The 72,089-nt window shown below is 38.5% G+C and overlaps 1 long non-coding RNA gene across 4 annotated transcripts; it reads right to left on the reverse strand.

Annotated features, from left to right (window-relative positions):
- Nucleotides 1-19,738: 19,738 nt before the first annotated feature.
- On the reverse strand, nt 19,739-57,755 carry LOC133665266 (uncharacterized). 4 transcript variants are annotated; one of them, XR_009828728.1, is made up of 5 exons: nt 57,648-57,755; nt 49,591-49,664; nt 37,030-37,099; nt 22,003-22,119; nt 19,739-20,646 (listed from the first exon to the last, which is right to left on the reverse strand). It is a non-coding gene; the product is annotated as an uncharacterized LOC133665266 (long non-coding RNA). The 4 variants fall into 4 exon arrangements; XR_009828729.1 differs by lacking the exon at nt 19,739-20,646 and adding an exon at nt 21,875-21,924; XR_009828727.1 differs by lacking the exon at nt 19,739-20,646 and having other exon boundaries at nt 21,903-22,119.
- Nucleotides 57,756-72,089: the final 14,334 nt, after the last annotated feature.

A 72,089-nucleotide genomic window follows, 5' to 3' on the forward strand; every position in this document is an offset into this window, starting at 1 on the left:
GAAACCATATTAAAAGAAAAAATATATTTTTTCCACCATCTGTTACCATTTCCATACATTTTTGAAAAAGCTTCTGGGAGCAACTGCTCTAAAGCCACGGTTTGCTGACCCCCGATCTAGTGTGACGATTAAAGTACATGTTGGACAATTGCTTTCAACACAACCGAGCTGGAGAAGTGAGTGTCAGGTGCTAAATTTCATACTTTAATTTCGCCATAAAATTGTGGCAGTTTGACCCTAGAACAGATGAATCCTAATTGCATTATTGACTATGGGAGTAAATCTTTGAAACCTGAACACATTGATTTTGTCTGCTGTCCAGGTTCTACTGTATTTAAGTTTATTTACTACTTCCTCTTATGATGAACAGTGGTTCATTTCTTTTTACACTTTTATCTCTTGAATGGCAGTTAGACACTGGAATATTTATATGATTAATAATATTTTCACACACACACACACACACACACACACACACACACACACACACACACACACACACACACACACACACACACACACACACACACACACACACACACACACACACACACACACAAGAAAAACTTCGATTGTTGGCAGCATTATAATAAAAGTCGTCATTTTACTCAACGCAAGTCAAAATTTTACAAGAAAAACCGAACATTTGTGCAATATTATGATAAAAGTTGGAATTTTACTCAATAACAGTTGCAACTTTACAAGAAAAGCTAAAAATGTTGGCAATTTTATGAAAAGAGTCGTAATTTTACCCGACAAAAGTCACAACTTTATAAGAAAACTTTAAAGTTTGCCAAAATTATGACAAAAGTCATAATTTTACACAAAAAAAATAATATTTTCAAGTCTATTTTCTACTCATTGTCAATGGTTGATGGTTGTTTTTTTCACATTTGAAATAAAGTAAAGAACGATCAAATGTTGCAAACCTTATTTAACCCATGACTCGACCTAATTCAAAAATCGCTGTCACACACACACACACACACACACACACACACACACACACACACACACACACACACACACACACACACACACACACACACACACACACACACACACACACACACACACACACACACACACACACACAAGAAAAACTTCGATTGTTGGCAGCATTATAATAAAAGTCGTCATTTTACTCAACGCAAGTCAAAATTTTACAAGAAAAACCGAACATTTGTGCAATATTATGATAAAAGTTGGAATTTTACTCAATAACAGTCGCAACTTTACAAGAAAAGCTAAAAATGTTGGCAATTTTATGAAAAGAGTCGTAATTTTACCCGACAAAAGTCACAACTTTATAGGAAAACTTTAAAGTTTGCCAAAATTATGACAAAAGTCATAATTTTACACAAAAATAATAATATTTTCAAGTCTATTTTCTACTCATTGTCAATGGTTGATGGTTGTTTTTTTCACATTTGAAATAAAGTAAAGAACGATCAAGTGTTGCAAACCTTATTTAACCCATGACTCGACCTAATTCAAAAATACGTTAAACCTCCAAAGCGACGAAAAATGGTCGCGCTCAAAAAAGTGTCATTTGTTATTATTTCTTTAAACTTTAAGTTCTTGAACAGCTTCAGTCCTATCCACAGATATACAGTTTTTATATAGTTGTAATGATTTAAAAAAAAAAAATGTTTTATGCTCCTTTTGTAAAAAACAACAACAACAACATTTTTTATGATGTGAAAAACACTAAATATGCATAATTTCCATAAGCGAGTTGCAAAGTGGAATACTTTAGAGGAGGTACTAACAGCCTTTAATAAGTCAATAATTCACAACAAAACTGATTTTGGTACGTTATTAGTTTTGGAACTATGACCGTTTTTTTTTTTTTTTTTTTACAAAAACTCACACTATCCCTCCTAAGTAGAGATGTCCGATAATGGCTTTTTTGCCGATATCCGGATATTCCGATATTGTCCAACTCTTATTTACCGATTCCGATACCAATACATACAGTCGTGGAACTACACATTATGCCTAATTTTGTTGTGATTCCCCGCTGGATGCATTAAACAATGTACAAACTTTGTAAAAAGGTTTTCCAAAATAAATCAACTCAAGTTACGGAAAAAAAATGCCAACATGGCACTGCCATATTATTTTAACATGCCTCAAAACAGCAGCTTGGAATTTGGGACATGCTCTCCTTGAGATCATCCTGATACCCACTACAACTATGGGAAGTACTAAATTTAACTTTCCCAAAGTGCATCATTTTTTATTTTTTTTTAAACGTGCCTCAAAACAACAGCTACAAAAACATTGAAGGCACACAGCTTCAGTCCAGAGTATACTAGAGTAATAAAGTAAACAATAACATAGTCCTCCTTTAGTGCAAGACTGCGTACGTTGTCCCTGACCACAACGTGGGCTTTCGCCTTGGGGTGGTTTTTGTTGTATTTTTGATTTTTCTCGGCGGAGTCTCTAAGCGACAACTGTGTGGTACTACTTTTTTTTTGGTGTTTGCTTTTCATCCATCTCTTTATGATTCTTGAAGAGGTGGGAGATCAAATTGCTCGTATCAAAGGAAGACGTCTTGGTTCCTCCTTGCATATCCAACTTTTTGCAGTCATTGCAAATTGCCAGTTTTTTATCCGTCAGAGACACTTTAAAATAATCCCAAACCATAGACATGTTGTCGTTAGTCAGTCACCGAGCGAGCTCACTTGTTAGCCACGGCTAAATAAATGTTTTTTGCTCTTTTTGAAAAAAAAAACCTAAACTAAACAAAAAAAAAACAAGACATTTTATAATGGGAAAAAAACAAAATATGCATAATTTCCAAAAGCGAGTTGCAAAGTGGAATACTTTAGATGAGGTACTTACAGCCTTTAAATAAGTCAATAATTCAAAACAAAACACATTTTGAGACATTATTATTTTTGGAACTATGACAATTATTTTCCAAAAACTCACAATATCCCTCCTAAGCGACGAAAACCGGTCATATATTATTATTTTTTTCAACTTTTAACACTTTAAATTCTTCAACAGCTTCAGAACTATCCATAAATAGTTTTTAAAAAATATATTTGTAAGGTATTTTTTTTATTTTTTATTTATTTTTATCGCTCCTTTGGTAAAAAAAGAAAACACATTTTTTTTATCATGGAAAAATCACAAAATATGCATCATTTCCAAAAACAAGTTGCAAAGTGGAATAATTTAGAGGAGGTAATTACAGCCTTTAATAGGTCCATAATTCAATACAGCACTGAATTTAATGCACTATTATTTTTGGAACTGACATTTTTTATTTTTTTTACTCACACTAACCTTCTATAGCTGAAAAATTATCACACTCAAAAAAAGTGCTACAAGTAAGTTGTATATTATTAATAATTTTTTTTACAACGTCCAACGATTTCAATTCTTCAACAGTTTCAGATCTATCTATCTATCTATCTATCTATCTATCTATCTATCTATCTATATATATATATATATATATATATATATATATATATATATATATATATACATACATACATACATATATATATATATATATATATATATATATATATATATATATATATATATATATATATATATATATATAAATAAAAAATTGTTTTATTCTTTTTTATGTTTTCTGCTCTTTTTTGTAAAAAACTAAACAAAAAAAACACCATTTGTTATGGGAAAACACTAATTATGCAATATTTTTCAAAAATTAGTTGCAAAGTGGAATATTATAGATGAGTTAATATGGATGGATGGATATTATTTTTGGAACTATGACAGTTTTCCAAAATCTCACAGTATCCCACCCAAGTCTAAAAATGATCAAACTCATGAAAGTGTAATAAGTAAGATAGTGCTGTGTGTGTTTTATTTTCTTTTTTATTATTATTGGTGTGCGGTAAAGAAGGGATTCTTAACCTTTTTGACCTCAGACCCCAACTTTTGCACTGCACAGGTTGCCGGATCCCACTCAAATAATAACACTGAATTAATAATCTCACTCTTGATTTTAATTATATTCAATAATTTTATCCAACCCACTCACTGTTTACAGTCTTGTCAAATGATATAAAAGCATGTGTTCATCACAAAGTTTATTATTTATTTAACACACAAACCTTAGGCTTAGGTCAGAATGATTAGAAAAATATGTACTAGCCAAATACTTTATTCTGCCCAGGAAGAAACTCATAACTAACGTATAAAAAAAGTACACATAAATATTCAGTGTAAGAATAAAGAGAATAAATTAATGATACATAAAAATGATTATGTTTCTGAACTAAACTGTCAATAAAATTAAAGTACAGCTTCCCTACTTTAAGTCATAATTTTTGCACTTAAAAAACTCTGACTTTAACTCCAGACTTCTTCTGTTGTTGGATATTGTCATTACTGCCACTGGTGGTGGTAAAGTGTATTACAACTGACTACTGCCTCAGCCCATACAGACCACAGTGGAGAAACCTTTCTTTTGCCGGCCCTCAAGGGGGCGCTCGTGGGGGCTTTATGGGCCCCGGCCTTATGGTTAAAAAACACTTGTGTAAAGCACTTTGTGTTGCGCCTTGCCTGCGTATGAAAAGTGCTGTATAAATAAAGTTTTAATTGATTAATTGACGGGATAAGCAGTAGAAAATGGATGGATGGATTGCTCTTCGAGCTGTGATTTTTAAGCAAAAAGTAATGTTAATATAATTACAGGAAAACAAATTAGGCATACAATTACATGAACAAATAAAGTTGTACAATTTATGAGTTAGATTGAAGAGAAAGTTGTAAAATTACAAGAAAACAGTGAATTGAAAAAAAAAAAAATGTTTTCATTGATATGATGTAATATAGTAACATTACATCAGCGCTGCGGAGGGAGCCCTGGCTATAATTTGGGGCAGAACATCTTCGCGCTGTGCAGTTTGAGTCGCGTGACCCTCTAGTAAGTCAGCGTAATAGCCATTGCTCAGGGATGCTGCTGATTTATACGTTACACTTCCAACCTGCGATTGGGAATAAATCACTGCCTCCCATACTCATCCTCCACACTTTATCTCCACGCTCCTCGCCTCTTCATCGCTGTCACAAACACACACACACACACACACACACACACACACACACACACACACACACACACACACACACACACACACACACACACACACACACACACACACACACACACACACACACACACACACGAAAAACTTCGATTGTTGGCAGCATTATAATAAAAGTCGTCATTTTACTCAACGCAAGTCAAAATTTTACAAGAAAAACCGAACATTTGTGCAATATTATGATAAAAGTTGGAATTTTACTCAATAACAGTCGCAACTTTACAAGAAAAGCTAAAAATGTTGGCAATTTTATGAAAAGAGTCGTAATTTTACCCGACAAAAGTCACAACTTTATAAGAAAACTTTAAAGTTTGCCAAAATTATGACAAAAGTCATAATTTTACACAAAAATTTTCACTATTTTTACAAGAACAACAACAAAAATTGGCAGTATTGTGATAAAAGTCAGAAATGTATATGACAAATGTCACCATTTTGCGTTGAAAAGTAGTAATTTTACATGAAAAAGTAATAATTTTATGGGAAAATATTGCAATATTACAGAAACAGAAAGAATATGAGAAATTGTTCCCAATTTTAAGAGAAAAAAGTTGACACATTGTGAGAAAAAGACTTCGTTCAGTTCATTTGTAATTTAAAAAAAAAAAAATTTTTTGTAATTTGTTTTTGATCTTCATTATTTACTTAAATTTATGACAGTATGTCTCTATATACATATTTATTATATATTTTTTAAAATTAATTTTGGCCAAAGGGTGCTCATTTCAATTTCTTACACACACTTGTTATTTCATATGTTGACCAGAGGGGGAGCACTTTTAAAGCCGACACACAGTCAATTTGAAAAATCCCTCCTTTTTGGGACCAACCTAATTTTGATGGACTTCACCACCAGAGGTGCAAATGAGACATTCTCTATTCATTTTTCACAAAAAATGGCACTACTTTACAAGAACAACAAAAAAATTGGCAATATTGTGATGGATGTCAGAATTTTATTGAGAAATGTCACCATTTTGCGTTGAAAAGTAGTAATTTTACATGAAAAGGTAATAATTTTACGAGAAAATATTACAATATTACAGAAACAGAAAGAATATGAGAAATTGTTCCCAATTATAAGAAAAAAGTCGACACATTGTGAGAAAAAGACTGCTTTCAGTTAATTTTTGTAATTGGTTTTTAATCTTCATTATTTACTTGAAGTTATTACAGTATGTCTCTATATACATATTTATTTATTTATTTTAAATACATTCTGGCCAAAAGGGGCACATTTCAAATTCTTACACACACTTGTTATTACATATGTTGGCCAGAGGGGAAGCATTTAAATTTTTTTTACACACACTTGTTATTTCATATGTTGACCAGAGGGGGAGCACTTTTAAAACCGACACACAGTCAATTTGAAAAATCCCTCCTTTTTGGGATCAACCTAATTTTGATGGACTTCACCACCAGAGGTGCAAATGAGACATTCTCTATTCATTTTTCACAAAAAATGGCACTACTTTACAAGAACAACAAAAAAATTGGCAATATTGTGATAGATGTCAGATTTTTATTGACAAATGTCACCATTTTGCGTTGAACCATTTTACGAGAAAATATTGCAATATTACAGAAACAGAAAGAATATGAGAAATTGTTCCCAATTATAAGAAAAAAGTCGACACATTGTGAGAAAAAGACTGCTTTCAGTTAATTTTTGTAAATGGTTTTTAATCTTCATTATTTACTTGAAGTTATTACAGTATGTCTCTATATACATATTTATTTATTTATTTTAAATACATTCTGGCCAAAAGGGGCACATTTCAAATTCTTACACACACTTGTTATTACATATGTTGGCCAGAGGGGAAGCATTTAAATTTTTTTTACACACACTCGTTATTTCATATGTTGACCAGAGGGGGAGCACTTTTAAAACCGACACACAGTCAATTTGAAAAATCCCTCCTTTTTGGGACCAACCTAATTTTGATGGACTTCACCACCAGAGGTGCAAATGAGACATTCTCTATTCATTTTTCACAAAAAATGGCACTACTTTACAAGAACAACAAAAAAATTGGCAATATTGTGATAGATGTCAGAATTTTATTGACAAATGTCACCATTTTGCGTTAAAGTAGTAATTTTACATGAAAAAGTTATAATTTTACGAGAAAATATTGCAATATTACAGAAACAGAAAGAATATGAGAAATTGTTCCCAATTATAAGAAAAAAGTCGACACATTGTGAGAAAAAGACTGCTTTCAGTTAATTTTTGTAATTGGTTTTTAATCTTCATTATTTACTTGAAGTTATTACAGTATGTCTCTATATACATATTTATTTATTTATTTTAAATACATTTTGGCCAAAAGGGGCACATTTCAAATTCTTACACACACTTGTTATTACATATGTTGGCCAGAGGGGAAGCATTTACATTTTTTTTACACACACTCGTTATTTCATATGTTGGCCAGAGGTGGAGCACTTTTAAAACCGACACACAGTCAATTTGAAAAATCCCTCCTTTTTGGGACCACCCTAATTTTGATAGATTTCACCACCAGGGGTACAAATGAGACATTCTCTATTTTTAGTTTGTTTGTAATGTGCTTAAGGCCGATGACAAACGAGTCACGGACCACAGATGGCCTCTCTGCCGCACTTTGGGCAACCCAGCTGTAGAATCTAACTGTTAATGGCCAATATAGTCTTAGTACCGTAGTGTATTTGTTCATCCTATACCCACTTATGGGACGCGGGTTGTCTTACGTCAGCGCCGGAAGCCGTAAAATCATCTGTTCACCTGGCGGGTTTTTTCGGGGATGAATAGGGAAGTCCTTCTTTAGCTGCCGTCTTGTTTTATCATATATTGCTGCCTTTGCACCTGTCAATGTTTACCTTTGTATGCACATTAAAATCAACAAAAAATATTGACTTTGGAGCAATGTTCACGGGCTCTAATATTTGGCTCTCTATTACAGTGTCTTTCAACCACCGTGCACACAGTCTGATGTGCCGTGGGAGATTATCTAATTTCACCTATTTGGGTTAAAAATATTTTTTGCAAACCAGTAATTATAGTCTGCAAATTATGTGTTGTTGAGTGTCGGTGCTGTCTAGCGCTCGGCAGAGTAACCGTGTAATACTCTTCCATATCAGTAGGTGGCAGCCGGTAGCTAATTGCTTTGTAGATGTCGGAAACAACGGGAGGCAGTGTGCAGGTAAAAAGTTGTCTAATGCTTAAACCAAACATGAACATAAAGTGAGTGCCCCTAAGAAAAGGCATTGAAGCTTAGGGAAGGCTATGCAGAACGATACTAAAACTGAACTGGCTACAAAGTAAACAATAACAGAATGCTGGACGACAGCAAAGACTTACTGTGGAGCAGAGATGGCGTCCACAATGTACATCCGAACATGACATGACAATCAACAATGTCCCCACAAAGAAGGATAAAAACGACTAAAATATTCTTGATCGCTAAAACAAAGTACAAACCCCGTTTCCATATGAGTTGGGAAATTGTGTTAGATATAAATATAAACGGAATACAATGATTTGCAAGTCCTTTTCAACCCATATTCAATTGAATGCACTACAAAGACAAGATATTTGATGTTTAAACTCATAAACTTTATTTTTTTTTTGCAAAGAATAATTAACTTAGAATTTCATGGCTGCAACACGTGCCAAAGTAGTTGGGAAAGGGCATGTTCACCACTGTGTTACATGGCCTTTCCTTTTAACAACACTCAGTAAACGTTTGGGAACTGAGGAGACACATTTTTTAAGCTTCTCAGGTGGAATTTTTTCCCATTCTTGCTTGATGTACAGCTTAACTTGTTCAACAGTCTGGGGGTCTCCGTTGTGGTATTTTAGGCTTCATAATGCACCACACATTTTCAATGGGAGACAGGTCTGGACTACAGGCAGGCCAGTCTAGTACCCGCACTCTTTTACTATGAAGCCACGTTGATGTAACACGTGGCTTGGGATTGTCTTGCTGAAATAAGCAGGGGCGTCCATGGTAACGTTGCTTGGATGGAAACATATGTTGCTCCAAAACCTGTATGTACCTTTCAGCATTAATGGTGCCTTCACAGATGTGTAAGTTACCCATGTCTTGGGCACTAATACACCCCCTTCCATCACAGATGCTGGCTTTTCAACTATGTGCCTATAACAATCCGGATGGTTCTTTTCCTCTTTGGTCCGGAGGACACGACGTCCACAGTTTCCAAAAACAATTTGAAATGTGGACTCGTCAGACCACAGAACACTTTTGCACTTTGTATTAGTCCATCTTAGATGAGCTCAGGCCCAGCGAAGCCGACTGCGTTTCTGGGTGTTGTTGATAAACGGTTTTTGCCTTGCATAGGAGAGTTTTAACTTGCACTTACAGATGTAGCGACTGTAGTTACTGACAGTGGGTTTCTGAAGTGTTCCTGAGCCCATGTGGTGATATCCTTTAGACACTGATGTCGCTTGTTGATGCAGTACAGCCTGAGGGATCGAAGGTCATGGGCTTAGCTGCTTACGTGCAGTGATTTCTCCAGATTCTCTGAACCCTTTGATGATATTACGGACCGTAGATGGTGAAATCTCTAAGTTCCTTGCAATAGCTGGTTGAGAAAGGTTTTTCTTAAACTGTTCAACAATTTGCTCACGCATTTGTTGACAAAGTGGTGACCCTCGCCCCATCCTTGTTTGTGAATGACTGAGCATTTCATGGAATCTACTTTTATACCCAATCATGGCACCCACCTGTTCCCAATTTGCCTGTTCACCTGTGGGATGTTCCAAATAAGTGTTTGATGAGCATTCCTCAACTTTATCAGTATTTATTGCCACCTTTCCCTACTTCTTTGTCACGTGTTGCTGGCATCAAATTCTAAAGTTAATGATGATTTGCAAAATTTTTTTTTTTTATCAGTTTGAACATCAGATATGTTGTCTTTGTACCACATTCAACTGAATATGGGTTGAAAATGATTTGCAAATCATTGTATTCCGTTTATATTTACATCTAACACAATTTCCCAACTCCTATGGAAACGGGGTTTGTCGATGTACGAAATATAGCTCAAGTTTATTTCAAGTTTATTATTCTTCGGTCAATCGTCAACAAAATAAACAAACAGTTGTACATTCTTAAATTGAAAATGAAAATGTTGCAGACCGAAAGGGTTTAGGCTGAAGTTGAACACTTATTGCGCCTAACCCTATAAACCAGGGGTGTCAAACTCATTTTAGATCGGGGGCCACATGGAGAAAAATCAACTCCCAAGTGGGCCGGACTGGTAAAATCACGGCACGATAACTTAAAAATAAAGACAACTTCAGATTGTTTTCTTTGTTTAAAAATAGAACAAGAACAAATCCTGTTTTTTTTTGTTTTTTTTTTACAATTACCTGTTGCCGTTAATAGTATAGATACTTTATTTGTTGTTATTTATATTTTCTGAATAAATTATGTAATAATGTTCATCAGTCAACTCACTGGTGTTAATGTCCAATCTATCAAGATAAAAAAATGCTATCAAAATCAAATTACAGTATGTTATTTATGTAGTTTGATCATTTTCCTTGACTGATACTGTCATAGGTGCCGATCTACATTTCTGCCAGTGGGTGCTCGGTGTGTGTGTATTAAAATACCGTACGTTTGACACTCCTGACCTAGTGGTAGGCCAAAGAAACAATATTTTATCACAACATCCGGTTTCGGTTTCTAATTAAGAAGACCAAATTTTCGGTGCATCACTTGTCAATAGTGCCCGAATAATAGGCACTATTACACATGTTCAGTGGCCTAGTGGTTAGAGTGTCCGCCCTGAGATCGGTAGGTCGTGAGTTCAAACCCCGGCCGAGTCGTACCAAAGACTATAAAAATGGGACCCATTACCTCCCTGCTTGGCACTCAGCATCAAAGGTTGGAATTGGGGGTTAAATCACCAAAAATGATTCCTGAGCGCGGCCACCGCTGCTGCCCACTGCTCCCCTCACCTCCCAGGAAGTGAACAAGGGGATGGGTCAAAAGCAGAGGACGAATTTCACCACACCTAGTGTGTGTGTGACAATCATTGGTACTTTAACTTTAATACAAAGAATTGCTATTGTGACATCCAGTGGACACATTTAGAACAGCAGTTTCTTTCATTCAAAAATTTCAGGTACATTTTCATACTTTGCAAACTCATCCCGCGGGCCGGATAAAATTGTCCGCGGGCCTGATCCGGCCCTCGGGCCGTACGTTTGACACCCCTGCTATAAACAATGTCAAGTACAAAATAAACTTCCGAAAATTATTGAATGTCCATTGTACAACATATTATAAATACACATTATACATAACATAAACACAGTTCAATTATATACACAGTAAAGGCATGGGAAATATCCTTGTAGACATGTTAAACCTTTGTACCAATTTATATACTATATACAAACAATTGTACTTCCATTATTATTTATAACCCACATTTAGTATTTGAATTAACATTGATCATAGTATTAACTACTGTGTTGATTCTAGAGTGATATATTTTTTCAAGACATTGGTCTTAAAGTGTTTTTTAAATGTGTGAATAGAACTGGAACATTTTAAGGAATAATCCAAGCTGTTCCACAGTTGAACCCCCCTGACAGAAACACATCTACTTTTTAAGCTTGTTCTTATCTTAGCTTTCTGGAAGACAGCTGAACCTCTGGGGTCATAGGGATTCTCTCTGGGTTTAAACCTCTCCTGTAGACACCCAGGCAGCATGTGGTTATGAGCTTTGTACGTCACAATAGCAGTGTAGAGGTCAACAAGATCGTGCAGTTTTAATGTTTTTAATTTAATAAACAGAGCATTGGTATGGTCATGATAATCTGCATAATTTACAATTCTAATCGCTTTCTTTTGAAGTAAGAATATAGATTTAATGTTTGTTTTGTAATTGTTACCCCAGATTTCGACACAATAATTAAGATAAGGGAGTACAAAAGAATTATATAACATGTTAAGAGCCTTTTGATTTACGGAGTTTTTTATTTTATGTAACATAGCAATATTTTTTGCCATCTTTGTCTTAAGTATATTTATGTGCAGTTTCCAATTTAATTTATCATCTATATGGATTCCCAAAAATTTTGTTGAATACACCCTTTCTATCTCCATATCATCAATTCTTATATCAAAGGAAGACATGAAACTGCTACAGGAAAAGACCAAAAAAAAGAGAAAAAGCCACCAAAATAGGAGCGCAAGACAAGAACTAAAACACTACACAGGAAAACAGCAAAAAACTAAAAATAAGTCACGGCGTGATGTGACAGGTTGTGACAGTACACCTACTCTGAGACAAGAGCTATATTGATGCATGGTTGGTTACGGTTTAAAGTCATATCCAACAATTGCGAGAACGACTTTTTACTGTCAACTGAGTTTCGTGGTGTGCCTCCGGATTTTTTCAACGCAAAAAATGTGCCTTGGCTCAAAAAAGGTTGAAAAACACTGCTCTATTAGATGCAATGGTTTTTCCGTATTGGGACCATGATTTCGGTCCTAACTTGTTCTCATATTGAAAGGTACTTTTCCTTGTTGATGACTCAAGAAGGGTAGAAATTCAAGAACACACACACACACACACACACACACACACACACACACAAACACACACACACTCACACACCAACAGAGAGACTACCCCTGGTCACCACTTGAGGCCCAAACATGAGAGCTTGATGGAAAGGTGCTTGACGCAGGCCCTGTGCAGAAGAAATGTAATAATGGCGGGTATTAGCGGGAGCAGGTTGTGTTTCTGCTCGTGTTTGATATCTCGCTGACGTATCGCTTATTTGTCCTGGGCTTGCATGCGTGCGTGTGTTCCTCTTTGATTTGTAACTCGCAGGCCCTCAGTCGGCTGCTTGATTATTGTATATGACCGCAGCTGCAGCCGTGACCCCGCTGTCACCTCATAAATACAAAAGACTCCTTCTCCCGTTGCACGATGGCCACGTAAACAAAAATACGCTCCGACTCGTGTTTTTGCAGTTGAGTGTTTGAAACAGCAGAGGGCTCCTGTTCATTAAGAAGGATCTTTGACTCATGTTTTTGCAGAACATCCTTAAAAAAGCAGCTTACTGATTGAGGATCTTTGACTAGCATTTTTGTAGTAGTTTCAAAAAAACAGCGGAGGGTTTCTGCCAAATAGAGGATCTTTGACAAGCATTTTTTGAAGAAGATCTTTAAAAACAGCAGCACACTGATAGAGGATATTTTACTAGCATCTTTGCAGAATATCCTTAAACAGATCAGCAAACTGACTGAAGATCTTTCAGTATCATTTCTTAAAAACAGCAGCGCATTGATTGAGGATCTTTGATGTCAATTTTTGCAGACAATTCTTAATACCTGCATTATCCTTTCCATCCTTACCCTTTCCGTCCTTTGTAACTGAGCTACTTTGTGGAACAATTTCCCTTGTGGATCAATAACGTTTGTCTAAGTCTAAGTCTAATAAACAGCAGCACACTGATTTAGGATCTTTGACTAGACTTTTTGCAGTAGATTCTTAAAAACAGCAAGACGCTCTTGTTATGTAAAGGATCAAAAACTAGCGTTTTAGTTGTGATCCTTAAAACAGCTGAGAGCTCCTGTCGTACAGAGGATCTTTGACAAGCATTTTTGAAGAAGATCTTTAAAAACAGCAGCACACTGATTGAGGATATTTTACCAGCATCTTTGCAGAATATCCTTAAACACATCAACAAACTGACTGAAGATCTTTCAGTATCATTTCTTAAAAACAGCAGCGCACTGATTGACAATCTTTGATGTCAATTTTTGCAGACAATTCTTAAAAAACAGCAGGGCACTGATTTAGGATCTTTGACTAGACTTTTTGCAGTAGATTCTTAAAAACAGCAAGACGCTCTTGTTATGTAAAAGATCAAAAACTAGCGTTTTAGATGTGATCCTTAAAACAGCTGAGCGCTCCTGTCGTATAGAGGATCTTTGACAAGCATTTTTGAAGAAGATCTTTAAAAACAGCAGCACACTGATAGAGGATATTTTACTAGCATCTTTGCAGAATATCCTTAAACAGATCAGCAAACTGACTGAAGATCTTTCAGTATCATTTCTTAAAAACAGCAGCGCATTGATTGAGGATCTTTGATGTCAATTTTTGCAGACAATTCTTAATACCTGCATTATCCTTTCCATCCTTACCCTTTCCATCCTTTGTAACTGAGCTACTGTGTGGAACAATTTCCCTTGTGGATCAATAACGTTTGTCTAAGTCTAAGTCTAATAAACAGCAGCGCACTGATTTAGGATCTTTGACTAGCCTTTTTGCAGTAGATTCTTAAAAACAGCAAGGCGCTGTTGTTATGTAAAGGATCAAAAACTAGCGTTTTAGTTGTGATCCTTAAAACAGCTGAGAGCTCCTGTCGTATAGAGGATCTTTGACAAGCATTTTTGAAGAAGATCTTTAAAAACAGCAGCACACTGATAGAGGATATTTTACTAGCATCTTTGCAGAATATCCTTAAACAGATCAGCAAACTGACTGAAGATCTTTCAGTATCATTTCTTAAAAACAGCAGCGCATTGATTGAGGATCTTTGATGTCAATTTTTGCAGACAATTCTTAATACCTGCATTATCCTTTCCATCCTTACCCTTTCCATCCTTTGTAACTGAGCTACTGTGTGGAACAATTTCCCTTGTGGATCTATAAAGTTTGTCTAAGTCTAAGTCTAATAAACAGCAGCGCACTGATTTAGGATCTTTGACTAGACTTTTTGCCGTAGATTCTTAAAAACAGCAAGACGCTCTTGTTATGTAAAGGATCAAAAACTAGCGTTTTAAATGTGATCCTTAAAACAGCTGAGAGCTCCTGTCGTATAGAGGATCTTTGACAAGCATTTTTGAAGAAGATATTTAAAAACAGCAGCACACTGATAGAGGATATTTTACTAGCATCTTTGCAGAATATCCTTAAACAGATCAGCAAACTGACTGAAGATCTTTCAGTATCATTTCTTAAAAACAGCAGCGCACTGATTGACAATCTTTGATGTCAATTTTTGCAGACAATTCTTAAAAAACAGCAGGGCACTGATTTAGGATCTTTGATAAGCGTTTTTGCAGTAAATTCTTAAAAACTGCAAGGCGCTCTTGTTATGTAAAGGATAAAAAACTAGTGTTTTAGTTGTAGATCCTTAAAAACAGTTGAGAGCCCCTGTCATATAGAGAATCTTTGACCAACATTTTTGCAGAAGATCCTTAAAAACAACAGCACACTGATTGAGGATCTTTGACTAGCATTTCTACAGAAGATCCTTAAAAACAGCAGTGCAGTGATTGATAATCTTTGTCTTTCATGTATGGAAACATTTACAATAAATAATCTATGAAGTCTTCTTGACTAGCATTTTTACAGACAATCCTCAAAAACAGCAGTGCACTGATTGAGGATCTTTGGCTAATGTTTTTGCAGTAGATTCTTAAAAACAGCAGCGCACTGATTGACGATCTTTGATGACAATTTTTTGCAGACAACTCTTAAAAAACAGTAGTGCACTGATTTAGAATCTTTGACTAGCGTTTTTGCAGTAGATTCTTAAAAACAGCAAGACGCTCTTGTTATGTAAAGGATCAGAAACTAGCGTTTTAGTTGTAGACCCTTAAAAACAGTTGAGAGCTCCTGTCGTATAGAGAATCTTTAACTAACTTTTTTGCAGAAGATCCTTAAAAACAACAGCACACTGTTTGAGGATATTTGGCTAGCATTTCTACAGAAGATCCTCAAAAACAGCAGCCCAGTGATTGAGAATCTTTGTCTTTCACGTATGGAAAAATTGACGATAAATAATATATGAAGTCCTTTTGAGTAGCATTTTACAGAAGATCCTCAAAAACAGCAGGGCACTGATTTAGGATCTTTGGCAAATGTTTTTGCAGTAGATTCTTAAAAACAGCAGCACACTGATTGAGAATATTTTAATAGCATCTTTGCAGAATATCCTTAAACACATCAACAAACTGACTGAAGATCTTTCAGTATCATTTCTTAAAAACAGCAGCGCACTGATTGAGGATCTTTGATGACAATTGTTTGCAGGTAATTCTTAAAAAACAGCAGCGCACTGATTTAGGATCTTTGACGAGCGTTTTTGCAGTAGATTCTTAAAAACGGCAAGGCGTTCTTGTTATGTTAAGGATAAAAAACTAGCGTTTTAGTTGTAGATCCTTAAAAACAGTTGAGAGCCCCTGTCATATAGAGAATCTTTGACCAACATTTTTGCAGAAGATCTTTAAAAACAACAGCACACTGATTGAGGATCTTTGACTAGCATTTCAACAGAAGATCCTTAAAAACAGCAGCACAGTGATTGAGACTCTTTGTCTTTCACATATGGAAAGATTGAAGATAAATAATCCATGGAGTCTTCTTGAGTATCATTTTTACAGACGATCCTCAAAAACAGCAACACAGTGATTTAGGATATTTGGCTAATGTTTTTGCAGTAGATTCTTAAAAACAGCAAACTGATTTAGGATCATTAACTAACATTTTTGGTGTAAACTCTTAAAAACAGCATGACACTCCTGTCATAGAGGATCTTTGGCGAGGATTTTTTTAATAGGTTCCTCAAAACAGCAGGAGCAGGGTCTTTGACGCACGTTTTTGCAGAAGATTAAGAATTAAGGATCTTTGACTAGCATGTTTGCAAGAGATCCTTAAAACAGCAGAGTTCCTGTCAAATAGAGGATCTTTGACAAGCATTTTCGCACAAGAGGCTTTACAACCGCAGCACGCTGATTGAGGATATTTTACTAGCATCTTTGCAGAATATCCTTAAAGACAATAGCAAACTGACTGGGGATCTTTGACTACAATTTTTAAAAAAAAAGCAGCGTACTGATTTGGACTTGCATTTTTGCAGTACATTCTTACATACAGCAAGGCACTCTTCTTATGCAAAGGATCTATAGCTAACGTTTAGAGCAGGTCTATTCAACTAGTGGCCCACGGGCCACATCCGGTCAAATATTAATAAGTCACATACAGTGTGTGCAATGTTTGGTGTGTGAATGTTGTGTAATTTCTATATGTGTAAACATTTGTTGTTTATTGTGTGAATATATTGACACTAAAACTTATATTTTATTTATGTAAAATACACAATGGACATTAAACTCTTGTTATGTTTATTTTATGTTTGTATTTTCAGTCTTACACACCTAAATGAAGGAATACATGTAAAGACAGAAAGCTGAGGAAGGAAAAGAATGCAAAAGAAGGAATATCAATCCTCAACAAAAACCGGAGCTTCTGTTTCTTCATACTGTTAACTAGCTGCACACGCTAGGAACGAGTAGCGAGGGCAGAAGAATGCATTTATTGACAGTGCAGTGTGAAAGCTGATGACTTTACTTTGTAATTAAGTAAACAGTCTCAAAAATATATAACCTGCGGAGGCATTTTCTGACGAAACATCCACATTTTGATGTCCGGCCCCTGAGTCCTTGGGCTCTTGAAACTGCGGCCCTCTTCATTATGTAGTTGAATAGCCCTGGTTTAGAGGATTAACATTTTTGCAGAAAATCTTTTGAAAAAGCAGCACACTGATTGAGGATCTTTGACCAACATTTTTGTAGTAGATCCTTAATAACAGTTTAGAGCTCCTGTCATTTACAGGATCTTTGACCAGCATTTTTACAGAAGATCCTTAAGAACAACACCGCACTGATTGAGAATCTTTGTCTGGCACGTATGGAAAAATTGACAAAGAATCCATGATGTCTTGACTAGCATTTTTACGGACGATCCTCAAAAACATTAGCACACTGATTGGGGATCTTTGACCAGCATTTTTCGAGAGGGGCCTAAAAACGGCAAATTGACTGAGGACTTTTGCGTAGAATTTGTATTTAAAAGGCAGCACACTGACTGATGATCTTTGACAAGCTTTTTTGCAGAAAATCATTAAAAACAACATCACATTGATTTAGCACCTTGATTGGGAGTTTTAGAAGATCCTTTAAAACAGCTGCATACTGCCTAAGGATCGCTGACTATCATTTTTGCAGTCGATCCTTAAAAACAGCAGAATGCTTCTGTTATGTAGAGGATCTTTGACTAGCGTTTTTGCAGAGGATCCTAAAAATAAGCAATGCACTGATTGAGGATCTTTAACGTTTTTGCAGCAGATCCTTTTAAAACAGCATAATGCTTGTGTTATGTAGAGCAGTGGTCCCCAACCACCGGGCCGTGGCCCGGTACCTGTCCGTGGATTGATTGGTACCGGGCCGCACAAGAAAAAAAACAAACAAACATTTTTTTAAATTTTTTTTTAATTAAATCAACATAAAAAACACAATATACAATTACAATTAGTGCACCAACCCAAAAAACCTCCCTCCCCCATTTACACTAATTCGCACAAAAGGGTTGTTTCTTTCTGTTATTAATATTTGTGGCACCTATATTATATATCAATATAAATCAATATACAGTCTGCAGGGATACAGTCCGTAAGCACACATGATTGTATTTTTTTATGACAAAAAAACCCAAAAAAACCCACCCCCCCTGCCCCCCCGTCCGTGGGACAAATTTTCATGCGTTGACCGGTCCGCAGTTACAAAAAGGTTGGGGACCACTGATGTAGAGGATCTTTGACTAGCGTTTTTGCAGAGGATCCTTAAAATAAGCAATGCACTGACTGAGGATCTTCAACGTTTTTTGCAGCAGATCCTTTTAAAACAGCATAATGCTTGTGTTATGTAGAGCAGTGGTCCCCAACCACCTGGCCGTGGCCCGGTACCGGTCCGTGGATGGATATATATATATATATATATATATATATATATATATATATTTTTTAATTTATATATATTTTTAAAAAATTAAATCACCATAAAAAACACAAGATACACTTACAATTAGTGCATCAACCCAAAAAACCTCCCTCCCCCATTTACACTCATTCGCACAAAAGGGTTGTTTCTTTCTGTTATTAATATTTGTGGCTCCTACATTATATATCAATATAGATCAATATACAGTCTGCAGGGATACAGTCTGTAAGCACACATGGTTGTATTTTTTTATGACAAAAAAAAACAAAAAACGCCCCCCCCCCCCCCGGCCGGTGGGAAAAATTTTCATGCGCAGTAACAAAAAAGTTGGGGACCACTGATGTAGAGGATCTCTGACGAGCATTTTTGCAGTATATGCTTAAAACAGCAGAATGCTTGTGTTATGTAGACTCTACATAACACAAGCATTCTGCTGTTTTTAAGCATATACTGCAAAAACGCAAGTCAAAGATCCTCTACATTGTAGAGGATCTTTGACTTGCGTTTTTGCAGAAGACCCTTAATAACAGCAGTGCACTGACTTCGGATCTTTGACCAACGTTTTTGCTGTAAATCCTTTAAAACAGCAGAGTGCATCTGTCATATACAGCAGTGGTCCCCAACCACCGGGCCACGGCCCGGTACCTGTCCGTGGATCGATTGGTACCGGGCCGCACAATAAATAAAAACATAAAAAAATTAATTATTTTTTTATTTATTTATTTTTTATTAAATCAACATAAAAAACACAATATATACATTATATATCAATATAGATCAATACAGTCTGCAGGGATACAGTCCGTAAGCACACATGATTGTATTTCTTTATGACAAAAAATAAAAATAAAAAAAAATAAAAATTCCATAAGGCTTGTCACTGACAGTTTGGCTATGTTTTAGTTTTTCTTCCGTTTGCGTTTTATTTCCTGTCAGCGCTCTTATTTTGGTTCCTTTTCCTGCAAGTCGCCCTGAGCGCTTGATTCCCTCACCTGTCCCTGATTGGCAGTCTGGCACACCAGGTGGCACTATTTATACCTGCCTCGCCCTCCAGTCAGTGCTGGAGTATTGTTTGCTGTGAGCTGTTCCTGTTTGCTGGTTCCTGATAGCTATTTGCAGTTTGCTGTCTCCTAGCTCCTGTCATGTTCTGTGGTTTGGATTATGTTTTCTTATTTTCTGGTTGTTTAAGACTCTTTTAGTTCCTGTTCACGCTCCCTTGTTTGGTCACCATGGTAACTCATTGTTTTCACCTGTCTCATGTGTTTGACTCACGCACCTGTTTTAATCAGGAGAGACTATTTAAGCCTGTCATTTAGAGTTAGCCTGCCTGGCGACATTGACATTGTTCTGCTCTGTTCATGCTGGTTTTGATGCTTGTATTTTTGCGATTGCTCTTTCTATGCTTCATGCCATGCCACGTAAGTTTTGTTTTTTCATGTCACAGTTAGTGAGTTTTGTTTCATGTCCATAGTTTACGTTAAAGTATTAGTTTTTGTTTTCTTAGCCAAGTTATGCCTCCGCTGTGAGCGCTTTTTGTTTGTACCCTTTTTTGAGTAGTAATTAAATCATGTTCCTACCTTCTTCCGATGTCCGGTCAAGTCCGTTTGCATCACGGGAAAACAATCCTCGCAGCAAGCAGCGAAATAATCCCCGTCATGACAGCTCGTTGTTTCTTGGTTTCCTGTTAGCTGTTTCCAGTTTGCCTGTTAGGACTTGGCAAAAATGAGTACTCAGTTGCAGACGGTAAACGATTGATGCAGGCTATTATTCAACAGTTTCTGAGAACTCTCTTCGGATAGAGTGAATAAACAAATGGCTATAAACTCTATACTATACACGCTAGAGTACAAAGGAAACGTAGCACAGGGAAAAAAAACAAATGAAAAATCACTCCCGAGGGAGGGAAAAAAGGTGATAGCAAAATCTACACGGATCTAATAATAAAAAAAACCCAACAATCTACGATTAAGTACACCAAAAGAAAATCGCTCAAAGAAGATACAAAAAGCTTTAAGCAAACTACACTATAAAGTATTGATGGGTCCGGCAACACCGATGCATTGTCGCATGCGTCGAGCTCATAGAGCAAAACCCTGATGTGTACCGCTTTTAGAAAGTCACATGACCGATCATGAGCTTTTTCGGTTACGTGACCGATACGTGAACTGTGTCGCACTGACGCCTCCTCTGTGCACTGTGAGCGGGTCTTTTCTACAGCTGTAGAAATAATAACTAAGAAGAGAAATCGTCCAAAACTTAATACTTTGGAAAAACTGTTCTTTTTAAATAAAAATGTGTAAAAAATAAATAAAAAAACATTTCCAGTCCACAAGCATCCTCATTCACAACACATTCTCTTAGATTTCCATGTAATGATACATGTTCACATTATTTGACTGTATCTAAAAAAGATAAAAATATATTTTTATTTAAATGAAGATATGAAATAATCCTAAATGAAATACAATGACTTGGTTTATATTATTGTATATACTAGGTCATAAAATCAGTGTCAGTTGAGTCGGTCCGTAGGTTGCCCGTAGGGATTTTTAATGTCCAGCAGATGTCAGTATTTAGTGACACAGTATCAATACAGTTTTGCAATGTGTCGAAACGCTTCATGACGCCTCATCAACCCATCACTACTATAAAAGGTTAAGGAAACTACAAATTAAAGCGCTCCAAGAGGAGGGAAAAAAGAAAGCAGAGCACTATGAAACTAGCTCAAAAAAACTGACCAAAAAACTTTGGCAACTCAAAACCACTCTTCTTCAGAGGGTACAAAGAAATCAAGGAATAAAGCGAGGCAATACTTAACAACTTGGACAAGGCTGTGGAAGACGGCTGGAGGTACACGGCAAAGACGATATACTCTGGCAACAAGACAGGGGAAGACGAGGGCTATATACACACACATGAGGGAGGGTGACACAGGTGGGCGCAATCAGGAAAGACATCAGACCAGTGACACAGGAGGAAGGGCAAGTGGCCTGAAACAAGAGGAGGATGAGACTTTCAACATAAAACAGGAAGTTCGCCAGACAACCCCAAAACAGGACTTCCCTCACCACAGTTTGCCTGTTTCCTGGTTCCTGATTCCGGTTTTCCGGCATTTTCTTTTGGACATTAAATCATGTTTTCCTGCATCCAGCCTTCCGTCTCTGCATGTTCGTCACCACCACTACCTGACAAAATGTGTACAATGAAAATTAAAATACAACATTTCTGTCAACGAAGATTTGCGTCAGCCTTTGATAGTAGGCTAATATAGCTAATATAGACACTTACATCATGTGTTGCCTTCATTACAACACTTATATAAGGCTTTTAATTTTTTGCGGCTTTTTTTGTTGTATTTTTGATCCAATATGGCTCTTTAACCCTTGTGTAATGTTCATATTGTTGTTGCTCAGCCAGCGTTTGTGGGTCTGATGCACCCGTTGCATTTTGTGGCTTTTAATGCCTCACAATCAAACACTTTTATGTTAAAATACTGAACAGATGTTTATTGGGATAAGTTCCTGTTCAGTATTTTAACATAAAAGTGTTTGATTGTGAGGCATTAAAAGCCACAAAATGCAACGGGTGCATCAGACCCACAAACGCTGACTGAGTAACAACAATATGAACGTTGCACGGAAAATTTCTCTGCCAGTTTCTGCATCCCACAGGGATTCTTCTTTTGTGTTTCTGCACCTGCGGTTCCCACACAAGGTTGCAACATTGTTTGTCAACACTTTCTGCTCTCATTTTCTCGCACATTTGACCCTCTGATGTTCTGTGTACCTACACTCTGTCCTCCTCCTGTCTAGGCCTGCTGTGTGCGTGTGTGTGTGTGTGTGTGTGTGTGTGTGTGTGTGTGTGTGTGTGTGTGTGGGTGGGTGGGTGACTGGGTGCGTGTGGTACACAGAACATCAATTTCAACACTTCTATTAGTCCCGGACATCTTATATGTAATAGAAATGTGTATGGTGTGTGGTCATTAAATATGTATTCTGATGTATAGAGATGTCCGATAATATCGGCCGATAAATGCTTTGAGATGTAATATCGGAAATGATCTGTATCGTTTTTTATTTTTATTTTATTTATTTATTTATTTTTTTTAAAAATCAACATAAAAAACACAAGATACACTTACAATTAGTGCACCAACCCAAAAAACCTCCCTCCCCCATTTACACTCATTCACACAAAAGGGTTGTTTCTTTCTGTTATTAATATTCTGGTTCCTACATTATATATCAATATATATCAATACAGTCTGCAAGGCATACAGTCCGTAAGCACACATGATTGTGCGTGCTGCTGGTCCACTAATAGTACTAACCTTTAACAGTTAATTTTACTCATTTTCATTAATTACTTTTCTATGTAACTGTTTTTATATTGTTTTACTTTCTTTTTTATTCAACAAAATGTTTTTAATTTATTTATTTTATTTTATTATTTTTTTAAAAAAGGACCTTATTTTCACCATACCCGGTTGTCCAAATTAGGCATAATAATGTGTTAATTCCACGACTGTATATATCGGTATCGGTTGATATCGGTATCGGCAATATCGGAATATAGGACAATATCGTAATATCGGACATCGGCAAAAAAGCCATTATCGGACATCCCTACTGATATATGTTCTTCACAGAAAATGAGCCAAAGTCGGTGAGTCTCAGTTTGAAAAATTAATTAATTGTATAATTTTTCTTTTAGTAAAAAATGAAAACGGGTCCCACAGACCCGAACACCACACATTTTGGGTTGCCCACCCCTGGTGTGGGTCCTAGCACGGTGAGACACTCTCTCCTGTTCCTGGTCCGAGGCCAGCAAAGAACGTATCACTTTTGACCTTTGGAGTGAACTTTACTCCACTGCCCGTGGAAGCTATTTACAAAGACCGCACAAGCCAAGGGGCCACGCCAGATGCAAGGAGAGTGAAAAATGCGGCTAGCGGAGAGGCGGCGGTCGCTTAGCCGAGCTACAAATGGGCGGCTAACACAATTTAACATCTCAGGTTAAGTGAATTAACGGCGGTTGCATCCGAGTACAGTGGCTAATTGATGAGACCTCTCTAATTGTGCGCTAGATTGTGCTGGATGTTCTGGGGGAAACACACAGCAGATGTGCGGCATGATCCGGAGTGGAGGCGCTGGCGGTGGGTTGGCGGAGGGGGGGGGGGGGGGGGGGGGGCCTGCACACCAGCGGTAGACCGCAGAGCGTGTCTGCAAAGTCATCTGAGGTCGGGCCCGCCTGTGCGATCAGAGAGATGACGCACAGTTAGGCCTGAGTACAGCACAGGGCCACACCAGCACACACACAGAAACACACACCACTTTACATACAAAATGAATTCATGTTTTTTTATGGCACGGGAAACGAGCCCCCGAAGGTGTGGCGTGTTCATTGAGAAGTACACGGAGTCATTTTAACACGCGCCCGATGGAAACGCTAACAGGCGGATTGTTTCGTGTGGAAAACCTTGATAGTTTTCACCAATTTGGTTGCACATGATTGCCTCCGAAATGGCAGTAAACACAAAGCGAGGCTCATGAGAGTCAAATTACTGAAAAAAATGCATTCGGTCTTTCATCTACTGTTAAATTGGATTTTGTACAACTCTGGCGGAGGTTGGCTTGTACAATGTTCGGTGAAAACTCCACGGTCCAACAAAATCCGGTTTGCGATGTCGGTAGATCAGATTCTGAAAAACGGCAATATGAACTGAAATTATCCAGTCTAATATTCATGTTAAGTTTTGCTTTACTTCATAGTAGAGTTGTCCCGATACCAATATTACCGGTATTATTTCGCTACTTTTCGCTACTTTTCTAAATAAAGGGAACCACAAACAAAAAAAAAGGTGAAATAACTGAAAACATTTTAATATTCTAGTTTCTTCAAAATAGCCACCCTTTGCTCTGATTACTGCTTTGCACACTCTTGGCATTCTCTCGATGAGCTTCAAGAGATAGTTGTGATGCCTTCAGTGACAATCTAAAATGTAAATAGTCATGAAAATAAAGAAAACGCATTGAAATTGAAAACGGTCTCCAAACTAGTGTTGTCCCGATACCGATACCAAAATTATTTCGATACTTTTCGGTACTTTTCTAAATAAAGGGGACCACAAAAAATTGCATTATTGGCTTTATTTTAACAAAAAATATTCGGGTACATTAAACATATGTTTCTTATTGCAAGTTTGTCCTTAAATTGTCATGATCTGTGGTCTGGATTATGTTTTTTTTATTTTGTGTTAGTTTTGGACTCTTTTAGTTCCTGTTTGCGCTCCCTTGTTTGTTTAGTTACCATGGCGACTTATCAGTTTCACCTGCCTCATGTGTTCGGGACATGCACCTGCTCTAATCAAGACTATTATTTAAGCCTGTCTTTGCCAGTTAGTCGTCCTGGCGTCATTGCTTTTGTTCTGCGATTGCTTGTTTCATGCTTAGTTCATGCTGCTCGTTTTCATGTCCAATCCCACGTTTTTGCTAGTTGTTCGATTCATGCCGTGTCCACGTAAGTATTAGTTGTTTCATGCCACAGTAAGTCTTGTTTGTTCCATGCCATAGTCCATGTTAAGTGTTTGTGTTTTATCAGGGTATAACATGAATTCAATTGCACTTTTCTGATAAGGTTTTGGTCAGGTACGTGGCAGAGGGGGTTGTTAATCAGTTTCAGCTGCATTGGCGTTGATGGAATTAACAACAGGCGCACTAGAGGGGCAACAACGAGATGGCCCCCAAAACAGGAGTGGTTTTGCAGGTGGAGGCCATTTCAAGTTCCTCCCTCTTGATCTTTTTTAACTGTTTTTCCACAAGTGTTGGCTTTAGCTAGAGTCATTATCACGACTGGGAGCATGAGGTGATTTCTTAACCCTCCTGAAGTTGCGCAGATTGTCCTACTCCTCCAGGATGGCACATCCATGCGTGCTGTTGCAAGAAGATTTGATGTGTCTCCCAGTACAATCTCCAGAGCATGGAGGAGATTCCAGGAGACAGGCAGTTACTCTAGGAGAGCTGGACATGGCCGTAGACGGTCCTCATCCCATCTGCAGGACCAATATCTGCTGCTTTGTGCAATGAGGAACAGGTTGAGCACTGCCCGAGCCCTACAGAATGACCTCCAGCAGGCTACTGGTGTGAATGTCTCTGCCCAAACAGTCAGAAACAGACTTCACGAGGGTGGCCTCAGGGCACGACGTCCTGTAGTGTGCCCTGTGCTCACTGCTCTGAACCGTGGCGCTCGATTGGCATTTGCCATAGAACACCAGAATTGGCAAGTCCGCCACTGGCGCCCTGTGCTTTTCACAGATGAGAGCAGGTTTACCCTGAGCACCTGTGATAGACATGAAAGGGTCTGGAGAAGCCAAGGAGAGCGCTATGCTGCCTGCAACATCACTCACCATGACCCGTTCGGTGGTGGGTCAGTGATGGTCTGGGGAGACATTTCCATGGAGGGACCAACAGACCTCTACAGGCTAGAGAACAGCAGTCTGACTGCCATTAGGTATTGGGATGAAATCCTTGCACCCATGGTCAGACCATACGCTGGTGCAGTAGGTCCTGGGTTCCTCCTGGTCCACGACAATGCCCGGCCTCATGTGGCAAGAGTATGCAGACAGTATCTGGAGGATGAAGGAATTGACACAATTGAATGGCCCTCACGATCACCTGATCTAAACCCGATAGATCACCTCTGGGACATAATGTTTCGGTCCATCAGACGCCGCCAGGTTGCTCCTCAGACTTTACAGGAGCTCACTGATGCCCTTAGAGCTGGGAGGACATCCCACAAGACACCATCCGTCGTCTCATTAGGAGCATGCCGCGACGAGATAGATTTGGAAATAATTTTGAGTTGCAGAAATTAAATTCAGGCAAAATGGACGAGCCTGCCACATCATTTTTTAACTTTGATTTTTGGGGTGTCTATATACTGAGCCCTCTGTAGGCTGAAAACTTTTATTTCCATCAAAAGATGTGGCATCCTTTTGTTCCTGAGACATTAAACTGTCCATATCAGTATAGATATCCGACATTTTTTTTCCCACCATTGAAATCTGGGGCCGTACTTATCAAGCTTCTTAGAGTGCCATTTTACACATAAGTCCTGAGAATTTGCGAAATTTAGTCCTACTCTCAAACTTAAGAATAAAAGCTTTTTATCAACGTTCTTAAGTCTAAGAATCTCTCCTACTCTCCACGATATTTAAGAGACCTTCAGAGGTGTCCTAAGTGGTTAGGAGTTGCCAGCAGGGGATGGCACTGAGGCGAGAGAGACGTGCGCGAACGTTCAGGGGCGGAAGGATGTCCTGGATTTGTTTGATGACGAGCAGCTGATCAAACGGTACCGTTTAGACAGAGCGGGTATTATTTTTGTCACAGATTTAATACTTTTCGATTCCTTGTTGATTTCTGCATGTGTCTGCAGTGGGCTAGTATATATAGAGCCACCCACACCAGTTTCAAATTAATTGCCTAATTAATGAATTGGAAAGAAAATGTTATGAGAGTAGCGTATGTGTGTGGCCGTGAGGTGAGTGACGTCAGTGAGTGTGTGGGCGAGAGAAGAGAGGGAGCGGTAGCGTGAGTGCCGGCAGGGACTAGTTTGTTTTGTATTATTTTGTAGTTTATTGTCAAAATATACACCCCCGTTGTCCACTTAAATATTTCCAAGATATTTCTTTATTCTTAGACAACGGATTCCCTTCCGTGATTGGTCATTTCTATGGACACAGAAATGACGTCCCCTAAAATTCCGTTTACGGCACATAGTAATGTCGTAATTCAGCTCTGAGTGTGACACTTAAGATTCAGTCCTACACTTCGCTGAAAGTGTGAGTAAGACGCTTGATAACTAACTTTTAAAGGCCTACTGAAATGATTTTTTTTTATTTAAACGGGAATAGCAGATCCATTCTATGTGTCATACTTGATCATTTCGCGATATTGCCATATTTTTGCTGAAAGGATTTAGTAGAGAAAATCGACGATAAAGTTCGCAACTTTTGCTCGCTGATAAAAAAAGCCTTGCCTGTACCGGAAGTAGCGTGACGTCACAGGAGCTAGTATTCCTCACAATTCCCCATTGTTTACAATGGAGCGAGAGAGATTCGGACCGAGAAAGTGATGATTACCCCATTAATTTGAGCGAGGATGAAAGATTCGTAGATGAAGAACGTTACAGTGAAGGACTTGAGAGACAGCGATGGACGTATCTTTTTTCGCTCTGACCGTAACTTAGGTACAAGCTGGCTCATTAGATTCCACACTCTCCTTTTTTTATTGTGGATCACGGATTTGTATTTTAAACCACCTCAGATACTATATCCTCTTGAAATTGAGAGTCGAGAACGCGAAATGGACATTCAGTGCCTTTTATCTCCACGACAATACATCGGCGAAATGCTTTAGCTACGAGCTAACGTGATAGCATCGTGCTTTAACTGCATATAGAAACAAAAAAATAAACCCCTGATTGGAAGGAGAGATAGAACATCAACAATACTATTAAACCGTGGACATGTAAATACAAGGTTAATGCTTTCCAGGCTGGCGAAGGTTAACAATGCTGTGCTAACGACGCCATTGAAGCTAACTTAGCAACTTAGCAACGGGACCTCACAGAGCTATGCTAAAAACATTAGCTCTCCACCTATGCCAGCCAGCCCTCATCTACTCATCAACACCCGTGCTCACCTGCGTTCCAGCGATCGGCAGAAGGACGAAGGACTTCACCCGATGCGTTTGGCGGCCCGGAGACGTAGGAAGTCTAGGTGAGGTCGGCGGCTAGCGCGGCTAGCGCGGCTAGCGCGGCTAGCGCTCCAACAAAGTCCTCCTGGTTGTGTTGCTGTAGTCCGCTGCTAATACACTGATCCGACCTACAACTGTCTTCTTTGCAGCCTTCATTGTTCATTAAACAAATTGCAAAAGATGTCCAGAATACTGTGGAATTATTAAATGAAAACAGAGCTTTTTGTATAGGATTCTATGGGGTACCATAACTTCCGTTATACTGACTTCGTCACGCGCATACGTCATCATACCGCGACGTTTCAGCCGGATATTTCCCGGGAAGTTTTAAATGTCACTTTATAAGTTAACCCGGCCGTATTGGCATGTGTTGCAATGTTAAGATTTCATCATTGATATATAAACTATCAGACTGTGTGGTCGGTAGTAGTGGCTTTCAGTAGGCCTTTAAGTGCAGCTTTCAGCGAATAATTTATTTACTCTTAAGTCAACTCTTAGCAGACTTCTTAGGAGTAATTCTAAGAAGCTTGATAAGTACGGCCCCTGATGTGTTTTCAAAGTGTTCCTTTAATCTTTTTGAGCAGTGTGTATATATATATATATATATATATATATATATATATATATATATATATATATATATATTTTTTTTTTTTTATTAACAAAAGAAACAATAATGAAATACAAAAAAAAACTATGTCTGTCTGTAAATAAAAAAATAAAAACAATTAAATACAAAAAAATAAAAAGTGGGCCCCGGACCCCTCTGTGGTGTAAAAGTTGGGCCCCGAGGTCAAAACCCCTGCATTAGTGGATAATAATAATCATATTAATACATCATTCTGATATATATATTAAAATAATTATTAGTGCAACTACTAGGGTTGAGCCTCCCCTGCCTTTAAATCATTGCTCCTTGAATGCATTACAATTATGTGCTGTGAGATGCAAAAGTGAAACCTACAAATAACTTTGTCTGATGCTGCCACAAATAGATGTATCATATTTTTACCTTTCTTCAATCTCCTCGTACTTGTTCCCTAATGTTGGCGCTGTGGGCGAATGCATAAAAGTGACAGCTGAAAACGTTAAGACGAATGCAATACATTTTTTTGTTTCTTTTGTAGAAAACCCACCAAAATCAAATAAGTAAAAGGGCTGAACCCCACTCAATATTGCAAGAGTTTGTGCGACGATTGCGGCATGTGCTCTTATACTTCATGGTTCCAAGGCTCGGCAATTCAAGGCCGGTAAAGGCAGAGCAGGAGCAACGTATGACGGACGGTGTGGAAATGCAGCTCCTTTAATTGGCCTTCTTCCAGACTCATCCCAGGCACAATCCGGAGAGAAGCTGCATGTTTATTCTAGCGCAGACTTTGCATTAATACAGCATTGACCCGAATATAAGACGACTATATGAGCAGAGTATGTTTGTACGTCCTGTTTGTGCAAAAAACCCAAAACCAGTGAAGTTGGCACGTTGTGTAAATCGTAAATAAAAACAGAATACAATGGTTTGCAAATCCTTTTCCACTTATATTCAATTGAATAGACTGCAAAGACAGGATATTTAATGTTTGAACTGAGAAACGTCATTTTTTTGTGCAAATAATCATTAACTTAAAATTTAAGGGCAGCAACACATTGCAAAAAAGTTGGCACAGGGACATTTTTCCACTGTGTTACATGGCCTTTCCTTTTAACAACACTCAGTAAACGTTTGGGAACTGAGGAGACCAATTTTTGAAGCTTTTCAGGTGGATTTTTTTCCCATTCTTGCTTGATGTACAGCTTAAGTTGTTCAACAGTCCGGGGTCTCCGTTGTGGTATTTTACACTTCACAATGCGCCACACATTTTCAATAGGAGACAGGTCTGGACTACAGACAGGCCAGTCTAGTACCCGCACTCTTTTACTATGAAGCCATGCTGCTGTAACACGTCGCTTGGCATTGTGTTGCTGAAATAAGCAGGGGCGTCCATGTAGTAGAATTTCTGACCTTTGACCTATATTGCATGTCTATCAAGAATGTACGCTCACTTAATTTTTCTTCTATTCTGTGCCAGTGGGACAAAGGTGAATATGGAGTTGTGCCAACCTGTCTACAGAATGTTTAGAATTTCCAAATATGACTAAGAGATACAAGGTTGTTTTGGAACAGACAAAACCAAAACAAAACAATCATGACGCATTAGATAACAAACAATGACGCACAAGAGACATATAAAAAATGGCAGAAGACCGGAACTCGACAGTGATTTTGGCTTGTGTGTGTCTTGTTTACTCCGGAGTAACATGTGGTCTGTCTGCACGGCCAACTTAATTCAACCTGCTCTTCTGATAATGGGTAAATAAATTTGTTGTACTAAACTACTTTTGTTGCCTGCTTAAGCTTCGGACAATCCACTACTATGATAACATTGCTTGGAAGGCAACCTATGTTGCTCCAAAACCTGTATGTACCTTTCAGCATTAATGGTGCCTTCACAGATGTGTAAGTTACCCGTGCCTTGGGCACTAATACACCCCCCCCCCTCCCCCCACACATACTATCACAGGTACTGGCTTTTGAACTGTCTGTGTGTGCGCATGTGCATGTGTGTGTGAGTGACACAAAGAAAAGCTTTGACCCAATTGATCAGAGGTCGTTGTGTTGCCACCTGTTCCTCCAAGCAGTTCTCTCTATTACAGCTGTTCTTTGTGAGAGTGTGTGTGTGTGTGTGTGTCTCTGTGTGTGCGCATGTGCATCTGTGTGTGAGTAACAGGAAGAAAAGCTCTGACTCACCTGGGGAGAGATCGTTGTGGCGCTCCTTGTTCCATCAGCATTTCTGTATCGTAACTGCTTCTCCCGAGACGTGTGAGCGTGTGTGTGTGTGTGTGTGTGTGTGTGTGTGTGCGCATTTGCATCTGTGTGTGAGTGACAGGAAGAAAAGCTCTGACTCACCTGGCGAGAGATCATTGTGTCGCTCCTTGTTCCATCAGCATTTCTGTATCGTAACTGCGTCTCCCGAGACGTGTGAGCATGTGTGTGTGTGTGTGTGTGTGTGCGTGTGCACATTTGCATCTGTGTGTGAGTGACTGGAAGAAAAGCTCTGACTCACCTGGGGAGAGATCATTGTGGCGCTCCTTGTTCCATCAGCATTTCCGTATCGTAACTGCTTCTCCCGAGATGTGTGAGCGCCTGTGTGTGTGTTTGTGTGTGTGTGAGTGACAGGAAGAAAAGCTCTGACTCACCTGGGGAGAGATTGTTGTGGTGCTACTTGTTCCATCAGCATTTCTGTATCGTAATTGCTTCTCCCGAGACGTGTGAGCGTGTGTGTGTGTGTGTGTGCGTGCATTTGCATCTGTGTGTGTGAGTGACAGGAAGAAAAGCTCTGACTCACCTGGGGAGAGATCGTTGTGGCGCTCCTTGTTCCATCAGCATTTCCGTATCGTAACTGCTTCTCCCGAGACGTGTGAGCGCCTGTGTGTGTGTTTGTGTGTGTGTGTGAGAGTGACAGGAAGAAAAGCTCTGACTCACCTGGAGAAAGATCGTTGTGGCGCTCCTTGTTCCATCAGCATTTCTGTATCGTAACTGCTTCTCCCGAGACGTGTGAGCGTGTGTGTGTGTGTGTGCGCGCATTTGCATCTGTGTGTGAGTGACAGGAAGAAAAGCTCTGACTCACCTGGCGAGAGATCATTGTGTCGCTCCTTGTTCCATCAGCATTTCTGTATCGTAACTGCTTCTCCCGAGACGTGTGAGCATGTGTGTGTGTGTGTGTGCGTGTGCACATTTGCATCTGTGTGTGAGTGACTGGAAGAAAAGCTCTGACTCACCTGGGGAGAGATCGTTGTGGCGCTCCTTGTTCCATCAGCATTTCCGTATCGTAACTGCTTCTCCCGAGACGTGTGAGCGCCTGTGTGTGTGTTTGTGTGTGTGTGTGTGTGAGAGAGAGTGACAGGAACAAAAGCTCTGACTCACCTGGGGAGAGATTGTTGTGGTGCTACTTGTTCCATCAGCATTTCTGTATCGTAATTGCTTCTCCCGAGACGTGTGAGCGTGTGTGTGCGTGCATTTGCATCTGTGTGTGAGTGACAGGAAGAAAAGCTCTGACTCACCTGGGGAGAGATCGTTGTGGCGCTCCTTGTTCCATCAGCATTTCTGTATCGTAACTGCTTCTCCCGAGACGTGTGAGCGTGTGTGTGTGTGCGTGTGCGCATTTGCATCTGTGTGTGAGTGACAGGAAGAAAAGCTCTGACTCACCTGGGGAGAGATCGTTGTGGCGCTCCTTGTTCCATCAGCATTTCTGCATCGTAACTGCTTCTCCCGAGACGTGTGAGCATGTGTGTGTGTGTGTGTGTGTGCACATTTGCATCTGTGTGTGAGTGACAGGAAGAAAAGCTCTGACTCACCTGGGGAGAGATCGTTGTGGCGCTCCTTGTTCCATCAGCATTTCTGCATCGTAACTGCTTCTCCCGAGACGTGTGAGCATGTGTGTGTGTGTGTGTGTGCGTGCGTGTGCACATTTGCATCTGTGTGTGAGTGACAGGATGAAAAGCTCTGACTCACCAGGGGAGAGATCGTTGTGGCGCTCCTGGTTCCATCAGCATTTCTGTATCGTAACTGCTTCTCCCGAGACGTGTGAGCGTGTGTGTGTGTGTGTGTGTGCGCGCATTTGCATCTGTTTGTGAGTGACAGGAAGAAAAGCTCTGACTCACCTGGGGAGAGATCATTGTGGCGCTCCTTGTTCCATCAGCATTTCTGTATCGTAACTGCTTCTCTCGAGACGTGTGAGCGCACGCGCGTGTGTGTGTGTGTGTGTGTGTGTGAGTTACAGGAAGAAAAGCATGGATTCACTTTGAGAGAGGTCATTCTGCCGCCACATGTTGGTTTGCATGAATAAATCCTTAGACCCTGTCTTTTCAGACTTTTTTCACGACAAAAAGGTTGTTTTATGACATCATAATTTGTTTGTTGTCTATTGATTTGGTCAGAGTTACACATTTCGAAACAAATATCTCCAAGTGTCCACTGCAGAGGACAGCGTTTTGAGTAGAAACACAGTAAATAAATGGTTCACCTTGACTGTTTGTGGCCATGGAGTGTGGTCACATGACAAAAGATATTAGAATCAATACTAGCATATTTGTATCAGTGAAGGACGGCCTCTTGGTTAACATTGAAAAAAGCTTCTTGGCTGCATTTCAGATCTCCCTGCAGGAGTGTGGAGTCTCAGTCTCAGTCCTGGAGTTCATGTAAATCCGTCCGTCTGCTGTTTACACTCAGGCTAAAGCTGGTGTTACCAAGTCTGCTCATAGATGGATGCAAACGCTTTAAACAGGAACAAGCATATCCTTTAGATAAAGCTCATTTACCATAAGTCCAGATAAATTGGTGGGCAGCAGAGGTATGATCTGTTCAAATAGAGCAGTTCAGAGAATATATTAAGTGTATTTGATGTTTTATACTGCTGGTAAGTAATTGAGATCCACTTGATTAACAAACAACATCATTATCTACTCCCAAGTGGGCCGGACTGGTGAAATCACGGCACGATAACTTAAAAATAAAGACAACTTCAGATTGTTTTCTTTGTTTAAAAATAGAACATGCACATTCTGAAAATGTACACATCTTAATGTTGTTGTTTTTTTTTTTACACTTACATGTAATAGTATTCTACTTTTATTTGTCGTTATTTATACTTTCTAAATAAATGATGTGATAATGTTCATCAGTCAACTCATTGGTGTTAATTTTCAATCTATCAAGATAAAAAAGATTATATCAAAATCAAATTACAGGATGTTATTTATGTAGTTTGCTCATTTTCCTTGACCGGTGCACTAACATCATGTGGTTTTTTTTTTCTTCACATATGTTGCATAATCTACAAAGATACAAATAATTGCTATTGCGACATCTAGTGGACACATTTAGAACAGCTGTTTCTTTCATTAAAAAATGTCAGCTAATTTTTATACTTAGCAAACTCACCCCGCGGGCCGGATAAAACCTGTTCAGGCCCGCGGGCCTTACGTTTGACACCCCTCATCTAACTCATCCATAATGTGTTTTGTAAAAAATGTTTTGCTACTTATTTAAACAGCAACCTCATTATCCCTCTGTCGTAAAACTGAAAAATGTGTCAGAAACGCAGATAGAGGCTATTTAAAGGGGAAATTCACTTTTTTTGGAATTTTACTTGTCTTTCACAATCATTATGAAAGACATGACGACGAATGGATTCAAAAAAACTAACAAAAAACATTCTAAATATTATTGTCATTAACAATGTTTCTTAACAATAGGAGGGGCCGCCAAAAAAATATCTGTTTCATAGCTGTGATCTGTATGGGCCGCAGCCGTACTCAGTTGTAATACACTTTTTCACCACTTGTGGCAGTAATTACAGTCTCAAACAAACAGAAGAAGTCTCGAGCTAACGAGAGAAGTTTAGTAGAGAAGTTTCTTAAGCGCAAAAAAATTACTAAAGCAGTGAAACTGTATTTTATTTGCATTTTGATTTTATTGAAACATGCATTTTTAATGTAGTTTATTTATTGTATTTTAGCACAACATACAGTAATTGTATGTGTATTTATTTTTCGTCAGTTATTCATAAGGTCACTTCTTATGCAGTATGTTTGTTTAATACTTGTTTTTCTAATCAGCCTGGCCTAAACTTAACGTTTGTGTTAAATGAATAATCCTATTTCTGATTAACACATGCTTTCATGTCATTTGACAAAGTTGTATCAACAGTAAGTAGGTTAGATATAATTATTAAATACGATTCAAATCAAGAGTAAGATTAATAATTCAGTGTTATTATTTAAGTGGGCTCCATGCCCCTTTTTTGGTGTAAAAGTTGGGCCCCAAGGTCAAAACCCCTGCATTAGTGGATAATAATAATCATATTGATACATCATTCTGATAATTACTTTCTTTCGTTCTTTAGTTTATTTCGAACATGAACACACTTACATCTTAATACATCACACAATTTCATATAATTTAATTTTACATCATGCCCGAAAAGGAGTAGGAAGAAGCAAAGCGTATTTAATCCTACCCCTTTCCCACTTCAAAGCGTATACAATGATATAGAATCATTTACTGACCTTTTTATATAATAAAATAACATCTATGAATTAGTATATACAACAGTTTTATAATATGTAATTAATTAATTCAGTCATTATTAACATACTGAGATGAAGAATATCTTATTTTTAATAAGGTTAGAAGTATTTCTCATAATTCTTCTTTGTACTTTGTAAGCACTATTATTTTGAACAACCTCTTAAACTGGATCATATCAGTACCATTTTTAACTTCTTTACTTAATCCATTCCATAATTTGATTCCACATACTGATATGCTACAATTTTTAAGTGTTGTACGTGAATATAAATGTTTTAAATTATTTTTTCCTCTAAGGTTATATTTCTCCTCTTTAGTTGAGAAGAAATGTTGTACATTCTTTGGTAGCAGGTTATAGATTGCTTTGTACATCATTTTAGCTGTTTGCAATTTCACCAAATCACCAAACTTTAATATTTTTGAGTTAATAAATAAAGGGTTTGTATGTTCTGTATATCCAACATTATGTATTATTCTAACTGATCTTTTTTGTAACACGGTTAGCGAATGTAGCGCACATATTTCTGCACAATAACTCAGATATGGTAACACTAGCGAGCAGTAGAGAATATGAAGTGATTTTTGGCCCAACACGTGTTTTGTTTTATTCATTATTGAAATGTTTTTTGCCACCTTATGTTGTATGTTTTGTATATGAGATTTCCAGTTCATTTGATCATCTATTAATACTCCCAAAAATCTGGTTTCTTTTACCCTTTCGATGTCTACTCCGTCTATTTGTATTCGTGTACGATGCTTTTTTCTACTATTATAAAATAGCATTATTTTATAATAATAATTAATGTAATTATAATAATTACAGAAAATAACTTTTTTGGAACTTTATTTGTCTTTCACAATCATTATGAAAGACATGAAGACGAATGGATTTAAAAACAAAAAACAAAAACATTCTAAATATTAAATAAACGTAAATACAAGTCCGCTTATAGCGGCGCGAATGGGAGGTCCTTTGTTCCGCCCAAAAATCTGATAAAAACAACCATTCAAAAACTGCCAACAATACTTTTTAATTTCCGGACTTGTATATTAACCAAGTATTAGTGATATTGTTATTATAAGCGCTAACGCAGACAAACTATTTATAGCGGCGACGTAATCACGAGCGCGGGTGGCCATGTTTACATCTTTGCTGTTTCCTCACTTCCCTGCTCCCTGTAAGTTTATTGTAGATCATAAATCATGCATCTCACCTGAAAAGTAAATGGCCGAGGATGTAATCCGACAAGTTGGTACACTTTGAAAGCCATTTAGGACCTGGAACTGGCAAGAAAAGACACTTGGTGAGTTAATATTTAGAATGCATAAAACACAAACTAGACTAGGTTGCCTGCTATGGGTGAAATTAGTTGCATGACATGATGACTCCTCTCTTATAGTTGCTAGTTTAGCAAAACTAAAAACTAGGGATGTCCGATAATGGCTTTTTGCCGATATCCGATATTCCGATATTGACCAAACCCTTAATTACCGATACCGATATCAACTGATACCAATATATACAGTCGTGGAATTAACACATTATTATGCCTAATTTGGACAACCAGGTATGGTGAAGATAAGGTCCTTTTTAAAAATAATAATAAAATAAAATAAATACATTAAAAACAATTTATTGAATACAAAAGAAAGTAAAACAATATAAAAACAGTTACATAGAAACTAGTAATTAATGAAAATGAGTAAAGTTAACTGTTAAAGGTTAGTACTATTAGTGGACCAGCAGCACGCACAATCATGTGTGCTTATGGACTGTATCCCTTGCAGTCTGTATTGATATATATTGATATATAATGTAGGAACCAGAATATTAATAACAGAAAGAAACAACCCTTTTGTGTGAATGAGTGTAAATGGGGGAGGGAGGTTTTTTGGGTTGGTGTACTAATTGTAAGTGTATCTTGTGTTTTTTATGTTGATTTCATTTAAAAAATAAAAATAAAAAATAAAAAAACGATACCGATAATAAAAAACCCGATACCGATAATTTCCAATATTAAATTTCAAAGCATTCATCGGCCGATATTATCGGACATCTCTACTAAAAACCAAATAGTTGTCTTCTATGGCTAATTAGCAACATATTAGCAAAAGGATAATTAATAGTATTAGCCTACTGTCACTCATGGAAATCTGCATACCTTTATCTTGTGCCCGATTCTTATCTTATTCTTATTCTTATTTTCCTATTTTAATTATGTTAATGATGATCTGTGTTGTTGTTGTTGTTGTTGTTGTTGTTGGGGACAAGTGTTGTAAATCAGCTTTGGCTACAAACACTATGATGCATACATTGGATAACTTTTTTAGATATCTATGTGTCTGTATCTGTCCCTATTTCAAATAAACATTTATATCTTCTTCTTTTCTTCCTTTTTTAAGCTGGGCACCGGATGACTTCTTTAGTCATTTACTTACTTTTACTTACTTTGATCTAGGGTTACTACTCAAGTACCGCAGTACTAATGAATAAAAAAACGGTACTATACTACCTTTGAAAAATACTGGTTCCCTTTTTAATTTTTTATTTTTTTTAACGGGTGTGACGACGCGCAACGGAGAAATTGATACTGTATTGGCTCACACGTGAGCCATCCATAGCCAGTCCTGAGACCTACACAAACTGTGGTCATGTTTATTTTCGTAAAATCACAGCATCATGTGTGACGTCATGTTTTTCAGGTCACATTTTTTCCCCCCTAATCAACTGAATTGAATGAATGGACACTGGCCGAGAGTTAGTGGGCGTGCCGAGAGTGGAGTCGGCTCTCTTGGTTGCTTTGCTGGGTCTGCTCCTGTCTCTGGCCATGCTCCCCCCCACCCCCGGCAGACGATGGCGCGGAACACCGCAGAGGCCACCAGTGTATATGTTTGTATTTATTTTATTTTATCTATTTATTTATTTATTTGTAGTTGTATGTAGAAATGGCTGGTTGCATCAGCTATGCTCTTTTAATGTATTTTAATGTCCTTTGTGTTCTTTGATATTTGATGTTTCCCTCTTACACACATCAGAATCAGAATCAGAATAGTTTTTTATAGCCATTGTTTGAGAACGGGTTCACAAACTAGGAATTTGTCTTGGTGCAATCGTGCAACATAAAACACATATAACACAGAATAGGTAATAAAAAGAGCTGTAACTGAGCTATCAGATCTTATTATTGTTCATGTGTCTGTTGGCCGAGGGGAAAAAACTGTTCAGGTGGCGGGAGGTGTGGGTCTGGGTGCTTATGTGTGCTATGGCTATTAGTTTTTTTTAAATTTGGCCTCAGTCTGGACCCCCTCTCCAGGGGCCCCGGATTGGACTGAATTTCTTTTCTCCCCCCTTCCCCAGCGTTTACCTGTTTCTCACCTTTTTTGTAAGGGGGGCCGGAAGTTGGCAGACCCGTCAGCGATCCTGTTCTGTCTCCCTGTAATGTTTGTCTGCTCTTGAATGGGCTTGTGCTGAAAATCTTAATTTCCCCCCGGGGATTAATAAAGTATTTCTGATTCTGATTCTGAATAAAAATATTATGGCCTCAAGTGTGAACGTGGGGCTAGTTTGCCACAACAAATATTGGTTGAATTGTAAATTGTTTAAAGGCCTACTGAAAGCCACTACTACCGACCACGCAGTCTGATAGTTTATATATCAATGATGAAATCTTAACATTGCAACACATGCCGATACGGCCGGGTTAACTTATAAAGTGCAATTTTAAATTTCCTGCTAAACTTCCGGTTGGAAACGTCCATGTATGATGACGTATGCGCGTGACGTCACGACGGCAACGGAAGTATTCGTACCCAATGTGTCACCATACAAACTGCTCTGTTTTCATCGAACAATTCCACAGTATTCTGGACTTCTGTGTTGGTGAATCTTTTGCAATTTGTTTAATGGACAATGGACACTGCAAATAAGAAAGTTGTAGGTGCGATCGGTGTATTAGCAGCGGACTACAGCAACACAATCAGGAGGTTGTGTTGTGTTTGAGCTGGATACAAGACGCACTACCGTGAGTACAGCTTTGGCTTCCAAACATTTGATCGCTTGCCCGTACGTGCGTGTTGCTATGTGCATGTCACGTACGTAACTTTGGGGAAATATATATGTTTCTTGCCGACTCCGATGGCGGCCGGGGTGTCGTCGAAAGCTACAACGCCCGCTGCCGCCGCCGCTCTGTAGTTAGCTTCAATTGTTAAGCTTCGCCAAGCTGGAAATTATTAACCGTGTATTTACATGTTCATGGTTTAATAGTATTGTTGATCTTCTGTCTATCCTTCCAGTCAGGGTTTTTTTAAATGTTGTTTCTATCTGCATTTGAGCCCGATGCTATCACGTTAGGTCCGTAGCTAAAGTGCGTCAACGATGTATTGTCGTGGAGATAAAAGTCACTGTGAATGTCCATTTCGCGTTCTCGACTCTCATTTTCAAGAGGATATAGTATCCGAGGTGGTTTAAAATACAAATCCGTGATCCACAATAGAAAAAGGAGAGTGTGTGGAATCCAATGAGACCTTTGTACCTAAGTTACGGTCAGAGCGAAAAAAGATACACCCTGCACTGCCTCTCTAGTCCTTCACTCTAACGTTCCTCATCCACGAATCTTTCATCCTCGCTCAAATTAATGGGGTAATCGTCGCTTTCTCGGTCCGAATCTCTCTCGCTCCATTGTAAACAACGGGGAATTGTGAGGAATCCTTCCTCATGTGACGTCACGCTACTTCCGGTATAGGCAAGGCTTTTTTTTATCAGCGACCAAAAGTTGCGAACTTTATCGTCGTTGTTCTATACCAGGGGTCACCAACGCGGTGCCCGCGGGCACCAGGTCGCCCGTAAGGACCAGATGAGTCGCCCGCGGGCCTGTTCTAAAAAAAAAAAAAAAAAAAAAAATGTAAAAAAAAAATATTTTTTTTTTTTTTTTTTTTTTAATTAAATCTACATAGAAAAAACACAAGATACACTTTCAATCAGTGCATCAACCCAAATAACCTCCCCCATGCACACTCATCCACACAAAAGGGGTTATTTCTTTCTGCTACCAATATTCTGGTTCCCACAACATAGACAACACATCTGCAAGGGACACAGTCCCTGAAGCACACATGATTGTATAGGCTGCTGGTCCACTAACATTTTCATTAATTACTATTTTTTATGTAATTATTTTTATATTGTTTTACTTTCTTTTTTATCCAAGAAAATGTTTTTTATTTATTTATCTTTTTTATTTTATTTTTAAAAAAAAGGGCCTTATCTTCAACAGACCAGGTTGTCAATGAAATTAGATTTTTTTAAAGGGTTTTTTAAACCAGGCCCAGTCCAGATAATGTCCAAGTCGGACTCAGCAACACACACCTTCATTCATGTACACAGAAATAAAATTAGGGAACACAACAGATTGCATATAATTTATAAACAAAACACTTTGCATTCCATTCGAAAGGACGTTCCCTTTAGATTTCCGATCCTTAACATTTTACATTTATCATAATTAAGCTTAAGGCCAGATTGCTGTGAAAATATGTCCAAAAGATTAAGAAGGTTCCGCAAACAATGAGGAAAAATCTTATCTTTGTGAATCAGCCTTTTCTGACATGAACTTCATCAAGAACAAACACAGAACACGCCTCACTGATGCACATCTGCAAGACTCACTCAGAGTTGCAGTGTCAAGTTACACACCAGAGTACAACACACTAGTTAACAGCATGCAATGCCAGGCTTCCCACTAACTGACAAAGAAACAGATAACAGATTTGGTGTCCAGTTCAAAGTGTGACATGATTTAAAAATTTGAGAGTTTACTTTTGTATTTTACATGAGTTATTATTTGTACAAACATGGTGCAAAGTAATTCATGATTTCTTAAAAAATGTTAGTGGCTAGCTAGTTAAAATGGGATATTGTGATTTCACAAGACTGTCTTAGAAGTGATCATTTGAAAATGTTAAATTTGAAAAATGTGCACTTATAGAGAAATTATAAAAATAAAGTGTTGCAAATTGATATTTATCTGTTTCTATATATATTTATTGTGAGAAATCATTAAGATGATCAGTGTTTCCACAAAGATAAATATCATTAATTATTAATAATAACAGAGTTAAAGGTAAATTGAGCAAATTGGCTACTTCTGGCAATTTATTTAAGTGTGTATCTATCTGGTAGCCCTTCGCAGTAATCAGTACCCAAGAAGTAGCCCTTGGTTTCAAAAAGGTTGGTGACCCCTGTTCTATACTAAATCCTTTCAGCCAAAATATGGCAATATCGCGAAATGATCAAGTATGACACATAGAATGGATCTGCTATCCCCGTTTAAATAAAAAAAAATCATTTCAGTAGGCCTTTAACCTCAATGGCATTCGACTTCAGATGTTCTGCTGTATTAGCAGGAAAGAAAAAACGTCTGTTGGGTTGGGGTTATGCCGAAAAAGTGTCTGACTATCAACACGTTCTCTACCCTGTTCAGGGTTGCTGGGAAGCTGGAGCAACTGGGCACAAGTCAATCCTGTACAGACAAACACACCTACAGTCGCTGAACGAGAATCAATCCCAAACTGGCTGCGGGGAGTGAGCCGTGTGCACCACTACACTGCCAGTCAACTGCAATAAGTGACACAAACATAAACCGATTGACTCTTTCTTTCAGCTTGAAGACGTATAAGAATGTGGCTCGTCATCTCCCGCTCCCTTGTGTGCGGTACCTGGCCATCAGTGATGCGACCTCGAGGCAAGAGACAATGAAGACAAATGCGCCGACTTCATTTTCAGTGTTGTGCATTTCTGAAGTTGCGATGATGAGGATGAAGGACCTTCAGCTCTGCTGTCCTCTCCTCTCGGATATTTCCAAAACTGACGACTAACATTTCCTTTGAACCGCTGCAAAGTTATATATACAGTGTAGTGTTGTCCCGATACCAATATTTTGGTACCGGTACCGGGACAAAAATGTATTTTGGTACTTTTCAGTAATTTTGTAAATAAAGTGGACCACAAAAAATGTCATTATTGGCTTTATTTTAACAAAAAATCTTACAGTACATCAAACATATGTTTCTTATTGCAAGTTTGTCCTTAAATAAAATATTGAACATACAAGATAACTTGTCTTTTAGTTAAATTTATAGTTAAAGTACCAATGATTTTCACACACACACTAGGTGTGGTGAAATTTGTCCTCTGCATTTGACCCATCCCCTTGTTCACCCCCTGTGAGGTGAGGGGAACGGTGAGCAGCAGCGGTGGCCGTGCCCGAGAATAACTTTTGGCGATTTAACCCCCAATTCCAACCCTTGATGCTGAGTGCCAAGCAGGGAGGTAATGGGTCCCATTTTTATAGTCTTTGGTATGACTCGGCCGGGGTTTGAACTCACGACCTACCGATCTCAGGGCGGACACTCTAACCACAAGGCTGCTGAGCAGCCACTAGTAGTAAGTAAATAAACAAAGGCTCCTAATTTAGCTGCTGACATATGCAGTAACATATTGTGTCATTTTCCATTCTATTATTTTGTCAAAATTATTAAGGACAAGTGGTAGAAAATGAATTATTAATCTACTTGTTCATTTGCTGTTAATATCTGCTTACTTTCTCTTTTAACATGTTCTATCTACACTTCTGTTACAATGTAATAATCACCTATTCTTCTGTTGTTTGGATGCTTTACATTAGTTTTGGTTGATACCACAAATTTGGGTATCAATCCGATACCAAGTAGTTACAGGATCATACATTGGTCATATTCAAAGTCCTCATGTGTCAAGGGACATATTTTCTGAGTTTATAAACATGATATACATTTGACAAAAACGAAAGAAGATGTTGTGATGCCAAAAAATACTGGTACTTTTCAGAGGGGTTATAGTACCGAAAATAATTCATTAGTATCGCGGTACTATACTAATACTGGTATACCGTACAACCCTAATACAGTGCATCTGGAAAGTAGTCACAGTGCTTTACTTTTCCCACATTTTGTTATGTTAGTTATTCCTAAAGGGAATGCATTCATTTGTATCCTCAAAATGCTACAGGCAATTTCCCACAATGACAATGTGAAACAGTTTTTTTTTTTTTTTGCAAATTAATTAAAACTGAAAACTAAAAAAATCACATTCACAGCCTTTGCTCAATATTTAAGATTAAGATTAAGATTAGTTTATTTAAAAGGGGACAATGCAAATTCATAAAACAGAAAGCCAGAATTAGCCAGAAGGCTAGTTTTCCCCTGGCCGTGATGTAATACAAGCAGTAAAATTACAATTTCAAAGAAAAAGAAAAGAAAAAGAGATAAAAAGATAAAAAGCACACAACGCATACACAATATAATAAAAAATAAAATACAACATCACGACATAACATTTATCTTAGCATCAAAACAGGCTCATCCTTTAGTGCTGGCAGTTCTAGGCGTTGATTAGCCACATATTCAATACTTTGTTGGTGCACCTTTGGCAGCAATTACAACCTCAAGTATTTTTGAATACGACGCCACAAGCTTGGCACACCTATCTTTGGGCAGTTTCGCCCATTATTCTTTGCAGCACCTCTTAAACACCTTCAGGTTGGATGGGAAACGTTGGTTTTGATCCAGGTTGTCTCTCTACATTGCTGCATTCATCTTTCTCTCTATCCTGACTCGTCTCCCAGATCCTGTCGCTGAAAAACATCCCCACACCATGATGCTCCCACCACCATGCTTCACCGTAGGGATGGTATTGGACTGGTGATGGGCGGTGCCTGGTTTCCTCCAAACATGACGCCTGGCATTCATGCCTCAGAGTTCAATCTTCGTCTCATCCGACCAGAGAATGTTGTTTCTCATTTTTGCATTTTGGCAAATTTTATACTAAGAAATGGCTTCTGTCTGGCCACTCTAACATACAGGCATGATTGGTGGTTTGCTCAAAGATGGTTGTTCTTCTGGAAGGTTATCCTCTCTCCAAAGAGGAATGCTGTAGGTCTGACAGAGAAACCATCAGGTTCTTAGTCACCTTCCTGACTAGATTAAGATAAATGCAGCAATGTACAGAGACATCCTGGATGAAAACCAACACTTCTCATCCAACCTGATGGAGCATGAAAGGTGCTGCAAAGATACAGTCGCGATCAAAAGTTTACAGACACTTGTAAAGAACATGATGTCATGGCTGTCTTGAGTTTCCAATACTTTCTACAACACTTATTTTTTTGTGATAGAGTGATTGGAGCATATACTTGTTGGTCACAAAAAACATTCATGAAGTTTGGTTCATTTATGAATTTATTATGAGTCTACTGAACATGTGACCAAATCTGCTGGGTCAAAAGTATACATACAGCAATGTTAATATTTGGTTACATGTCCCTTGGCAAGTTTTACTGCAAAAAAGCCCTTTTGGTAGCCATCCACAAGCTTCTGGTTGAATTTTTGACCACTCCTCTTGACAAAATTGGTGCAGTTCAGCTAAATGACATAAACTTGTTTCTTCAGCATTGTCCACACCTTTAAGTCAGGACTTTGGGAAGCCCATTCTAAAACCTTCATTCTAGCCAGATTTAGCCATTCCTTTACCGCTTTTGTCGTGTGTTTGGGGTCATAGTCCTGTTGGAACACCCAACTGCGCCCAAGACCCAACCTCCGGGCTGATGATTTTAGGTTGTCCTGAAGAATTTGGAGGTAATCTTCCTTTTTCATTGTCCCATTTAAAGCACCATTGGCAGCAAAACAGGCTCAGAGCATAATACTACCACCATGCTTGACGGTAGGCTTGGTGTTCCTGTGATTAAAGGCCTCACCTTTTCTCCTCTGAACGTATTGCTGGGTATTGTGACCAAACAGCTCAATTTTTGTTTCATCTGACATCACATGGACAAAGATAACACTTTCTGGAGGAAAGTTCTGTTATTAACATTGCTGTATGTATACTTTTGACCCAGCAAATTTGGTCACATTTTCAGTAGACCCATAATAAATTCATAAAAGAACCAGACTTCATGAATGTTTTTTGTGACCAACAAGTATGTGCTCCAATCACTCTATCACAAAAAAATAAGAGTTGTAGAAATCATTGGAAACTCAAGACAGCCATGACATTATGTTTTTGCAAGTGTATGTAAACTTTTGATCGCGACTGTAGTTGTACCAAAATTGTGGCATCGTATTGAAAATACTTGAAGCTGTATTTGCTGCCAAAGGTGCATCAACAAAGTATTAAGCAATGGCTGTGAATACTTATGTACATGTGATTTTTTTTTGGTTGCATTTTTTTTTATTTTTAATGAATTTGCAAAACAAATTAAGCTTTTGTTTGAACTGTCATTAATTTTGAGGACAAATATGATTTTTTTCCCATATTGGAATAAGGCTGTAACATAACAAAATGTGAAGCTCTGTGAATACATTCCAGATGCACTGTATATACCGGGGGTCGGCAACCCGCGGCTCTAGAGCCGCATGCGGCTCTTTAGCGCCGCCCTAGTGGCTCTCTGGAGATTTTTCAAAAATGTATGAAGAATGGAAAAAGATGAGGGGGAAAAAAATAAAATTTTTTGTTTTAGTATGGTTTCTGTAGGAGGACAAACATGACACAAACCTCCGTAATTGTTATAAATCACACTGTTTATATTAAATATGCTTCACTGATTCAAGTATTTGGTGAGCGCCGTTTTGTCCTACTTATTTTGGCGGTCCTTGAACTAACCGTATAGTCTGTTTACATGCATAACTTTCTCCGACTTTCTAGGACGTGTTTTATGCCACTTCTTTTTCTGTCTCATTTTGTCCACCACACTTTTAACCTTGTACATGAGTGCACAAAGGTGAGTTTTGTTGATGTTATTGACTTGTGTGAAGTGCTAATCAGACATATTTGGTCACTGCATGACTGCAAGCTAATCGATGCTAACATGCTATTTAGGCTAGCTATATGTACATATTGCATCATTATGCCTAATTTGTAGCTATATTTGAGCTCATTTAGTTTCCTTTAAGTCCTCTTAATTAAATTTATATCTCATGACACATGTAATATGGCTTTTAATTTTTTGCGGCTCCAGACAGATTTGTTTTTGTTTTTTTTGGTCCAATATGGCTCTTTCAACATTTTGGGTTGCCGACCCCTGGTATATACACTGTGGTGGTGGTAATGGTGGGGGTGGGGGGGGGGGGTAGTATAGGGTAACCATGTGCAGGACCAAGGGTATGAGAACAGGCATTGAGATAGCGAGCCACGTCGATTTGCCGCTAAGGAATTCCTGGAATGGAAATGAGGTGAGCCGATCGATTTGGAGACTAAAAACCCCCACAAGGCGGAGCGAGGGGTTGGTGCTGGGTGGGTGGCTGATTGAACTGCATGATGGTATCTAGATCATTGCTCTAATCCCTCTTGATTTCACTGACCGACTGAGCAAGCAGTGGGAGTGCTTCTCGGCAATCAGCAGCATGGACCCCTCTCTGTTTTTTTGGGGGTTTTTTTTCACGGGGACGGTTTCTGTTCAAGTTGAGAATCCATTGTGTGCTGTAGTCAGGCATAAACACTGTGTGGTTGTTTGGGCCACAACGATTTGGGGGGCCAGATAATTATGGCCACCGGTCGTTTCCATGCCTGATCATTATAATGTTCTTTGCAATAGTTTTAGTGTGGTTTAGCAGCTGTGTCCATTCAAAAGCCCATAGAGATATTTGCTGATTTAGCATCTAAATTCCAGAACCAATGTTAGATTCAGACTAACACATGTGTTTCAAATGAAATAATATGGTTAAAAGTAACCCAAATATGGGAGACACTTCCATTTTTTAGATCAGTGTTTTTCAACCTTTTTTGAGCCAAGGCGCAATGCAGAGGCACACCACCAGCAGAAATCATTAAAAAATTAAACTCAGTAGACAATAAAAAGTTGTTGTCGCAATTGTTGGATGTGACTTTAAACCATAACCAATCATGCATCACTATGGCTCTTGTCTCAAAGTAGGTGTACTGCAGTGACGTGCAGTCAGGGGAGGCAGGTGAGGCGGGGCCTCACGTGCCGTCATGGAAAGAAAAAAAATGTAAAAAGAAAAAATGATAATTAAATTGTTATATATATCCAGTGATTATACTATAAACTTATTTTCCATTTAACTTCACCAGTTTTAGATAACTTTTATTCAAAATCGCTGAATTTTTACATTTGCCGTTCAAATACTGAGAAGAGACTTGCGGTGAGTCACCAGCCAGTTGAACCTCGCCATGGATTGCGCAATGACTCGGCTAACTGCTGGCCTGCTGTGCAGTGAGACCGTGTTGCTATATGAACTATATTATACATTTCCATAGTTTAGTTAGCTGAGGTATATAATGTACAGTGTATTTTGTCAACAACTGTGTGTGTGTAACGTATTTCTTGTGCTGAGCAATCATAAAACGGCCGCAAAAGACGCACTGGGTGAGGCTCGCAGTAATCCCGCCTCCTGGTGGTAGAGGGCGGTAGTGATCCCAAAGATCATTCTTGCGACTACTCGGCTGCAGAAGAAGTGACAACTAGCAGCAGCAGTTAGCAGCGATCGTTTATTTTTTCCTCTTGCCTGGACTATTAACATGGAGGATTACATATCTAAAATAAAACAGTTTTCTAAACTGGACTTTCAATCGAAGCAGGAGGTAATACTTAAAGGAAGATCTCCATCGAGACAGAGAGACTTTTAAAACTGAAGAAAGATAAGGAAGACTTCTATGAACAAGTTATCGATGCTTTTGTTCAAAAGGAGCGGCGCATGGACTTCATTTATAAATAAAGGTAAGACCATAATAAAGTTTTTTTTTTATTAAATGTGCTTTTTTGTGTGCTACAGTTTGTATGTGTAAAGTTAAAGTTAAGTTAAAGTACCAATGATTGTCACACACAGTAGGTGTGGTGAAATTTGTCCTCTGCATTTGACCCATCCCTTTGCTCACCCCCTGGGAGGTGAGGGGAGCAGTGGGCTGCAGCGGCGCCGCCCCCGGGTATCATTTTTGGTGATTTAACCCCCAATTCCAACCCTTGATGCTGAGTGCCAAGCAGGGAAGAATGCTGGTATGAGCTTTTAAACATAACATGTTAACTGCTGCCAATCAAATGGTAAATAAGATACTCCTTAGGGTTCATATGTTTGTAAATCTGACTGTGATGAAGTCAGTGCCTCACCAGCCATGAACCTCACCGCACGTCACTGGTGTACTGTCACGACCTGTCACATCACGCAGTGACTTAGTTTTACTTTTTTGGTGTTTTCCCGTGCGTAGTGTTTTAGTTCTTGTCTTGCGCTCCTATTTTGGTGGCTCTTCCTGTTTTGTTGGTATTTTCCTGCTGCAGTTTCATGTCTTCCTTTGAGCGCTATGCCCCGCACGTGCTTTGTTTTAGCAATCAAGAATGTTTATATAACAACAACATTTAAGATGTTTCCACAAAAGCTATGCAACCTTGGTGGTCCACTCTTAAGAAAAAAAAAAAAAAGTGTGTGCATGAATGAGAAGGTTGGGGTTGGAGTTACTGTTGACGGTATGACAATAAATCTATTCTCATCTTTAATGGAAAGTATGGGTTTTCTAGGAAGGCCTAGAAATGTTTTTTTCTGGTAATTCCTGAATGTATTTGTCGTGTCTGTACAAACGTCATGAGAAAGCAATGCCACCGAGACCACTTTGTTAACAAAAGAGAGTGTGTGTGTGTGTGTGTGTGTGTGTTAGATCAGAGGTCTTCAACCTTGGCTTTCCACATGTGGCAGAAAAAAATTCCCCAAAAAATGACCATGAAAAATCTACTCACCATAACGCTTGGGAGCCCTGGGCGTGTTTCTTTGCGAAGATATGGTCCTGGCATGTTGATGGTATTTACCAGACCTGGGCAAATTAATTGTTCTAGATCTTTAAAATGCAGTGGCGTGCCGTCACTAGAGGCAGGGGAGGCGGGCCCTCACCTGCCGTCATGGAAAGAAAAAATTCCCCAAAAAATGACCATGAAAAATCTACTCACCATAACGCTTGGGAGCCCTGGGCGTGTTTCTTTGCGAAGATATGGTATGTAAAAAGAAATTTTTTTTTTTTTAATTGTTATATGTATCCAGTGATTATACTAAAGTTATTTTCCATTTAACTTCACCAGTTTAAGATTATTTTTATTTTTATTTTCACATTTGCCGTTGAAATACTGAGAAGAGACGGTGCAGTGATCAGCAGCCAGTTGAGGCACGTCACTCAGTTGTGCCTCAACATGGATTGTGCGCAATGACTCGGCTAACTGCTGGCCTGCTGTGCAGTGAGACCGTATTGCTATATGAATTATATCAGCTAACTAAACTATGGCATAGTTTAGTTAGCTGAGGTATATAATGTACAGTGTATTTTGTCAACAACTGTATGTGTGTAACATATTTTTTGTGCTGAGCATTCATAAAACTGCTGCAAAAGACGTACTGGCTGAGGCTCGCAGTAATCCGGCCTCCTGGTGGTAGAGGGCGGTAGTGATCCCAGAGATCATTCCTCGGCCGCAGAAGAAGTGAGAACAAGCAACAGTTAGCAATAAGTGCAGCGATTGTTTATTTCCTCTCCCCTGAACTTTTATTAAAAACATGGAGGATTACATATGTAAAATAAAACATATTTCTAAACTGGACTTTCAATCGAAGCAGGAGGTAATAATTAAAGGTAGACCAACGCCGGAGCTAAAAGGTTTGCTTTTGACTTCGGGACAGAAGACCCGTTCTATTCAAACGGCGTGGTACACACGCAAAGGCTGGCTGTGTGGATGTCCAGCAAGAAAGGTAAGACCATAATAATGTTTTTTTTATTAAATGTGCTTTTTTGTGTGCTACAGTTTGTACGTGTAAAGAATGCTGGTATGAGCTTTTAAACATAACCCGTTAACTGCTGCCAATCACATGGTGAATAAGATACTCTTTAGGGTTCATATGTTTGTAAATCTGACTGTGATGAAGTCAGTGCCTCACCAGCCATTAACCTCACTGCATGTCACTGGTTTTAGCGCTTTCACGGCGAGTTTACTGACAGATATAAGTAACAACTTTACACTACTTTATATTAGAAATGGCAATAGGGGAGGATGAATGTCACATAACAAGAAGTTAGAGGAAAAAGAACAAGCTTATGGACTACGGTGTCGGACGCGCGTGCATTTTCAGGATTTATGCAGATCCCAAATACATATCAGCAGGTACCAGAAGGTAAGAAAAGTTGCTTTTGCATAATATTGCGAAACAAAACGCCAGATAATATGTCTTACCTTATACGCACACCATATTAATATTTATATGTTTAATGCGCCGACAATCCATCAAGCGATGCGGCTTCATAAGCTTACCAAAGTCGTAGTAAAACATTTTGATAGATTTTTGAGCGCCGTGTGTAATGTTCTATATTTTCAATGGAACATTTAAAATGTTGGTGTTGTTTACTTGAGACATATTGCAATCATAGTGCTGTCTACACTTATCTCTTATGTTTGACTGCCATCTACTGGTCACACTTATCATTACACTGTGTACCAAATTAAATTGTTTCGAGGTGAGTAAGCTCAACCAAACGTATTCCTTACATTAGGCGCACCGGGTTATAAGGCACACTGTAGAGTTTTGGGAAAAAAAAAAAAGATTTTAAGTGCGCCTTATAGTCCGGAAAATACGGTAATGTACAGAATATTAGAAACATTTATTCAGGTAGAAATATCACAGATTACAGCTGGGATAGCCCCCCAAAAATGATCTGTCTAGGGTACACTCATTAATGATGAAAAATCATACCTATCTGCGATTAATCGCGATTAATTTGGAGTTAACTATGAACAATGCGATTAATCACGATTAAATATTTTAATCGTTTGACAGCCCTACTAAATTAACTAAAAAGCTCAACAAAATGGATGAAAATGTGTAAAAACTTGTGCCATCATTTTTCTGGCCATCACACTACAGGGTGGCGCTGTTATTAAAACCCATACGCCATAATGTCTTGTGTTCTACAAAGTACCCCCTTAGTTGAACAAAAAAAATGGCAGAAAAACATTGCTGTTGTGGAGCAAAGTATCTCTGCAGGGGGACGAGCAGGTTTAGCATAATTGGCATAATTCTAACGATTACACAACTTCTGTAGCACACGTATGCCAGCATGTCTTGCAATAACATTTTCATCCATATTAATGTCATTTCTTTGGAAACCTTAACAGAAAAACGAGCACTTGACAGTGAAAATGACGTTTGAGCCTAATGGCGATACATAGGACGATTCAATCAGCGGAGGTTTCAATGGCGTATACACACGCACACACACACACACACACACACACACACATCGATAGTGGATGAGTCATGTCTGCTTACAGTTACTGCGATGGCCGACTATTTGCATTCACAGCACACGCTAACTCTCTCCTTCGCTTCCTCTCTCCCTCCATCTGCCTGTCACATTGTTGCCTTGGCACTACCTTGCTGTCTTCAAAGCACACACACACACACACACACACACACACACACACACACACACACACACACACACACACACACACACACACACACACACACACACACACACACACACACACACACACACACACACACAGAATGACACCTTTCCACTGGGCCTGGTGCACACACACACACACACACACACACACACACACACACACACACACACACACACACACACACACACACACACACACACACACACACACACACACACGTGTTAATTGGCTTCTTCTCAGGTGCTAATGGAAGGAAAGTGTCCAGTTTAAAAAGCCATGAGCTGAGATATCAGCGTGTACAGTATGTCAACTGCATGACGTAAGTGCAGGTTTGATATGCACAGCAGACTGTTTTCTTCATTTTCATCAAGCTGCTGAAGACCGGATTTATTCCCTGAATTTTTCAGAGATAAGCACATTATGGATTTAAGCTTTTGATATAACTATAACTAGCTAATTTTTCAAATTGTTTTCTTTCTTTTAAGCTGCTGTGCCTCCTGTGAAGTGTTGTCACTCTTTTGGCCTCACCAAAACAATTATACCTGGATCCATTTTGCTTTTGACATACACTTAATTGCCACCAGTATTTGGCCACCTGCCTTGACTCACATAAGAACTTGAAGTGCCATCCCATTCCTAACCCATAGGGTTCAATATGATGTCGGTCCACCTTTTGCAGCTATTACAGCTTCAACTCTTCTGGGAAGGCTGTCCACAAGGTTGCGGAGTGTGTTTATAGGAATTTTCGACCATTCTTCCAAAAGCGCATTGGTGAGGTCACACACTGATGTCGGTCGCGAAGGTCTGGCTCTCAGGCTCCGTTCTAATTCATCCCAAAGGTGTTCTATCGGGTTCAGGTCAGGACTCTGTGCAGGCCAGTCAAGTTAATCCACACCAGACTCTGTCATCCATGTCTTTATGGACCTTGCTTTGTGCACTGGTGCACAGTCATGTTGGAAGAAGAATGGGCCCGCTCCAAACTGTTCCCACAAGGTTGGGAGCATGGAATTGTCCAAAATGTTTTGGTATCCTGGAGCATTCAAAGTTCCTTTCACTGGAACTAAGGGGCCAAGCCCAATTCCTAATAAACAACCCCACACCATAATAGCTCCTCCACTAAATGTCACTTCAATTTACACCACTGCATCCGACGCTTTGTATTGGACCTGGTGATGTATGGCTTAGATGCAGCTGCTCGGCCATGGAAAGCCATTCCATGAAGCTCTCTGCGTACTGTACGTGGGCTAATTGGAAGGTTACCTGAAGTTTGGAGCTCTGTAGCAGCTGACTGTGCAAAAAGTCAGCGACCTCTTTGCACTATGCGCTTCAGGATCCGCTGACCCCTCTCTGTCAGTTTACGTGGCCTACCACTGTTGGCTGACTTGCTGTTGTTCCCAAACTCTTCCATTTTCTTATAATAAAGCCGACAGTTGACTTTGGAATATTTAGGAGCGAGGAAATTTCACGACTGGATTTGTTGCACAGGTGGCATCCTATGACAGTTCCACGCTGGAAATCACTGAGAGCGGCCCATTCTTTCACAAATGTTTGTAGAAACAGTCTCCATGCCTAAGTGCTTGATTTGATACACCTGTGGCCGGGCCAAGTGATTAGGACACCTGATTCTGATCATTTGGCTGGGTGGCCAAATACTTTTGGCAATATAGTGTAAGTGATAGATATACTTGTATTCATCCCACAATAGGAAAATTATATGGATGGAGTGGAGGTTTTAACTTAAATACATAGTAAAACAGAATTAAACACTAAAAATTAGTAGTAATTATTACATATTGCACACTAACGATTGCACTATGTATAGATCAGGGGCCGTACTTATCAAGCTTCTTAGAATTACTCCTAAGAAGTCTGCTAAGAGTTGACTTAAGAGTAAATAAATTCTTCGCTGAAAGCTGCACTTAAAAGTTAGTTATCAAGCGTCTTACTCACACTTTCAGCGAAGTGTAGGACTGAATCTTAAGTGTCACACTCAGAGCTGAATTACGACATTACTAGGGATGATGTTTGATAAGGAATTATCGAGTTCGAGCCTATTATCGAATCCTCTTATCGAACCGATTCCTTATCGATTCTCTTATCAAGTCCAGATAGGTTGTTGTATATGGAAAAAAACACACAATATTTGGTTTAACAAAAGCTCACTTTTATTATATAATAAAAAAAATAAAATCTAATAAATAAATAAATATTGACTGTTACCCACCTAAAAAAATAAAATAAAATAAATAAATATTGACTGTTGTTACCCAAAGTATATTAAGTGGGATTTTTCAGAGAAACAAATATATACAGTAACACAAAAACAACCTGTCTCTGTGATCACTATAGGTGTATAAATAATAATATAGTGTTAAATAAAATCAGTCCCTTGGGCACAAAACTGAAAATAATACAGCTCTCCAAAAAGTGCAATTCTGCTGCTATTTGACTTAACTGTTTGTTATGATGCTTTGACATTTTTGCACTTTATTTCTTTATTGAAAGAAAATTCTATGAAGAGAAAAGTTCTTTGCAAATGTGGTTACAATGCTAAAAAATGAAAAGTTAAAGCTAAAAAAGAAATACACTTTATTGAGTTAACATTATTTCTTTATAGTGGGAAAAATGTTATGAGCTAGAGAATATAACAACTACACTACCCAGCATGCAACGGGAGTTACGAGCATGCGCGGTAGCCCCGAAAAGTGTTGCATGTTGCCACGCTGTGAAAGTAAACGTCAAGAACTCAGCCAACACGCCTCGTCTGCATTATTTATAATTAGACCGACAACACATCTACAGTGTGATTTTGTTTTGTTTACAAGGAAAGAAAAACAAAAGTTAAAAAAGGGAGATATGTTGTATATATATATATATGTATGTGCTGCGGTCGTTTTAAGAACGTTGCGACAGCTGCCGTAAAGGAGGTGCGTTGCTAGCCTGGTTGCTATGTTTCCGGTTGGTCGTAAAAGTGTTCGTCATGTGTTTTACCCTGCTAAAATCTCTCAGTAAAGTTATTCGATGGATTATAGCTTTTGTTTAGAACTTTATTACACCTTGGAGCGCTTTTTCCCGTCCATTGTTTTCCTGCTTTCGCTATCTGCGCCTAATGACTGAGCTACATGACGTCAATTCTTGTGATGTCCCACGGAGCATTTCTGGTCGGGACGGGATTCGAATAAAGAATCAACTCTTTTCCTTTACTATAGTGGTCTCGATAACGGGTACCGGCTCTCAAAAAGGGTTTCGAGTCCGAGGACTCGGTTCTTTTCTTATCAAACAACCGGAAAAACCGGTTTCGAGTATCATCCCTAGACATTACTATGTGCCGTAAACAGAATTTTAGGTGACGTCATTTCTGTGTCCATAGAAATGACCAATCACGGAAGGGAATCCGTTGTCTAAGAATAAAGAAATATCTTGGAAATATTTAAGTGGACAATGGGAGTGTATATTTTGACAATAAACTACAAAATAATACAAAACAAACTAGTCCCCGCCGGCACTCACGCTACCGCTCCCTCTCTTCTATCGCCCACACACTCACTGACGTCACTCACCTCACGGCCACACACATACGCTACTGTCATAACATTTTCTTTCCAATTCATTAATTAGGCAACTAATTTGAAACTGGTGTGGGTGGCTCTATATATACTAGCCCACTGCAGACACATGCAGAAATCAACAAGGAATCGAAAAGTATTAAATCTGTGACAAAAATAATATCCGCTCTGTCTAAACGATACCGTTTGATCAGCTGCTCGTCATCAAAAAAACAACAACATTGTTCCGTTCCCTGAACGTTCGCGCACGTCTCTCTCGCCTCAGTGCCATCCCCTGCTGGCAACTCCTAACCACTTAAGACACCTCTGAAGGTCTCTTAAATATCGTGGAGAGTAGGAGTGATTCTTAGACTTAAGAACGTTGATAAAAAGCTTTTATTCTTAAGTTTGAGAGTAGGACTAAATTTCGCAAATTCTCAGGACTTAAGTGTAAAATGGCACTCTAAGAAGCTTGATAAGTACGGCCCCAGGGGTGTCAAACTCATTTTAGCTCAGGGGCCACGTGAAGGAGAATTCTATTCACACGCATGACTAGGGATGATGTTTGATAAGAAATTATCGAGTTCGAGCCTATTATCGAATCCTCTTATCGAACCGATTCCTTATCGATTCTCTTATCGAGTCCAGATAGGTTGTTGTACATGGAAAAAAACACAATATTTGGTTTAACAAATCACTTCACATTCTCTACTGCTCGCTACTATAGTATTACCATATCTGAGTTATTGTGCAGAAATGTGGGGAAATAACTACAAATGTGCACTACATTCGTTAACCGTGTTACAAAAAAATGTAATTAGACTGATACATAATGTTGGATATAGAGAACATACAGACACTTTTTTTATTGAGTCAAAAATATTAAAGTTCGATGATTTGGTAAAATTGCAAACAGCTAAAATGATGTGGAATTAAATGATGGAATGGATTAAGTAAAGAAGTTAAACATTGTACTGATATGATCCACTTTAAGAGGTTGTTCAAATGAATAGTGCTTACAAAGTAAAAAGAAGAAGAATTATGAGAAATACTTTCAACCTTATCGAAAATAAGATATTATTCATCTCAGTATATTAATAATGACTGAATTAATTAATTACATATTACAAAACTGTTGTATATACTAATTCACAGATATTTTATTATAAAAAGGTCAGTAAATGATGTATATATTTGTATGAAGTGGGAAAGGGGTAGGATTAAATAAGCTTTACTTCGTCCTACTCCTGTAAAGTGAAATGATATGAAACTGTGATGTATTATGATGTGGTCGGATCATATTTTGTTTAGTTATGTTCTGTTAATTTTGGACTTCCTTAGTTGTTTTGTGCACTTCGGGGGTTTGTTTTAGTCACCATGGTTATTTATGATTTTCACCTGCCTTGTACGCGCACCTGTTGCTCATCAGAGACTCTATTTAAGCCTGCCTTTTCCGGTCACTCGTCGTGGCTTCATTGTTTGCATTTGCAACAGTTACGTTGGCATTCTGCTTTTCGAGCTCATAATTCCTGTGCTAAAGTTACCTTAGCTTCTAGTATTCCTGTGCTAAAGTTACCTTAGCTTCTAGTATTCCTGTGCTAAAGTTACCTTAGCTTCTAGTATTCCTGTGCTAAAGTTACCTTAGCTTCTAGTATTCCTGTGCTAAAGTTACCTTAGCTTCTAGTATTCCTGTGCTAAGTAAGTTTTTGCTTTAGCTTCTCGTGCGAACGGCACACTTTCCTTTTGTTTCGTTCCTGTCATGTTGTAATGTGTATGATTTATGAGAAATAAATCATCTCCTACCTGCACGCTTCCGTCCGGAGCCGTCAGTTTTGCGTCCCGGGAACGAACCACAGCACACTGCATCCCACCGTGACAAATGACTGAACTACGTGACGTCACTTCTTGTGACGTCACACGGGGCATTTCTTGTCGAGATGGGATTCGTTCCAAGTGATTCGAATAAAGAACCAACTCTTTTTCTTTACTATAGTGGTCTCGATAACGGGTACCGGTTCTCAAAAAGGGATTCGAGTCCGAGGACTCGGTTCTTTTCTTATCGAACAACCGGGAAAACCGGTTTCGAGTATCATCCCTACGCATGACGGACTTGTGAAATCATGGCATAATAACTTAAAAATAAAGACAACTTCAGATGTTTTTTTACGTCTTACTTCAGTCCTCCGTGGTATGAAAAAAGCACATACATTGACATTAAATGGGAGGTTTGGCTGATTACAACACTTTGCGCTTTTATTTTGAAGGCCTTGTTTTCCCCCACAGTGCCCTAAGTGAAGTAGTCACCACACTGAAGTGAACAGGTGTGCAAAATGTTTGCTTGTGGAATGTACGCTAGCTACCGAGCCAGAAGTTTACAAGATATGTTTTTGCACTTTTTACATTTCTAAATGATACCTTTGAACATGTAAAAATATTTATATTTATATTCATGCCCATGCTAACTACTTTGGGGCCTCACATTTCTTCAACTAAGTTAGAGTTAGAGTACCAATGATTGTCACACACACTAGGTCTGGTGAAATTATCCTCTGCATTTGACCCATCAACCTTGATCACCCCCTAGGAGGTGAGGGGAGCAGTGAGCAGCAGTGGAGGCCACGCCCGGGAATTATTTTTGGTGATTTAACCCCCAATTCCAACCCCTGATGCTGAGTGCCAAGCAGGGAGGTAATGGGTCCCATTTTTATAGTAATAATAATAATAATAATAATATATTTTATTTGTAAAAAGCACTTTACATTGAGTAAACAACCTCAAAGTGCTACAGTGTATTAAAAAACAAAAAAAAATAAAAAGATAATAAAAAAATAATTACAAATAAAAACTAGACCTGCCAAATAGCTAGAACTAGTATGCATATATCTAAAAAAAAGCCTTTAAAAAAAAAAAAGAAAAAAAAAAGGGGTTTTAAGCCTTTTTTAAAAGCATCCACAGTCTGTGGTGCCCTCAGGTGGTTAGGGAGAGCGTTTCACAGACTGGGTGCGGCGGTGGTATGACTCGGCTGGGGTTTGAACTCACCACCTACCGATCTCAGGGCGGACACTCTAACCACAAGTTTTGGATCATGTGTCTTAATGGTACTTCAATCAATACTTCTTTAAGTATGATTAAATGTGATGTAATTCATTGTGCTTGCTATTTAGCTCAGATTGGGTACAGAAGCTAGATGATAACAGCTGCCTTGTCAATAAAGTTTTGGTTGGACCATCAACCGTTAGCTTAGCTTTAGCTGGTGATGCTGATTAACAACGAGAGACAATTAGTCGGGTGCATTTTGAAGCAGACAATAGCAATAAATCACATTCAATTACAGTCAAATATTCAAGTATCGTGGCTTCACCACATTATGGATATTTTTATAATTTAATTAAAACATTTTGTGAAAAATCAGAGATTTTTAGGCCGTATGGCCCAGGCCTAAATCATTTATTAAAAAGGCTAGTTTTCTGATGTTTACTGCAAGCCTCTCAAATTCAAATGTATATATTTTTGCCTTTGACATACTGTAACTCAAGTTATATTCTCACACATTGAAAACCGCAGATGTGAAGATTCCGATTCCTGCTATCCCACCCCCATTTCCCCCCTGAAATTTTTTTTACATCCAACATAGGGTTGTACGGTATACCGGTATTAGTATAGTACCGCGATACTAATGAATCATATTCGGTACTATACCAGCCTGCGCTCCCATCGTCGTCACTTCGTGTCATTGCTGGTTTATGAGCAGACAAGCATGTTCGGCAGCGCACAATCACAGAGTACTTACAAACAGACACAGTGTGTAGACAGAAAAGGGAAAACGGACGCATTTTGGGTTAAAAACTAACGATAAAGGTGAAGTTATAACACTGAAACGCCCTCAGGAAGAGGTGCTTTAAGACATGACTAGCTAGCTAGCGGCTGAAGTCCAGCCCCAGTCGTCAGTGTTTTTTATCTACTTCTAAATCACTAATCCTCGCCTCCATGGCGACAAATAAAGTAAGTTTCTTACAAGTATCATCCCTGCAGGACGAGGAATAGCTAAACATGCTTCACTACACACCGTAGCTCACCGGCGTCAAAATGTAAACAAACGCCATTGGTGGATCTACACCTAACATCCACTGTAATGATACCAAGTACAGTAGCGTATGTAGTCGTTACTACTATAATGACGTCGATATTTTTTGGCATCACATCTTCTTTCGTTTAAAAAAAAAAGTATATTATGTTTATAAACTCAGGAAATATGTCCCTGGACACACGAGGACTTTAAATATGACTAATGTATGATCCTGTAACTACTTGGTATCGGATTGATATCCAAATTTGTGGTATCATTCGAAACTAATGTAAAGCATCCAAACAACAGAAGAATAAGTGATTATTACATTTTAACAGAAGTGTAGATAGAACATGTTAAAAGAGAAAGTACTGGTAAGCAGATATTAACAGTAAATGAACAAGTGGATTAATAATTAATTTTCTACCACTTGTCTTTAATAATGTTGACAAAATAATAGAATGATAAATGACACAGTATGTTACTGCATATATCAGCAGACTAAATTAGGAGCCTTTGTTTGTTTACTTACTACTAAAAGACAAGTTGTCTAGTATGTCCACTATTTTATTTAAGGACTTAACTGCAATAAGAAACATATGTTTAATGTAATGTTAAAATAAAGCCAATAATGCAAATTTTGTGGTCCCCTTTATTTAGAAAAGTACCGAAAAGAATCAAAATATTGGTATCGTGACAACACTAATCCAACACTAATGCTGTCATGCCCTCGTGACTGTTTTGGACTTATATTTGTTATTTCCCTCTGTGAGGTATTTTAGTCCCTGTCCTGTGTCCTTATTTTGTAATTTGACTTTCGCTTTCTGTGCACAGGCGTCCACACCTGCTACCTCATAGCTCACACCTGAGATTGGTTGCCAATCAGTCTCCTATTTAGTCCGGCAGACTCCAGACAGCTTCAGTTCACTGTTGTATCATTCGTATGCTTAACGCTATGCCTAATAACCAACAAAAGAAGTCCTGTGTCTTGTGACCTTCATTTATTTCTTTTTTTTACTACTCCCAGTCTTAATTTCTCACTACTTTGTGAGTGTACTCTCTTTTTATTATTAAAGGATATTATTTTCATTCATTGCTGTACCTTGGGGTCAAGTCGCAAAGCTGCAACCACGCTCCTGACAAATGCTCCACAATTATGAAATTATTATTATTATTATTTTAGTTTTTTTGTCCTGTCCAGCTACTCAGGCAAATCATATAGTTGATGTAGATGCCCATATCGGCTCTACAAATTTACTTTACAAAAGAGAAGTGTGTGATACTTCTCTTGTTGCCTTATTTTTATTTGACTTTATTAAATGGATTTATATTATTATTTGGTGCAGCCGGGCCGGAGCAGGAGGGGGTAGAAAGAGAAAAAAAGGAAGACAGAGGGGGAAATTGCGGGGACAAGAGGGTGATAAGAAAGAGAGACAACAACAGCAAACATAACAATAACAACAACAACAACAATAACAGAACAACATCAGCAAATAGGATATGTACACATATGACGGTAAAAGTGATAGCAAAGAAGCAGTTAGTGAAATAAATAATAATACAGAAATGACAATGAACATTATTACACTACAAATGGAGCAATACAAATACCAATAGAAATAGCACTATTGATAATGAACAATAACAAAAAATACCTCTAATATCAAACAATACAATTGTTCGATAGCAACAATACATATATGTAATGATAACTTGAAATACAAAAGAAAGCAGATAAATGGAGGTGAAGAAAGAGAAGCCAACTATATTAACCTTGTAGATTGTTATAGTAACCATAGGTTAAGCTTTGTCAGTGTGCCGTGTGTTACCCAGTTTTCCCGTAGGGCAACAACGTTAATATACGTTTGATGAAACGTGATTATATGCATGTGTATGTATGTATATGTACTTGTATATGTACAGTATGTCTATATGTATGTTTGTACAGTTAATATATATGCACAGTATGTCTATATGTATGTTTGTACAGTGAATGCACATGTACAGTATGTGTATATGTATGTTTGTACAGTGAATATATATGTACAGTATGTCTTTATGTATGTTTGTACAGTGGATGTGCGTGTGGATGTACAAACTTTGAGTGTGTAGCAACGTTCCCTTTAAGGTGGGTGCCTGCGCAATTGCGCACTGTTCAAGCGTCCTCTGCGCACAGCAAATATATGCCGCGCACCAAATCAAATCCCATCTGAATTCTAAACAAAATAAACACATTTATTCTGTGTAATTTTACAATGCAACTCTGAGTGACAGTGACAACAAGCGGCCCTAACGGTGTTCGTCAACACCGTTCATTATTATTATTGTAACGTCTATCGAGATGCTTCGAGGACAGGAATTATATCGATCACTTTATTGGGCAAATCTGTTTATATTCGGCCATAACCACACCAAAAACATGAGTAAAAAACTTCTATCTCGAAAAACTAGTCATTTTCTGCCGTACAAACCAGGCCAAAACCAACTTGTCATCTGTCACCAACACGCATACCACTAAGCCACTGGTGCGTTTATGGCCACACAAAAAGTCGGACAACTCAAACACCACACAAAGTTACACTATGACTCATCAGTCATACGTGTGCTTATTCTACTGTCATTAATTATTAATGTTAATTTATTTATAGTAATCATGGAACGCTGTTACTAGAGAAAGTTACAGGAATGCACACTTCATCCTATGCTTACATTTCATTGTGCAACATGAGGATGTTTAAGGGGAACTAAACGTGATCTCTGAAAGGGGTACAAATGATTTCCAAAGCAGGACCCCCACCCAGACATATTGTACAATACTAATCCATAGCTTATGAACAACAAGATTTATTTTATTTTCATTACAAGTGGGCCAAATCACTAATATTACAAAACAATCTCATGAAAATGACTCCTCTCATTTGAGTGTTATTATAAAAGATTGGTTTGAGACAGGTGTGCTGCTGGTATTGCCACGTGTGATGTTGCTCACATGTGCTCCACTGAATGCTCAGGGAGTTTTTGTGTTTGCTCAGACACATGAACAATTAGAGGGAACATTCGTGTGTAGGTATGTACTGTATTTGTGTATGTACACTACCGTTCAAAAGTTTGGGGTCACCCAAACAATTTTGTGGAATAGCCTTCATTCCTAAGAACAAGAAAAGACTGTCGAGTTTCAGATGAAAGTTCTCTTTTTCTGGCCATTTTGAGCGTTTAATTGACCCCACAAATGTGATGCTCCAGAAACTCAATCTGCTCAAAGGAAGGTCAGTTTTGTAGCTTCTGTAACGAGCTAAACTGTTTTCAGATGTGTGAACATGATTGCACGAGGGTTTTCTAATCATCAATTAGCCTTCTGAGCCAATGAGCAAACACATTGTACCATTAGAACACTGGAGTGATAGTTGCTGGAAATGGGCCTCTATACACCTATGTAGATATTGCACCAAAAACCAGACATTTGCAGCTAGAATAGTCATTTACCACATTAGCAATGTATAGAGTGTATTTCTTTAAAGTTAAGACTAGTTTAAAGTTATCTTCATTGAAAAGTAGAGTGCTTTTCCTTCAAAAATAAGGACATTTCAATGTGACCCCAAACTTTTGAACGGTAGTGTATGTGGGAGCGTAGGTACCTACAGTATGTGTGCGCGTATATATGTATATATGTATGAATAATTGTGTGTATGTGAGTACATGTATGTATTTGGATGTACAATATATTTGACTCCCAGTATGTGCGGGATTATTAAAGAATATTATTTTCACTCACTGCTGCATCTCGGGGGTGACGTCGCAAAGCTGCAACCACGCTCCTGACAAATGCTCCACAATTATGAAATTATTTAGAATCCTATGCTAAACTACTTCCCAATTACCAAATCCCAACCTGTGTAGTTGAACACCCAGGGGAGACGTTTGGAACGATTTAAACTGTAGTCGTCCCCCCCGCTGCCAGCCCTCATCAGGAAAACACAAATTGAGGGGGGATCTCTTTTGGAAGACTGATGGCGCTTAGTAGATTTCCAGACTCTTTGCCAAGGTGCAGGAAAAGCTAACGCTGCCAGCTCGTGGTGTGTTGGGCCAGCACCTCGCTAGGGTAGATTATGTTGGTACTTTTTTCATTTGTTGTCCATCTGTTCACTGCTGGGCTTTTCCTCTATTGTCATGCACTTTACAATCAATGCATTGCAAATGATGATCTCTGGCATGATGGGATTGCAGCTGTACGCGATTGTGAGTATGAGTGATGAAAACACAATTTGTTTTCGACACAGGTATTGGGACATCACACCTGTACAGGTATAGCGAGAGTGGAATATTGGGGTTGGTCCACCCTTTGTTGATACAAACAATTTCTACTCTTTAACACATCTTAGGACACATTTGTCAAACTCATGGTCCGGGGGCCAGATCCGGCCTGACACGTCATTTAATGTGGCCTTGAAATAATGTGCATACTTCATATTTCTTACCAAATGTTGTCATTGTTTCCATTTTGACAGAAACAAATGTGTGCAATGCATGAAATGTCGGATGTTTTAAACTTTGATATACATACACATATTCAATTGTTATTGGTGTGAATCTTTGGGCACCTCGCCATTCAATTCTGATTCTGATTTGATTCATAATCGATGCTCGATTCAACACGATTCTCGATTCAAACTGATTTTTGCAATGTATTATTTGGTATAATAATAACAACACCTTAACAAATCAGCTCAGTGGTTACAAAACCTCCTTTTGGTTGCTGATGTATGACACATACATTCACCAAGTAAGCATAGAGATAACCTTAAAAAATATATTTTTTTAAATTAATTCGTCAAAAAAAATTATTAATTAGATTTTTGAAAATTACTAAAAAAATCGGGATTCGAATGTGATAAAAAAAAAAAAATTAGCACCCCTAATTATTATATACTATATGATAGTTTGTAAAAATAACAATAAATATTTAAATACCTGCTTGTCACCTTGACTTACAATGTCAAAGTGTCACGGCCCGGGCGCACACCAGTGTGCATCCATCTGTACACTGCGCTGGGCGCACCTCCAAGAGCGCGCCGGGGCGCGTCACTCCGGCTGCAGCAAGCAGCTGCATTCTATCAATCATCAGCCATCATCCTGTGCAGAGCGTAGCTACCTGTTCCTGTACAGTAAGGCGAAATTCTACTAGCTATATGCATACTCTTTCTCTGTGTTTCTCCCCCTCCATGTTGATTGGTCTCGTGTCACCCTTGCCTTCCGTCAGACTACATCCGTTCCCGCGTTACGATCAATCAATCAATTAATCAATGTTTACTTATATAGCCCTAAATCACGAGTGTCTCAAAGGGCTGCACAAGCCACAACGACATCCTCGGCTCAGATCCCACATCAGGGCAAGAGAAAACTCACCCAATGGGATAACAATAAGAAACCTTGGAGGTGACCGCAGATGTGGGGACACCCCCCCCCCCCCCCCCCCCCCCCGGCGACCGGTGCAATGGGCGCCAAGTGGATCTAGCATAATATTGTGAGATTCCGGTCCATAGTGGATCTAACATAATAGTGGGAGTCCAGTCCAGTCCACAGTGGGGCCAGCAGGGGATCATCTTGAGCGGAGACTGGTCAGCAGCGCAGAGACGTCCCCAACTGATGCACAGATGAGTGGTCCACCCTGGGTCCCGACTTTGGACAGCTAGCGGCCTCATATGTGGTCACCGAATCTGCCCCCCCCCCCCCTCCACGAAGGAGAGGGGGGCAGAGCAGAAAAGAAACGGCAGATCAACTGGTCTAAAAGGGGGGTCTATTTAAAGGCTAGAGTATACAAATGAGTTTTAAGATGGGGCTTAAATGCTTCTACTGAGGTAGAATCTCTAACTGTTACCGGTAGGGCATTCCAGAATACTGGAGCTCGAATAGAAAACGCTCTATAGCCCGCAGACTTTTTTTTTGGCCCTAGGAACCACTAATAAGCCGGAGTTCTTTGAACGCAGATTTCTTGCCGGGACATATGGCACAATACAATCAGCAAGATAGGATGGAGCGAGACCGTGTCGTATTTTATACGTAAGTAGTAAAACCTTAAAGTCACATCTTAAATGCACAGGAAGCCAGTGCAGGTGAGCTGTGTGTCTCGTCTCCCTGTGTTCCCCTCTGGTTCTCTGGCTGCACCTTTGGATCTCGACCTCCCGCCTGGACTTGGACTTTGACGCCTCTCTATTGCCCTCGACTTCCTGCCTGCTCACAGATCTCCGAGCCAGCCTTGCTCCTCTTTGGACTTCCGCCTCTCACTCAACACTACGGGTAACACTCAACCTTTAATTCCCACACATAGACGCACACCATACACATATTTGGATTAGTTCACACACCTCATTTATTATTTATATATATTATAGTTATATATATATATATATATATATATATATATATATATATATATATATATATATATATATATATATATATATATATATATATATAACAACCATTGAGTTAAACGACGTCCCTGTTGTCTGTGCCGTCTTCTTCCCCTGTACACATCAATTTGTACGTACAATAATATAATGAGGCGATTATACTTTTATATTCTTACATTCATTGTTACAAGCGGCCCTCTGAGGGCCGCAATGACTGCGATGTGGCCCTCCATGAAAACAAGTTTGACACCACTGTCTTAGGAATTTAGTTTAAAGAGTATTTGTGAGGTTAGAAGTAACCGATACTGATGTCTTGGCAAGTAAAAAAAAAAAAACGTATCGTTCCAGGGTTTCCTCCTCCCCACTTAACAAAAGTACAAAAAAATGTATACATGTTTGCTTTCGACTTGACTGATGATATACTGTACATATTTGTGTTTATATTCAGCTGCTGCACCCTGCTAAAGTCCTCACCAAATTCCTGGAGTTTTCTGCATCACTACCTCCAGGGGCGCCGCTAGGGATTTTGGGCCCCATGAAAAGAATCTTTACAGGGTCCCCTGTATTATAATTTCATCATCATTAGGGGCCTCTCTGGGCCCTCCTCCATCATGGGCCCCTAGAATCCGTCTCCTTTACCCCCCATTTTCGGCGCCCCTGACTACCTCACTGAAAGAACTAAAATACATCAGTTTCGCCTTTGACATACAGCAGGGGATAGCTTTGTATGTTTAAAAACACATTTCTTTTGCCTCCCGTGAGTTACCACTAATCGTTTTTTCTTCCCCTCTCTTCACTGAAGGAACTAAAAAGAGATGGATTTTCCCTTTGACACAACAGAAAATATAACTTAAAAGGTTTAAAGACATTGTTTTCAACATTCTGTGCCTTCTCAGAAGTCCTCGTCTTTTCAAGGGATTTTTTTTTGTATTCTCTCTTAACTGACAACTAAACATTATTCACTTTTGTTCTTTAACAAAACGGAAGTTAGGCCACACGGTGCACTGTGAAACATATTTAGTTCAATCAATCAATGATGATATACTGTTCAATCAATTCTTGTAAAACATATGTCACTCATATCTTGCTTTTGAGTATATTTTAATGGAATAAAAATACTTTTTATTAGTAGTTGTGAAGGAGTAGGACAAACCAGCAGTAAAATGTATAATTTTTAACCAACTATTGGGTCAAGGAGCGCTAAATTGCGCGACCCAATAGTTGGGTTTGGAATAACCCAACATTGTAGTGAGCGTAACTCAGCTTTTGTGTTAAATAAATTAAACCCAATAGTTGGGTTATGAATCCACCAACATTGACTTAGCATAACTCAACTTTTGGGTTAAATAATTCAACCCAATAGTTTGGTTGGGAATAACCCGACATTAAGTTATCATAACTCAACTTTTTGGTTAAATAATTCAACGCAGAAGTTGGGTTGAAAATTTTTTATCCAAAATGTTGAGTTAAAAAAACTCAAATAAAGGGTTCGTCCTTTTCTGAACCAGCAGTTGGGTTAAAATTGGGTTATGTTTTAACCCAACATTTTTTTGTGTGCAGGGGTCATAAACTCTATTTGTATATTGTAGCGTCCCGGAAGAGTTAGTGCTGCAAGGGGTTCTGGGTATTTGCTCTGTTGTGTTTATGTTGTGTTACGGTGCGGATGTTCTCCCGAAATGTGTTTGTCATTCTTGTTTGGTGTGGGTTCAAAGTGTGCCGCATATTTGTAACAGTGTTAAAGTTTTTTATACGGCCACCCTCAGTGTGACCTGTATGGCTGTTGACCAAGTATGTTTTGCATTCACTTGTGTGTGTCAAAAGCCGTAGATATTATGCAAAGGCAGTGCCTTTAAGGCTTATTGGCGCTCTGTACTTCTCCCTACGTCCGTGTACCACTCCGTACAGCGGCGTTTTAAAAAGTCATACATTTTACTTTTTGAAACCTACACTGATAATTTCCAATATTACATTTTAAAGCATTTATCGGACGATAATATCGGCAGTCCGATATTATCGGACACATCTCTACGAGCAACTATAGTGACCCTGAGCTATGGTCGGCCTTAAGTCATTCTAAATTCTAAAACCTGTTAAAATTGCGCAATATGTCAATGTTGAGTTTTCCCGGAGATGGTCAAAGACACTTCTGCTTGCTTATCAGTAGTTGCTCTTTGTGTTGCCCAATGTGTTTTTGTTGCATTTGCATCATTATGGTTGTTAGCGTTCTTATAGTAGGATTCAAGATTGCCATAACATATTTAACTATAAGCCAACGGACTGATGATATACTGTACATATTTGTGTTTATATAAAGCTGCTGCACCCTCCTAAAGTCCTCACCAAATTCCTGGAGTTTTCTGCATCACTACCTCACTGAAAGAAATAAAATACATCAGTTTCGCCTTTGACATACAGTATAGCAGGGCTATACTGTATGTACATACAGTACATACAAACATACAAAGCATAGCTTTGTATGTTTAAAAACACTTTTTTCTCAAGTTCTTTTGCCTTCCGTGAGTTACCACTACATTTTTTTCTTCCCCTCTCTTCACTGAAGGAACTAAAAAGAGATGGATTTTTCATTTGACACAACAGCAAATATAACTTTGAAGGTTGGTTTAAAAACATTTTTTTCAACATTCTATGCTTTCCCAAAAGTCCTTGTGTTTTCAAGGGATTTATTTTCCCTAGTCTCTTATAAGAACTAAACATTATTCACTTTTATTCTTTACATAACGGAAGTTAGGCCACACGGTGCACTGTGAAACATATTTAGTTCCCTAAATTATAATTTAACACAACTTTAATTATGTAATTTTTCTACTAATAAGCTCAGCACCATAACTAAAATAAACATTTGAGATTATTATACCATTGCCATCTATCAGTTATCGAGTTGTTACTCAACTTTAATTATCGTGGGTAAAGACAAAGAACATTTGTTTTACTTAAGCTTTAGGAGACCAGTCTTACAGTGCGTCAATAGCAACATCTAGAAGAGGTCTAAAAATCAAACGGGAAGAGACAGCTTATTGAATACGAAAACAGCCCCCACCCTGCCCAGAAAGGAATACAGCCTCATTGTTCTAATACAGATAAGGTAAACAGGGAGTACATCATACTCCCAATACACATTCCAACGCCTTCAAGGTAAGGCACAGAGTTTACTAGCAAACATAATATTCAAGCACAAAGTGGACACATGGGAAAATATTAGCTGCTTTAAACATGACTATGAATAAAGAAAGAACTCTTAGAAATATAGGCCGTCTAAAACACACCACACACACCCCCAAAACACATGCGATATGGGGAAAACACGACGGAAGTACAATAAAACCGGAAGTGAGCATGCAGTAAGCCCCATTGATATGAATACGTAGCTGCAGTGTCTGACGCTGCTGTCCATTGGAACGATAGGTCAATGTGGCCGCCATCTTGAGCAGGGATAAGCCCGGTCTATTTACCGCATTAGTCACCTGAGACAAAGGTTTTATCCATGTTTGCAATTGTGGTGTCAGTCAGATGCAAGCCTGTAGACAAATTCATGTCTATTTGTAAAGCCGACACTAGTGGTGCCAGGTCCGGGATGCCCATTGGTTAAGTCAGGGGTTGGCAACCAAAAACGTTGAAAGAGCCATATTGCATAAAAAATACAAAAAACAAATCTGTCTGGAGCCGCAAAAAATTAAAAGCTGTATATAAGTGTCATAATGAAGGCAACACATGATGTAAGTGTCTATATCAGCTATAATAGCCTACTATCAAAATGACTATGTGTCGCAGGCTGAAGCAAATCTTCGTTGACAGAAATGTTGAAATGTAATATTTATTCTACACATTTTTACAACATTAGAAACCATTAGTAAATCAGAGGCTACTTAGAAGGTGAGATCAGTCCTGGAAATTACTGGCATTTAATGGCCAAAGGTATAGATGTGTGTGTCCAAGTTAAAGGAAACGGCAGGCTGTCTTCTTTTAATAGATTCATTACAATCTTTGGCAAGCTAGGTAACGTTTGCTGTGGTCTGGAACAACATGGCACACAAACAACTATCTGAAAGGCAGCCGATATTACATACAGATAATGTGTCATGAGACATGCAAAACTAAATTATTTACAAAGAGAATAAAAGTTAAGGATATTAAATGAGCTCAAATATACCTACAAATGAGGCATACTGATGCAATATGTAAATACAGCTAGCCTAAATAGCATGTTAGCATTGATTAGCTTGCAGTCATGCACTGACCAAATATGCCTGATTAGCACTCCAACAAGTCAATAACATCAACAAAGCGCTCCTTTGTGCATTCATGCACAGTATAAAACGTTTGGTGGGCAAAATGAGACAAAGAAGAAGTGGAAGACTTGTAAATTGAGTCACAGTCCACACTATGGTGAGTTCAAGAACCGCCAAAATTAGTAGGACAAAACGATGTTCCCCAAATACTCTCATCAGTGAAGCATACACACAAACATATTAAACAGTGGGCTTTCTAACAGGTTTGTGTCATGTTTGTCCTAAAAAAAAACAACATACTAAAACCAAAAAAAAAATGTTGCCCCCATCTTTTTCCATTTTCAATCCTTTTTTAAAAATGCTCCAGGGAGCCACTAGGGCGGAACTAAAGAGCTGCATGCCGCTCGAGAGCCGTGGGTTGCTGACGCCCAAGTTAAGTGAAAAAGTAATGTTTTTGTATTTCTTAAACTGTTTTTTAAAACAAGATTATTGCATGAGTTGCATGGGTTTGTGTGTGTTTTGGATGTTTCTCCGTGTTTGCCCATTGCATGTCGGCCACCGTACTCTACTGTATTTTTTTTTGTTGCTTTTTTTGGCCCTAAAAAGTTGCAGTCCAATTCAGTAGCCTCATGTCTATATGTGCCTTTTGCTGTAAAAAAATTAATAAATCAAAAAATCCTTGTAAATTCACAGCAAAATACTGGCTAACATTTGCATTACTTTCACAATAACATACACAGTAATTTACTGTGAGATATCTTTACAGCAATTTAATGTAACTGCAGAGCTGTGATTTTACAGTTAAGTTACAACTATAACTTTGCATTATTAATTAGCAGTATACCGCCTGTACTGTACAAGAGTGTGCAACCTAGCCTACCCCCTTAGACACAAATCCGCTTGGATTTACAGTCCTTTATTGTGATATTGCAGAGGACTATGAATACCGTATTTTACTGTGAAATACCCGTTAATGCAGTGGTTCTTAACCTTGTTGGAGGTACCAAACCCCACCAGTTTCATATGCGCATTCACCGAACTCGAACCGTAGCCATGAAATTATGTTGTTATATTAAAGAAATACTAATAAATATATATTTTACAAACAGAAAGTTACATACATGTACACATGATTCCATGTTTACATCTTATTGTGCAGCATGTCAATGTTTTAGTGGGAACTAAATGCGACATCTGAAAGGGGTACAAATTATTTCCAAAGACATACAATGCTAGTACAACATACAATACTAGTACACAGCTCAAGAAAAACAGTATTTGTTGTTATTGTCGTTGTAAGTGGGCCAAAACACTTATATTAGAAAATAATCTCATGGAAATGACTGTTGTCATTTGATTATAATAATATCAATCAATCAATCAATCAATCAATCAATGTTTATGTATATAGCCCTAAATCACAAGTGTCTCAAAGGGCTGCACAAGCCACAACGACATCCTCGGTACAGAGCCCACATACGGGCAAGGAAAAACTCACCCCAGTGGGACGTCGATGTGAATG

Source organism: Entelurus aequoreus, linkage group LG14 (genome assembly GCF_033978785.1).
Source record: "Entelurus aequoreus isolate RoL-2023_Sb linkage group LG14, RoL_Eaeq_v1.1, whole genome shotgun sequence".
Taxonomy (NCBI): domain Eukaryota; kingdom Metazoa; phylum Chordata; class Actinopteri; order Syngnathiformes; family Syngnathidae; genus Entelurus; species Entelurus aequoreus.